At 37.3% G+C, this 52,840-nt stretch overlaps 3 protein-coding genes and 1 long non-coding RNA gene across 7 annotated transcripts; 2 read left to right on the forward strand and 2 right to left on the reverse strand.

Annotated features, from left to right (window-relative positions):
* Positions 1-7,974: 7,974 nt before the first annotated feature.
* Positions 7,975-16,998, forward strand: LOC113061621 (zinc finger protein 710-like). 2 transcript variants are annotated; one of them, XM_026230903.1, is made up of 5 exons: positions 7,975-8,385; positions 10,302-11,867; positions 13,409-13,600; positions 13,726-13,900; positions 14,850-16,998. In XM_026230903.1, exons 1-5 carry the CDS (start codon positions 8,341-8,343, stop codon positions 15,011-15,013), a joined length of 2,142 nt encoding a protein of 713 aa, XP_026086688.1. In that variant the 5' UTR covers positions 7,975-8,340; the 3' UTR covers positions 15,014-16,998. The 2 variants fall into 2 exon arrangements, with proteins under 2 accessions (XP_026086688.1, XP_026086689.1); XM_026230904.1 differs by having other exon boundaries at positions 7,977-8,385; positions 10,302-11,837.
* A 56-nt stretch (positions 16,999-17,054) lies between these two features.
* LOC113061623 (isocitrate dehydrogenase [NADP], mitochondrial-like) lies at positions 17,055-33,362 on the reverse strand. The gene is made up of 11 exons (XM_026230907.1): positions 33,118-33,362; positions 25,003-25,094; positions 24,027-24,192; positions 23,616-23,776; positions 23,375-23,518; positions 21,966-22,102; positions 21,618-21,769; positions 21,206-21,318; positions 17,847-17,944; positions 17,601-17,693; positions 17,055-17,434 (listed from the first exon to the last, which is right to left on the reverse strand). The coding sequence occupies exons 1-11, from the start codon at positions 33,227-33,229 to the stop codon at positions 17,350-17,352; spliced, it is 1,353 nt and encodes a 450-aa protein (XP_026086692.1). The 5' UTR covers positions 33,230-33,362; the 3' UTR covers positions 17,055-17,349.
* On the forward strand, positions 31,500-35,789 carry LOC113061624 (uncharacterized). Of its 2 annotated transcripts, none has more exons than XR_003278400.1 (3): positions 31,500-32,208; positions 35,314-35,454; positions 35,538-35,789. It is a non-coding gene; the product is annotated as an uncharacterized LOC113061624 (long non-coding RNA). The 2 variants fall into 2 exon arrangements; XR_003278399.1 differs by lacking the exon at positions 31,500-32,208 and adding an exon at positions 33,245-33,402.
* Positions 35,790-37,499: 1,710 nt separating this feature from the next.
* Positions 37,500-40,385, reverse strand: LOC113061622 (ankyrin repeat domain-containing protein 34C-like). Of its 2 annotated transcripts, none has more exons than XM_026230905.1 (2): positions 40,164-40,385; positions 37,500-39,183 (listed from the first exon to the last, which is right to left on the reverse strand). In XM_026230905.1, the coding sequence occupies exon 2, from the start codon at positions 39,150-39,152 to the stop codon at positions 37,557-37,559; it is 1,596 nt and encodes a 531-aa protein (XP_026086690.1). In that variant the 5' UTR covers positions 39,153-39,183; positions 40,164-40,385; the 3' UTR covers positions 37,500-37,556. The 2 variants fall into 2 exon arrangements, with proteins under 2 accessions (XP_026086690.1, XP_026086691.1); XM_026230906.1 differs by having other exon boundaries at positions 37,500-39,201.
* Positions 40,386-52,840: the final 12,455 nt, after the last annotated feature.

A 52,840-nucleotide genomic window follows, 5' to 3' on the forward strand; every position in this document is an offset into this window, starting at 1 on the left:
TACACTGTACAATGCTCCTATACACTCTCTATCTTCCAACATCTATTATTATTGGTAGTCGCATGCGGTATAGCGGGCGTGCGGATGGAAGGTCATTGTTTTCAATTACAGATTGCATCTTCGAAATCCAGAATCAAATTGTTTATCTTGACATCATGTCTGCCAGCAGGAGAAAATAAACTATATGGTTGACAAGCTTTACTAGCAAGCTGGGACAAATATGTTACCTTACAACACAAAGGCTTGGAACTGTATATATTGGAATAGAACTAATGTTTTATTGTAGTTTCATTAGTTTTTTTTTTAGAAGTATTGGCACACTTAAAGACATAGTTCACGCAGAAATAAAAATTCTGTCATCATTTTACTGACCCTCATGTTGCCCCAAACATGTATGACTTTCTTTGTTTTGTGGAACATAAAATAAAAAAAAATGTGTTAGATTTTTGTTCATACAATGGGGTAAGATGCCCATCCCCCCCCCCCCCCATTTGATGAATGGCTAATAATCGTATTAATTTTGTAAATTCATCTGAATATAAACATTTCTAAGATTTAGCCATTTCAAACAGCTTTGGGATTATTTTCATTTACTTTTGTAAAATTGTAATTTGTGACATTACAAAATTAAAGACTTTTGTGTTTATATGTAAAAATGGGATTTATGGGCACATTTGTTTTTTGATTTGTGGAGTAAAAAAATAATATTTTTTTAATTTATTTTGAAGTGAGAAAATCAAATTGGCACAAAAGGTCCCAAGTAACTTGTTGTTAGTGTACATTTTATTTTTAAGTTATTTTAATTAGAATTATATGTACATTTTTCTCCATTCTCCATTCAGTAAAACCTATGGGCTAATGGTTTAGTACTCTACGAATATTAAAATACTTAGCTCCACTTTTATCTATCTATCTATCTACATGCATCATCATCCTGTACATACTATCTATATGTAAATATGTTAACATTTAAAAAAAATGCATAATGCTCTTAATGAGGCCATCTTCCCCTTATCCTACCCCAAATGAATCATTTAGACTGACTTAATGTGGAAGACTTAAATGGTATAAAGTTTTGATTTTGTTGTTAAAATTAAACCCTCCTCTTTGCCATTATCACAGATTTATCTGTCAGAAGTATGATGTAATCCTGGGACCGCTGTGTTGTGGAGAAGGACTTTATAGCTATGTGCAGTTACACTGGATAAATAGGTTAATTTCTGCCCTCATCGTTTAGGCTGGTTAAGGTTTTCTTGTGCTATTAATTTGATATTTTATGCCATTAAATCCATCTCTTAAAAAAAAAAGAAAGAAAAGAAAAGAAATTGAAAAAAATACATTTTTTCCTCACTCTCACTTCTCTCTCTCTCTCTCTCTCTCTCTCTCTCTCTCTCTCTCTCTCGCACAGCGCTAGCCTTTGCTCTCCTTCTTTTTCTCTGTCTCCCCCTCCCTCTCGCTGTCCCTCTTTCTTCTCTTTCTTTCTCTCTGGCTGCTTTTCATTCCTGTTTCTCTTTTCATTGTTTTTTTTTTCCTCGCTTTTCTTTAGCTCGTTGGGACCTCTATTTCTTCTCTTCCTCTATTCAGGTTTTCTTTCTTCTCTTTTCTGAATAGTTGTGGTACTTAAAGGGAAAGGGGAAAGGGAAGGAGCAGGGGAGGGAGGTTAGTTTCAGTCAGATCTGAAGCACAACACTTCCTCCACTGCAGTCAGTCTCAGCCAGACTGTGCTGGGGACTTTTTCTTAGTGCGTTTCGTGCACTGACTTACATAAAGCACCCTGTTTAGCCCTAATGAAACACTGTATATTTTGTCTTATTGGTTTTCTGTGATGTCAGAGTTGATATACATCTCTGCTGTAGTTGTGTAGAGTACAGTTATGTCCTAATTGGAGGTGTCTATGGATATCTTCATCACAGGCCACAGGATGTCCTGCCGCATAACATGTTATTCACTAGTAGCCATAAGAAAGGGATAGAAGAGAACCTTAGATGGGGTAAAGCATAAAAAATCTCACTCTTTGTTATTTAAGTAAATATTAAATTAAATAATAAAGCCTGGGTAAATTCTATTCTAATTCATTTGGCCATATTTCAACCATAATGTCTATAGAAATTCACTGTTAGTCAATGCTGTAAATTTGACGGGTTACCTTCTAACTTCGTCCAATGCACACACACACACACACACACACACACACACACACACATATATATGTATATATATATATATATATATATAAAGCAACACCAAAAGGTCTGTGTGTACCAATGTAAACTTAAAAAAAAAAAAGATAAATTTCATATCATGTTAATATTGCATTGTGTAAAATTATTATAAAATTACAAACTCAGGAAGACTTCGGTTGTAAACTCCCCTGTAAAGTGCAAAGTCTTTGTCTCAATGATTCATTAAAAGGATCAGATCATGAGAGTCATTTGCTCGTAAATCACTGACTACACTGCATGTTTTTGTAATTGAGTAACAAGAGCCGGTTTATAGAAATCTTTTGTTCATGAATTGGACTAGACTGGTTGCACTTCACGTTTATGTCTCACCAAAAAGAACCAGTTTAAAAAGAGTCTTTTGTTTGAATTGTATTGCACTGTTTGCTCGGCTTTTGATTCACTAAAAAGAACTGGCTCATAATTTGTTTGTGAATCAGACACAGGACTGTATGCACAGGAGACACTGGCACAGAGAAGATCTTTCTTAGGATTGTAAGAAACGAGGTTGATAAAAAAAAAAAATTTACTTTTTTGATATATATATATAAAGGGGCTTTTTTAATCTTTAAATAAATTACTCTTCTACTGTAACAACTTCTGTTTCCACTCATATCACTCAGGCAATGTGTTATTGGATAATGTTAACCAATATCCACATAGCAACTTAGGTATGTAATGTTCACTTTTCACACTCCAATCGATGGAAGACATTATAGAAGTGAAATGGTTTGCAAACAACAGTTCACTTTGACTTTAATCATAAACACGTCACATAGACATCTACACCATGCTGAAGTAACCGCAGCAAGACGAGGACACGCACAATCAGGTTCGATTCATCCTGTTATTGTTTGCACACTAGACCTTCTTCCGAAAGCTTGAAGAACAAAGATGCAGCTGAGGGATGAGCGCTGAAGAACTGACCACTCTGTCTAGCACGCATGTAAATGAGAGATTGTGCCAGTGGACACGAAACAGGCAAAGTGATTAAAAATGTAGAATAGATAGGGCAACAGATGAAACTTTTCTCTCGCTCTCCGTGAGTAAGAAACGGAAAGAGAAAAAAAAACAGCATGATGGAATGGCAGGCTTGAAGGGGAGAGAAAGGTGAAAGACAGATGAAAGTGAAAAGAGATAAAAGCCAGAGTGAGGAGGGTGTGGGATAAAGCAGGAGGAAGGGAAGCAGAGATGAAAGCAAAATGAGAAAGATAAGAACAGAGTGAGAGAGACAGAGAGGGAAACGAAGGGAGAGATAGATAGTGTACAGCGCAGAGAGAGGGGTAACCATGGAAACAAGAAGAAGGTACAAAAGAAGAGAGAGACAAAAGGGTTTTGATTTAAAAGAATGAAACTTGGGAGAAAGAAAAAGTAATTCAGGTTGAAATTTGTTACCGTGAGGTGAGGGAGAAATACAAAAGAGCACGAGCCTGCAGAAGGACGGCCGTTTCTTCTATGCAATTCATGAGGCCCTGCAAATGAGACTTTGCCTGCTGTCAGGCGTCAGACCCACTAGTGTTTACAGGCCTCTTCATTTGAGCGCAGGCCGCTACGTAGATAGACGCTGAAATTAGATGTGAAGCTAGGCAGCCAGACTCGTGCCGTCGGCCCATTTAACTGCCATTAGCAGGATTATATGATGAAACGGCATGGGAGGCAGGAGGCAACTGTTCTCTTGAAGGCAGCGGCGGGAGTCAGCCGAGGCTTTGACCTCCCAACCTCATACCACAGGGAGACGCACACATGCGGAGGAGTGGCACTCCTGAATGCTTCTAGGCCCCACACAATGAACTTGTTCCTTTTTTCAGCTGAGTTTTGCAGGGTGTGGACTCCCGCCTCATTCAGATGCATACAATATAGCCTCCTATTTACATTCATATTTGTATATCTTCATGAAGCCGAAGCCAGACATTGCTTTTTTTGTTATGTGGATTTTGAGTCTCTTGTGTGTCTCTTTTTCTTTCTGTCTCCCTCCCTTCCCCCTTCTCTCCTGTCTTTCTCTCACTGTCTCTCTCCCTTTCCTCTTTCTGTTTCTTTCTCTCTCGCTCATCCTCCCTCCCCCTTCTCCTCTTTCTCCTTTTTCTCGCTCTTCTTCTCTCCCTCGCTCTCTCTCTCCCCCACTCTCCTGTTTCTTTTCTCTCTCTCTCTCTCTCTCTCTCTGTTCCTTTTATATCCTGTGCTGAATGCTCTCCTCCCTCAACTGTCTTTCTCTTTTCTATTCACTCTGTTTCCTCTCCGTAGAAACATTTCTTGCCCAATATTCTGTCCAACATTTTATCTGTAACCCCCATGCTGAATGAGGGGGGTAATCTTTTATTCAGGATTTGGAGAGGCTCTCTTCTTTGCATCTTCTGTGTTTGTGTGTGCGCTCACGTATCTGAGCGTGATTTTCTCAGAAAGGCTGCAACCAAAATACACAAACATTGAAATAAAGAGCGCAGGATCATCAGGGCCAAGGTTCAATTTTGCTTGGCTGAGATTAAGACAAGTGCTGTAACTCAGTGTTTTGGGTAAACTAGCTCCCGCAGTCTATCTTCATAAAGTATTCACACAAGTGGACAAATGATTTGGAAGTTAATTTAGAAAGGAACTAACTGCTGGCAGTTATGTCTGGCTTGGGGTCAAAGGTTATGTCCATTGAGTTTCGGTGGTTAATGAGTGGCAGTGCTGGAGGGAGCTCGAGCTGAAGCCTGGCTGTACTCGCTTTGACGCCTCTCAAGAGCTCCGCTAAACCCAATCTCACTCACAGTAGCACAGAGTCATGATCTTGCAGCCTGAAAAACAGGCTTTGTGCTAATTCATGTTTGTTTTGTTCTATTAAAGGCTTTTGAAAAAAAAATCATTTATCATGGAGATATGTTTAGAATATAATGACAGCATGAAATCTAGCAAACTGCAGTTTTTTGTCATGTCATTATATATATATAGAGAGAGAGAGAGAGAGAAAGAGAGAGAGAGAGAGAGCAAACATTTAGAAAGTAATATTTTTCTAGGGGGTTTTATGGCACAGTGAATTATTTCTGTGGTGTGTAGAATGAGGTTTTTCAAAACAAACTTATCCATGTCTAAAAATTTAAACTCGGCCAAAAAAAAAAAAAAAAAAAAAAAAAAAAAAAAAAAAAAATATATATATATATATATATATATATATATATATAATAAGCTCTTTCAAATACTGTCATACATTCAAATATTCTGTTAAACCTTTTCTTAAAAAGACAATTAATAATATGCAGCAAAATAAGACTTCATAATTGTATTGTGCATTTGTATATTTTATTATACACACATACAATATAAATTATATATATATACATATTAATACATATATCATTAATATATATCACATATATATATATATATATATATATATATATATATATATACACATATATAAATTCCTAGTATATATACTGAATTAATAATTAGTTTTCCTTGTCTAGAGGACAACTTCAGCAAAAAAATTAAATAATAATAATTAAATAAATGGCACAGTTTACACCACTCTCTATTTTTTATTTCTTGCATTTTCAGTTGAAAACCTTTACCACTGTGTTTTTTGTTACACCCCTTTACCTTCATTGCATTACATTGGAGTTAGGAGGTGTCCGTATGTTCTGGTGGAGGGTTTCATATTTCCCATTGCATCACCTGTGGTGGGCTAGTGTAAAAGTCCCTGTTCAGGTCACATTAGGCTTTTGGAATTTGAAAAAGACCACATGCACACACATCCCAGTCAGATCTCAGCCACTAAACCAACCGGATCAAGCCCACTTCCTTCAGGATCTTGTGTTCACATTGCTGCAGAAAACAATGCAGACACAATTTCCCTATTGCTCCTTTTCAGATGGAGAAGAAATAACACAAACCGTAAGTAAAAGTGTCACGTGATGTGCACACATGCACACTTGCCGGTTAAACTTGTAGATGGATTCCCAAATCACACACCCCTCTAAAGAAACCTGTGGAGAAGCACACGCAGACACACACATGCAGAAGAAACAAGTAGGCGTTTATTATTCATCAAGTATTCTTCCCCTCATGTGTGTGTGAGTGAGTGAGTGAGCGAGTGAGTGAGTGAGTGAGTTAGTGAGAGTGTGTGTTAAGACTGGTTCACACAAGTCTGACACTTCTGGGCAAATAAGGTTAGGTTAGCCATTTAAAAAAAAAGAGAGAGAGAGAAAACAAGGAGGGAGAAAAACCCATGGGCCTGGATGGGTATTCCGGCCAGCATATTCTTTCTTTCCCAACTTTTTTGTCTCCCCCTCTTCGTTTTCCCCACAGGCGGGCAGCTCTATGTTGTTTTATGTACACGTCCCTGGCCGTTTCTTCTTCCACGTGGATTCTTTGTCTTTTGCATCTTATCTCTTTGTTTCTTCCCTTGCACTCTTTCTATTTTCTCTCAACTTCCTGCTATCTCTCCCCCTCACTCACAACCTCCCTCAATCTCTCTTTATCTCTGTCTGTTTCCCTTCGCTCCCTATCTCTCTCTCTCTCTGTGTCTCTCTCTCCATGTCCTTTCTCTTTCCCCTCCCTCCTTTCCTCTCACGATCTCTCACACGCACACACACATCTTTCTCTCACTCAGACGCACATATACTGACTCTCCTACAATGCTTGATTTTCTCTCTCTTTCATGGATTGCTCTTTCCCGCTCACTGATGAAAAATGTCCTCCACTCTCTTCTCACACACTGATGGTATACAGCACAGTCCTTCAGTCCTTCACTCAGGTGTGTTCCATTCCATAATAGAGGCTCTTTTGTGGGACGGCCAGCCTATATCCCGGCGTTAATAAGCTCATGGGAAGTGTTAGACTAATCCCATACCTTTTCCGTAACGAGGATGAGCGGGAACACCTCAGCACACACCCGACAGTGGAGTGGACAGGTATAGACTACCATGCGCTCCTGACAGAAGCAACCGGAACTTTAGTAGTTAATATCTTTTATTGCTGTTTTTCCCTTCTCCTCTCTTTTCCCTTGCCCCCCCACACCCCCCACCACCACTCTTCCACTCCCCCTCTTTTTCTCTTGCTGATGGACTCCTCTTTTTTATTTTCACACTCCACCATCCCCTTCTTTTTTTCCTTACTATCTCTCTCTCAGGCTGTTAAAACTCTCTCTTTCACTGCGTTCTCTCTTTCCATCTCTCCTTCAGTCCCCATCCCCCCTCCCTCTTCTCTCTTTCTGTCTTTCTCTCTTTTCTTTGACCTCATCTTTTCTTATGCTTTGCTCTCCCTCCCCCAGTTCCTCTCTTCCTCCTTTTTTGCTGCATTCTCTTCTTCTCTTGCCCTCCCCCACCTCTTTTCTCTCTGTCGCTCTCTCTTTTTCTATTTCTCTTCCATTCACCCCCCTTCCCTTCCCTTTACTCTTTATACCTCTCTGTCTCAGTCCCCCTCCCTCTTCCTCTTATTCTCTCTCTCCCCCCATGTCTGTCTCCCTCCCTCCCTCTCTTTCCAAACTGCTTTTCTTTCTCATTTTCTTTCTTTTGTCACTCTTTTTTTTTGTGTGTGTGTGTGTGCACACTGGTTCTCAGACATCGCATGGGCGTCTTGCGGCTTAATTTATTTGAGATGCGCAAATAAATAGACCTGTAGAACTCCTCTCGGGAAACATTTCAGCATATCTCACTCACTGTCTGTCTGACACCGACAGACACACCTCCAGTGAGCCGGTGATTAGAGATCACTCTGTGTGTGTGTGTGTGTGTGTGTGTGTGTGGCTTGAAACATGTTTGCCATCATCTCTTAAGCGAAGAGAGGATGTATGTGTGTTGAGAAGTGAGCTGTTGTTAGTACGAAATATGTTTGTTGTGGGGCCAAGCCTTATGTGCGTGAGAACGAGAGATAGTGAATGCGCGAGAGAGAGCGAAAGAAAGAAAGAAACAAAAGAGAAAGAGTTGGGGGAGTGTGAGGAAGGGAGGGCAGAGAGACGGAAAGAAAGAAAGAAAGAAAGAATGGAAGAAACAGGTTTGTGTGTGTATGTGTGTGAGAGAGGCAGGCACAGTCAGTTCTGATAACAGCAACAGTAGGAGGAGGATGAGCTTGGCTCCGCCCCCTTTGCTTCTTCCATCTATAAATAGGAGCATGTGTTTTTTGCTCCTCTCACTTCACTTGAAGGATGAGGTCCCTGAAACACCTCAAACATCACACCAGGAGTAATGTGGTGAGTGCTCAACCCAAACATACATGCTGCATGAAGCGGCTTGTGTTGATATATTGAATGGAACTGTTGGTTAATTGCGGTGTTAAAGTTTGCAACTTTAAACTGGGGAAATGAAATAACTTTTTTCTCTCACACAGAAAACTGCAAGAGTGCAATTTATACTTTAACCTTTCTCTCTTTTTCAGTCGAGCTTCATGTTCTCTGCCTCCAATGCAGTATGTTTCTCCTGTTTTCTTTATCTCACATTCACTCACTCTCTCTCTCTCTCTCTCTCTCTCTCACACACACACACACAAACAGGTTCATTCTATGCTGTTCTTTACACCAGCTAGTGTTTGTTTTGTTTTTTTGTTTTTTTAATCTATTTTTACATTCACTTCAGCTCTTCTCATACAGTCACGGCTGCTATCTTACCAGACTCTCCCTTTCATTTGTCTTTCTGTCTTAACACTCTTTCTCATTTCTCACCCTCATCTTTTCTCTCTCTTTCTATCTCCTTCTTAGTTTCAGTCTTTCACTCCCCACAACCCCTCCCTCTTTCTTTATCTCTGTGTTGTACTCTCTCTCACTCACTCAGTTTCTTTCCTTCTCTCATCCCCTGCCGCCCCTCCCTCCCCCTCCTCTTTTCCTCTCACTCTTTCTTTATCTCTCTTTATCTTTCTTTTTTCTCACTCCTCTCCCTCACCCAGTCTCCCAGTCTATCTCTCATCCCCCAGTCCCCCCCTTCTCTCTCTCTTCCTTCTTTCACTTGCTTCCTCAATCCCCCTGTTTCTGCACTCACTCGCTCTTTTTTTCTGTCTGTTTCTCCCTCACTCTGTCTGACTGCTTTAAAAGCAGTAATTATAAATGACATGGTTATCAGGGCATCCAGGTTCCCCTTCTCATTTCTTGTTCCCTCTCTCTCTCTCTGCCCCCCACCCACTTCTCTTTTTCTTACCCTGTCTCTTCTTGTCTGTCTCTCTTCCTCTGTTTAACAGCTGTCAGTCTCTCCCTCCCTCTTTCCCTTGTGTATGCTTGTTTTTGCTTAAGCTTAAATCTGTATTGTGTAGCTTTCTTTTTTCAAGAACAAATCAAGGTACCAGCTCGTTAGAGGTGATAATGTGTGTTAACGACTTTCTGAGAACACATACATTTACTTGTGTGCACATGACAGTGATTTTTTTAGCCTCAAAGAACAATTTTTCTTATACGTGCTGCATGTAACTGGATCACATTGGCTTTAGGCAATCTGTGAAGTCTGCATATTGACTAGACTTTCTGGTACATCTAAATCTTCACTGTCCATCCTTTTCATAGTCAGCAGTGGCAGGGCTTGACCTCACAGGAAATGCCGTGGATAGTCCACGGATGTAGGCTTCCCGCTCGGACCCAGACACGCTTTGTGCTCTGTGTTCATTTAAAAACTGTAAAGGAAGGAAGCATGGCGCTTGAACAGATCTGTCTTATCTCTTCTATCTAAAGCTATCTCTGGTGGACACAAAAGCAATGCATTGTCAGGCTGTGTCTCTTGCTTACTGCTGTGAAAATATGAAAAATTATATATTTATGTTTTTAAAGAGAATTTTCACTATTTGACAGAAAAAGGTCTGGTAAAGGAACGATTTAAAACAAAATATCGCTGCCATGTTGCCAGAAATTGCCTGTAATTTATTTTATTTCTAAAGCAAATCCACAAACACTATTTAAAGACCTCTTATTTGTTGCCCCGCATCAGTCAGCTTTGTGGTTCTGACACATGTATGTGATGCTCCTGCACTGACTTCATTGCTATTGTAGCGACACTGTTGCCATGACAGCCTCAGCCAGACTTTGTTTCTACGACTGTACTGTATTGACACTCGCAATGGCAGATTTACTCTACATTGATTCGGATTTTATGAAGTATTGCTAAGACCTGTTGTTTTCTCCATTGACAGGAAGAGCAGGAAGTTTCTCTGGTTCGCTGCTATTCTAAAGTGATGGAGCATGCAGTGGATGTCGGTACTCAGACTGACCCAGTGGTGGTCCTGTCCCTGGCCCAGGCTGCTGTGCTGGGACTCATATCACAGAATGAAATCTTCGGAGCCACAATTGCCCCAAATGGTTTCTACACAGGAGAGGGACGTGAAGGCCCTGCTCCTCCCGCAGACTCAATGGAGTATGATTATGCAGATCAGCTTATTGGAGCCAATGGAGACTATCTGTCTGAGCCTCAGGGGGAGAACAGGAGGCCAGTAGGGCTCTACGGGGCAGAACGCAGGCGTCCAGGGCCCTGTGGGAGGATCAAGAGGTCCTTGATTGAAGGAGAACCAGAGGAATCCACAGATAGGTCTCTGGGTACACAGAGTCAGGTTAAAGGAGAGAGGCCTGAGTTCTCTAGCCCATGTTATCTCTCGAATCCCCAGCAAACTGACAATGATCCAGAAGTGTTGGACCTAACGCCTCAAAGAGTGCCAATGAAAGAAGAGCAGTGTAACAAAGGCTACCCTGAGCCCTCGAGGGAGTCAGCCAGCCAACAGGTTGACTCTGACACTCAGACGCAAGCCCACCAAAGCCCTGTGGGGCATGGAAAAGGTTTGGTGGAGTCTTCTGGGGAAGGACAGGGAAAGGAGGAGGAACAGGAAGAAGAGGAGGGGGAAGTGGAGGAGAGAGCACTGAACCTGAAAACCACAGAGGAGGATGTGAGCCCAGCAATGAGGCACTACTATGAGTCCAGTGTGACGGCGTATGAGGCTGCTGAGATGGGCCTACCGGGAGACTATGAGGAGGCTGGCCAAACCATGATGTGGACGGAGAGTGAGAACTCCTTGGGTAGACGAATGCAGATCGACCGCCTAGATATTAATGTGCAAATCGACGAATCATACTGTGTGGATGTGGGTGAAGGCCTGAAACGCTGGAAGTGCCGCATGTGCGAGAAGTCTTACACTTCAAAGTATAACTTGGTAACGCACATCCTTGGTCACAATGGCATCAAACCACATGAGTGTCTGCATTGTGGAAAGCTCTTCAAGCAGCCCAGCCACCTTCAGACGCATCTGCTAACGCACCAGGGCACCCGGCCACACAAGTGCACTGTTTGCAAGAAGGCCTTTACCCAGACAAGTCACCTTAAACGGCACATGTTGCAGCATAGCGACGTCAAGCCTTACAGCTGTCGCTTCTGCGGCCGAGGATTTGCATACCCCAGTGAGCTACGTACTCATGAGACCAAGCATGAGAGCGGCCACTGTCATGTCTGCACGCAGTGTGGCATGGAGTTCCCCACTCACGCCCACCTCAAGCGCCACCAGGTCAGCCACCAGGGCCCGACGACTTTTCAGTGCACCGAATGTCACAAGTCCTTTGCCTACCGTAGCCAGCTCCAGAACCATCTGATGAAGCACCAGAATGTGCGTCCCTATGTCTGCTCGGAGTGCGGCATGGAGTTCGTTCAGATCCATCACCTGAAGCAGCACATGCTTACACACAAGGTACTGACACAGCAGGCCCTCGAACACAAGGTACTTAAACCTCATTAGTTTTCGTAATCTTCCTGCAACCATCCTGTTAGACTTGACTCCCCAGTGGCTTTCAGATCCAGACCCCACCGACATTTCCCACCACTATATGTTCCATAAAACTGTAGGTTAGTGTATCATCTTCATTTGTGTCTCGGGTATTGCCACAACAAGTTTCTGTGTAAATGGAGCCGTCTCTGTCAGTCCCTTCCAGCCATCCAATCCGCCTCCTACCCTGCCATTAACTCATCCCATCCCATTTCCATGTCCCTTGCACTAGTATGAGCTATTTGTTTTGTGTGTGCTTTGTGTAGTGAAGTGTCTCACAAGCTGATACTTCCTTGTTTCATTTCTCACTCTCCATGAGTATGATTCATCTCGTCATGACTGCGGTGTCAGTAAACAGAATGCGTCACAGGTCAGCAGGGTTATAAACAAAAAACACATCGGCAGTTAGTCATTTCTTCAGCGTTTACATCAACAGTTGTGTAGTTTGAACATTGTTGTTAGATTTATTGCTATTAGAGTTAAAGACTGTCAGTATCTGAACACTAGATGTTTCCTGTACACTACATGGCCAAAAGTTAGTGGACACCTGAACATTGCTTCAGTATGTGGTTTATAAATCCCAGTAATAGGAAGTTGGTCATTCCTAAATCTGCTGGAAAGGCTTTCTACAAGATGTGGGAATGCAAACAGGAAATTGATCCCATTCAGACACAAACAGATCAGGCACTGATCTTGAGGTGATGTGGCCTGGTCAAATTTGCCATTCTAATTTGCCTCAACAGAGATTATTAGGGTTCATGTCTGTGTTTTGTGTGTGTGTGTGTGTGTGTGTGTGTGTGTGTAGGATAGTCAAGTTTTTCCACATCGGACTCAGTACTGTGTATTTATTGACCTGTGCAAATAATATGGCCCTCCCCAAACTATTACCTCAAAGTTGGAAGCACATAATTCTCTAGAACTGTACTCACTGAAATTAAGGGGCCAAACTAAAGGGGTAACGGACACACTTATGGCCATTTAGTGATTTAGATTCATTGTTGTTTATCTTATCACATTCTTAAATGGAAAGAGTGTTTCTGTGTGTGTTAGGACAGCAGTATTCCCTTGATACACTGGAAGTGTTCATTGAATAATCAAATTGTTAAGGCGAGAGAATGTTTAACCCTCTTCATTTGTTAATGTTTTAGCTTGGTGGAGCATCGGAGCTCGCACTGCACTGCATACACAAATCTATTTACCCTGCAGCATTGCGATAACAACAGTGAATAAAGTATGTGTGTGTGAATTTGTTGCTCTGTATTATAGATTCAAGTGAGCAAGCAAGACAGGCACCCTACTGATGGATTCAGCTGCGCTTATGACAACTAACCACTTTTCCTCATTCGGTTGATGCCAGTGATAAATCATTTTCCCACCCACTCTCAAAAACGAAAAAGAAAAAAAAAAGTCTACTACTAATTACAAAAGTTACTTTTAAAGTGATGGTCGCAATGGAATCATCTGTAAAATATATTGCTGTTGTCTTTGTCTCTCAGGGTATGAAGGAATACAAATGTGATGTTTGTTCTCGCGAATTCACTCTGTCTGCCAACCTGAAGCGACATATGCTGATTCACACCAGTGTGCGCCCTTTCCAGTGCCACGTCTGCTTCAAGACCTTTGTTCAGAAGCAGACTCTTAAAACACACATGATTGTCCACTTGCCTGTGAAACCTTTTAAGTGGAAGGTGGGTACAAAGAAATCTTTCATGCTAGTATAACCCTGCTGGAGTCCTCCAGACAGTCTGTATTTTTCTGCCTGATATAGCTGCGCATTATAGACCTCTAATAGTTCCCGAATTGGTTTCTGAAGGTGTGCGGGAAATCCTTCAACAGAATGTATAACCTGCTGGGTCACATGCACCTTCATGCCGGTAGCAAACCCTTCAAGTGTCCTTACTGCTCCAGCAAGTTTAATTTGAAGGGCAACTTGAGTCGTCACATGAAGGTGAAACATGGAATCCTGGACACCTCAACTGAAGGACAAGGTAACAATATGCAAATTTGACCTCAGATTATACTTACCTGTGACTCGCGCTGTTCTCAGTGTTAAAGAAAATGAGAAATGACAAGACTGGTATAGCCTAGAGGTTTATAGAACTGGTTGACTCCGCCTCTCTGTGGCCTTATAGGGCGGAAGTAAGTTCTGATGCTTGTAGGAGTTTGCTTTTCTATAGCCCCTTTCACACTGCACGTCGGACCCGTCATATTGCCGGAACATTGCCGGGTCGCCTTCTGTGTGAAAGCAACCACGTCCCGGGATTGATTCCCACATTGAACCCGGGTCGGGGACCTAGTAACATTGCCAGATTCAACCTGGGATGAGCGCTGTGTGAACAAAAGCCAGATGTAATTCCGTGTCGAAGTGATGACGCGCGTTATTGTGCGACTCTTTTACCGGCTGTTTTGAAAGAAGATCAACGTTCGCAACGAAAAAATATGTGCAAACTGTAATGAAGCAGAGATCAGTTAGTTCCTCACTTTCCGTTTTGACGCAGAGATCGTTCGCTTGCTTCGGTGATAGTATAACATGCCTAGTGTTTTCGACTCGTACATTACACGTTACGCGCTGATGTCATGTGTCCTTACGGGATCTTTACGGGCTGTATGTGAAAGCACGCACATATCCCGGGTCATCACTAGCAGTGTGAAAGTGCAAAATCTAGCGACCCGGTAACATTTGCCGGAATGGCAGTGTGAAAGGGGCTTATGTATGTCCTCCAAGTGTAAAGAAGAATACCAAGACTTTTGAAATACATTTGACTGATTCAAAGGTTTTTTTTTTCAATGATTTAATTTCACTGAATGATAAAGTATCATTATGAAGTATAACCCTCTGATTTCACGTTGTGTGTATATTGAAAAATCTAAAAGTGTTAAAGCTAATTGTGCTATTAGCCAGGCTTATATTATGTGTGTCTCCATTTCCTTCCTCAGATGCTCTGCCTGATGTGGAGGGTCAGGAAGATTATGAAGAAGAAAGCTTTGATTACAGTGAGAGGGAGAATCTAGCCAGCAACAATGCACAAGATTTGGCGAAACTCGCCAAAATGAGCTACTACAACTACACTAAGGTTGCTGCGCGCTACAACACAACTTAAGCAGCTGACTGAGACACTAAAATATGGTTTAAGAGGAAAAATGACTGTAGAGGTCATTTCTGTAGTACTCTTGGCTCTGACATGAGTCACTGAGGAAATAGCCATCATGAAGTGGATGTGCACTGGAAGCCATTTTGGCTCTGTGAAACAAGTGATAGCAGACTGAAACTTCATTTTAACAATGTCATTACACATTAGAAACCATCCTGAAGAATAAAGGACTGTGTATGTAGATGCTAATCTTTTTTTTTTTATAAGTTTCACTTTTGCCCCTCAACAAGCAATTCTTGAGAAGGATGTCATTTAAAAGTCACTTTCAATGGTGCATTGAAAAAAAATATGCACAGATATAAGAAGGCACTTAATCTATACAGACAACACACAGATCTTTAAAACATAGACAAACAAGCTCGAAGGCATGGGTTGGTTCACCCCCAAAAATAATAGTTTGTACTCATTTACTCACCTTCATGATGATAACCAAAAATGTGCTGGTAACCACTAACATCCTTAGTATTTATTTGTATTCTTTCCATACTATGGAAGTCAGTGGCTATCAGCAACTGTTTGGTTACCAACATTCTTTAAAATATAGTTTGTTCAACAGAAGAAAGAAATTCGTACAGGAACAATGAGTGAGTAAATGTTGACAAAATGTCAATTTTTCGGGGTGAACTCTCCCTCCAATTTTGTTGGTAGTTTTACTGTCCAGCAAGTTAGATACCACTTTATAGGACTTAACCAAAGCTGACCAAGTGCAAATAGTTCTTATTACATGCCAACTTTCCCAGCATTTAGTTGATAAGCATACTGTGACTTTTTGTAAAGATTATTTTTCAGCAGTTTGTGGTTTTCGATGGGCATTTGTAGTTTGTTGCTCACAGTGGATTGATTGAGCTCGTGTTATGGATTTTCATTGCATATATAAATAATAATAGGCCAGACCATGGCATTTGATCACTGTATGGCCTTCTGGATACTTTTGTTTTTACATTATTGCAAATAGTATTTATTGCTCAATGTTCTTGGCATTCATTAGTGTAAATACATTGCCAGCGCTCCAGATGGACAGACTTTATTTCAAGTTAAAAATTATAGAACCTAAGCCATGGGTTTAGTTCAATTTGAGTGTAATTGCATTATTTACCCAAGAGCATTGTTTGGTCCATTTTCTCTAAAATACAATAATCCGCTGTCTAAATTACATATTTTTTCCATCTTTTGTTTGATGAATGTAATAATACAAACTAAGATTTGTCCCTTTAAAGCGTTCCATATTTTACAGAGCCATGCATCAGCCAAAAAATAAAAACAGTTAAATATTTCACATTCATAAATATTAGAAATGTCTTATTAGCTTGCAGTTTATTCTTTGGTGTACTATGTACTAGCTAACCATGTGGGCTAAATTAATTTCATTTTTAAAATGTGGTAATTTTCTAGCATCAGTTTTTTGGTGTGGCTTAAATGACCTTCCAAACCTCATCCAATTTAACATCCATTTTAATCTCTTTGGACATTAAAACCTTGTAACGTGCACTGCATCTTCCACAAAGTCACCAATACTGGTTGAATTTTGACGAGGATGCCCTAAAAACACTGGATAAAAATATTAACTGCCCTTGTGTGTGCAAGAGAGTGTCTCATCCATCATTCCTGCGCAGAGCTCAGGAGTGATGAATGACAGTCGTCCGACGTGACAGGGCTCGAGACCCAGCAGAGAATGATTGGGGAAATTCACCATGTATTCTCGATCTAGCTAGGCAACTCATGTTAATGTGTAACATAAGATTTGGTGCATTTTTATTGTTTTAACTGGTTGTGTCCTTGCATTTTGGGCAGTTAGCTTTAAGCTAGGCAGGATTTTTAGTTTTGTATAAGCTTTCAATTCTTTTGTTGCACACTGATGTGAATATGATGTTGATAAATGTTAAACGTTGTGCTATGGACATGATTATAAATTAATACATTTATTTACCTTTAAACGTGTGGAGTGTGTGTGTGTGTGTGTGTACTGTGATGAATCACACAAGAGCAGGGATCCAGGTGGCAGAGATTTATTAGAGGGTTTCTCACGTGACGCTTGAACTTCCTTTTTCTCCTGTGTTTTTATACAGTATCTGCCAGACAGTACTTCAGTTTACAAAAATAGACCCCTGGAGGTACGGGAAGAGATGGGATCACTCATCAGTAGGATTGTCTAACAAAAAAGCTAGGAACATCACTATGTTATTAATACTCCTCCCTTCACATGTTACGTTGAATTCATGACCTTTACGTTAAAAATGAGGTACAAAAAGACAGACACTCTCCACAGTGTCCCGGGCCGATGTCCTTCATTTGCCCAGAGCCTTGTCCAGGTTCGTCTTGATGGCATCCAGGAAGTCTGTGGTGTTGACGTAATGCTCGTTCAGCTTACAGCTGTGGTCACACAAAGACAAATGTTAATGACATAAGAGACATTAGCTGGAGAAAAACGCAACAACTGATGTCAGCACTTTTATCATTAGGGCTAGTCCTTTAATGGAGGTCAAAGACATTACACTTGGTTCATTTTTTATATGCTCTGAGTAATATGCTGACTTACTTGGCGAGACCGTGAATGCATCCAGCCAGATCCTTGGTCATCACTCCGCTCTCCACAGTCTCAACGCACACCCGCTCTAGAGTCTGAGAGAACCTGCACAACAATGGACAACCATTAACAGTTACACTTCGGTTTAAACATTACCAATATGAGAGGAATGCTGCTACATTGAAAATAAAACTTCCCTTACACCCACACTATGCCAATTAAACAGTACAGAAGACTGGCAGTAATAAATGAGCTTACTTGATCAGGTCTGGGTTTCCATCAAGTTTGCCACGGTGTTCCAGTCCCCTGGTCCAAGCAAAGATACTGGCAATGGGGTTAGTGCTAGTTGGCCTTCCCTGTGTAAAAAAGTCAAAAATCAACTATGATAATTCTGATAAACAAATAATGATTCATTATTATAATTTTGGCAGCACGTTCAGGCCCCACACTGCAGACGTCTCATATGCATAATTAAAACTGGAATTTGCACCAAATTACTGAATAAAAACATCTAATACCCTGCTTTTTGTATATTTACACTTAATACATTTTATCAATTACAAAATATTAGAATTATAGTACATTATAAAACGATAATAATTACATTTACATTTCGTCATTTAGCAGACGGTTTTATCCAAAGTGACTTACAAATGAGGACGATGGAAGCAATCTTAAAAATAGTGCCTTTTACCTTCACCCTATGCAATTTGGTTTTAATTCAATTCAATTTTATTTCTAAAAACACATTTAAATTCAACCTTTGTTGGCCAAAGTTCTGTACAGAGTAGAAAAATAAAATACAATAAAAGCAATGTAAAAGCAAGTAAACACATACACATTATGGAGAATTAAAAGCATTTGAAATAAATATTCTGCAGAAACGACAAATTGTTTTATGTTGAAAAATATTAAAACTTTGATGGATAAAGGAGATATAGCTGGTGCTGTATCCCTGGATTTAAGGAAAGCTTTTGAAACTGTAAATCATGAGATTTTACTTCCTCAGTTATTCAGTTTAATTTTTCAACTGAGGCCATTATGTGGTTATCTTATTTAGAAAAAAAAAAATGTGTACAGGTTTAAAATGCGACATTAGATTACATGGATTATAACATTGGAGTTCCACAAGGTTCTATTTTAGGCCCATTATTGTTTAGTATGTGTGTAAATAATTTAACAACTGCATGTCCTCCAGATGTCTTTTGTCAGATGTATGCGGATGATGTTGTTTTGCATGTACATGAACAGGCTCCACAATCATATTAACTAAGTTTTCTATTTTAAGTTGTGAAAGTTTGCTGATTTGGAACTTATTTTTAAGATCTTAAATGGTTTTGCTCCACCTGTTTTTAAGGATTACATAGATCAGAGATTAGAGGTGATTGTAACGTGCCATTAAGGAAAAACTACCTTTGGTCAATTATCTTTTGCTTTTAGAGAAACACGAGTGGAATAGACTCTCAGTAGAGTTGAAAGAATTAAAACAGGTGACAGGAGGACACTGTGGTTTCTCGAAAAAGCTGAAAATATGGTTATTGACCCATCAAATTTGTGATCATTTATTGTTATTTATGGATATGGTATTGTAGTCCGTAATTTTGTGTTTCCATAGTTCATAGTTTATTTTTTTCTCCTGCTTGACTATTTTCTTCTTTTTATTTGGTGTATAAATATTCTTTGTTTATATTTTTGCCCTGTCCTTAACAACCTGCTTAAAGGGACTACGAATGAAAATTAGCCAGTGTTGGCTAAATCTGGCACATTTTACATATTTATGTATTATTAATGTGTTTTGTCCCTTATTAAAATAAAATACAAAAATCTAAATCAACAAAGGGCAATTATATTCAAGTGCTATAACAAGTCTCAGCTTAATGCAGTACACGTAGCAAGTTTTTTTTTTTTTTTTTTAAATCATAATAAAGCAAAATAAAATAATTAAAAAAAAAAGATAGAATAGGAAAAAAAGCTAGCTAGCAAGCTAGTGTTAGATGCCTTTTATTGCTTTTGTTATATGTATAATAAAAAAGACAGAATACAAAAATAGAGGAGCCAGAGTTAATTTAATAAATTACAAAATCCTTTCAGTCCCCAAGGATATTAAGCAGCACAACTGTTTTCAACACTGATAATATTAAGTAATGTTTGAGCATTAAACAAGCATATTATAATGATTTCTGAAGGAAAGTTAAAAAATATATTTTGAAATTTAATATTTATTTCTAAATTCTGTTTATAATGGTTTTTGTTATCAAGTTAATGCAGCAATTGTATAATGTTTATTGTAATATATATATATATATATATATATATATATATATATATATACACACATATATATATATATATATATATATATACACACATATATATATATATATATATATACACATATACATATATATATATATATATACACATATATATATATATATATATATATATATATATATATATATATATACACATATATATATATATATATATATATATATATATATATATATATACACATATATATATATATATATATATATATATATATATATATATATATATATATATATATATATATATACACATATATATATATATACACATATATATATATACACATATATATATATATATATATATATATATATATATATATATATATATATATATACACACACATATATATATACACATATATATATATATATATATATATATACACACATATATATACACATATATATATATATATATATATATATATATATACACACATATATATATATATATATATATATATATATATACACACATATATATACACATATATATATATATATATATATATATACACACATATATATATATATATATATATATATATATATATATATATATACACATATATATATATATATATATATACACACATATATATATATATATATATATATATATATACACACATATATATATATATATATATATATATACATACATATACACACATATATATACATATATACATATACACATATATATATACACATATATATACATATATATATATATATATATATATATATATACATATATATATATATATATATATATATATATATATATATATATATATATATATATTAGTTTGATGCTCAAGAAACATTTCTTAATATTATCAACATTGAAAACAGTTGTGCTGCTTAATATCCTTGGGGCCTGAAAGGATTTGAAGGATTTTGTAATTAATCAAAACATCCAGAATTTATAATTAATAAATTAAAATTCTGAAATACAGCAACAATAACTTGGCTTTTAATAACAATAGCTTTTTAGACATATATTAACTCAGGGGCACCTGCTCTTAAAAAAAAAAAAACTGTGTTTAAAGGCTGTAATTTTTTCCTATCACCACAAGATGGCATAAGGCATCTAAAAAATCAATTTGAGGAACCTCCCGGTTGCTTTACTTCATTTATTTTTCAATTTAATGTTTATCTTTCTTTTTTTTTCTTTTTTTTTTTTTACGATTTAAAATTTTCTGTATCAAATCTAAGTTTGTAGGTGGTTTATGATACATAGCAAAATAATAAAATACAAAGAAACAAAACAAAAACCTTCTGGTGCTCACGATAATGCCTGGTTACTGTGCCGTGAGCGGCCTCGGCCTCAATGGTCTTTCCATCAGGACACACCAGCACGGAGGTCATCAGCCCCAGAGAACCGAAACCTGCAGACAATATTCAACATCCTTTAACCAGGTATTCAATTATTTCAAATATCCTCCTTTATACTTTACGAGCACTATTTACATTTAAAAATCAGTAACATGATTTTTCACTTTGCCGTTTACATAATCGCATTTGTTTAGAATGCGATAGTCTAGAGTATGATAATGACTTTATCTATTTTAGTAGTTTTTGGTTTTAGCACTTCAAGTCATAGATAATGTTGTAATTGGGTGCAATATGATAAAACAATATAATAAGGCTGACTTTTTTTTTTAATAGACATTTTTCTGTTATTTACCCTGAGCAAGGATGTCAGACTGTACATCTCCATCGTAGTTCTTGCAGGCCCACACAAAGGCGCCTGATGACTTCAGCACCTGAGCCACCATGTCATCGATAAGCCTGTGCTCATACCAGATCTTCAGCTTGTCAAACTCTGACTTGTAGTTTCTATCATGGAATACAAAAAAGACGGTTCAGTATTTTGCATTGAAACTGCTTTAGAAGAAAAGCATAGTTTCACATATCACCGCTTTGACAGCATCACAAAGCAATAATCTCATAATTACACATCAACACAAGCTCATAGAAAACACACGGTGGAAGTGCGTAAATAAAAGACACCCATAAATCGGATTCTTCTCACTTCTCAAAGATATCCTGGAAAACGTCCTTGAATCTGCCGTCGTAAGCCTTCAGGATGGTGTTCTTAGTGCTCATGTAGAGAGGCCATTTCTTCTGAATGGCATACTGGAAGCAGCTGTGAGCGAAGCCAGTGATGGACTGTTAGAAAGAAACGAAAGACAGAATGTCACACAGGCGGGAAAAATAGATGTTCCACTTTCACAATGGGGAATTCAACTAGGTTTCAGAAACGCTGGCTGTATAGTTCCGAAGGGTGAGCAAAAATCACTCACTTCAAATGTGAAGGGGAAATGGTGTAAAAAATGAATTTCAGCACTATCAATTTGCAGCCTACAATGAACAGACACTTCATTCAGTCAATCTCTTTTGAGGGGGAAAAAAAGTCCACTAGCAGCGCCACCTGTGGAGCAGCCTGAAGGCAGACACATCATCTGTTGTAAGGCAAAACAGAGCATTCCTCTGACTACAAACAAAGACTTCAGGACATCAGGCTTCACCGCAGGTACATGAGCTGAGCGAGGTCATCTTTTATCTAGACTTCATCCATCCAGAGGTGTAAGTGTAGAACATAACAAAATTTGAATCAAAAGGCCCTAATTATACAAACTTGGAATACACGAGACCGTCTAAAAAATTCTCTAATTTAAGGTTTCATTTTTACACCTTTAAGATAGATCACCAGAGTATAACCTCGTTAACAGAAACAAAAAGACATTTTTCAAATTCATATTTACCATTTGCCTATTTATTTATTTCAGTTAAAATTAAGAATAGGTTTTTTTTAATGCTGTGAACACTTTAACACTGCTGGATACTGTAATTCAGGAAGGGCAAAAGTCAAGAGGTCCCACGTATATATGTATATATATATATATATGTGTGTGTGTGTGTGTGTGTGTGTATATATATATATATATATATATATATATATATATATATATATATATATATATATATATATATATATATATATATATATATATATATATATATATATATATATATATATATATATATATATATATATATATATATATATATATATATATATATATATATATATATATATATATATATATATATAGATAGATAGATAGATAGATAGATAGATATAATTTGATGAACAAAGTTCAAAAGAAGAGCATTTATTTGAAATGGAACAATGTCGTCACTGTTACTTCTGATCATTTAAATTATTCCATGCTAAAACAAAATAATACTATGAAAAAAAAAAGAGACTGACCCCAAAATTTTGAACACTGTTGTGGATGCGTGTTATTTAAATTTAGATATATGCTTTTAATACTTAAATACCAATTATGAGAAAATAGTTATTTTATATGATTGCTTATGATGTCTTGATACTCAATCAGTGTTAAAAAAATGAATTCTATGCATATGTGCACCGACCTCGTCAGTGTTGTACATTCCCATTCCACAGCCACCACCAGGGAAATCGAACACATCCCACTCCTTGGCTTTGCTTCCATCGGCTGGAGAGAAAACTAATTTGAATTTGCCTGGTTGGCTCACAACAAAGTCTGTTGCTTTGTACTGTAAAGAAACAAGAGGATTGCAATTCAGCAGAAATAAGAACACATTGGGGGAAAAAAATAAAAAAAAAACACCCAGATTATCCAAGAGAGCAAACCTGGTCACCGTGGGCATGTCTGCCAATGGTGATGGGCTGCGTCCAGCCAGGAACAAGTCTGGGAATGTTCTTGCAAATGATTGGCTCACGGAAGACAGTGCCACCCAGAATGTTCCTTATTGTTCCATTAGGGCTCTTCCACATGTTTTTCAGCTTGAACTCTATCAAGTGTAAATGATGACAAAGATTTACATAATGCATTTAAGGTTGTCAAAATATAAATTATCAGCTAATGTTAATTACTTCGAAATGGGTAAACTGTACAGCATGGACGAGATATATATATATATATATATATATATATATATATATATATATATATATATATATATATATATATATATTATATATATATATATATCTCATTATCGAGCAAATATCAAGACAAAGTGTTTCTGAGGTGTGCCGTACCTTCGACCCTAGCTTCATCAGGAGTAATGGTGGCACATTTCACAGCAACATTGTATTTTTGGGTAGCTAATGCAGAGTCGATTGTGACTTGGTCATCAGTCTGGTCACGGTAAGGAAGACCCAGGTCAAAGTACTTCAGCTCCACATCCACATTGGTCAGAATGAGCTGCACACAACAATTTTGTATAAACAGAGTCAAACAACACAGATTAAATACAGTAAAGAAAGTCATTTGGTAATTTTATCCTAAAAGGGTGATGTAATTTTTCTAAACTACTTGCTCCTATCCCATCTTAATATTAAGTTTAATGATGCAGAAATGTTACAATTCCCCAATAAATGACTCTACGTGTGTTCATTTAAACTCTGATTGAGCCTGAACACCAGTTATAATAATCTTGGGATTTAGATCATTGTTTTCCTGGCTATAAATAATAAGCCCATTCTGATTCTCCACAGAATTGGCAGAATAATTTCCATCTGCCATTTCTCTCAGGGAGGCAGACGTCCAGTCAGTGATAATGACCTCAACACTGGCCCTGCCCCTGCGTGACGCAGCCGTAATCTCCCAGTCTTCATGTGTAAACACTCTCCCAGTAAGCCTACCACACTGTCTTTTTAAAAAGGAGATCTGCGTAACATGCCAATCACTCCTCCAACTCCATCCTCATCGGTTTAATTCTCCCAAGAGACGCTGTCACATTCCCTTTCCAATTTCCATCTCCTTTTGTCTTTCTACTCTTGTCTAACCCAATTTTCGTTCTGTCTGTGCCCGTCTAGGCTTCTCACTCTCCCGTTTCTCTCTTTCCTTTGGCCTCTACAGCTTTCCCTCCTGCATTCTGTTTCTGTCTGTCTGTCTGTATGTGTGTGTTTGTGTGTGTCACCATTTTAAAAATAAACCAGACAGACACTGCCCCCCCCCTCACCCCCATTTCTCTCACTCACTCACTCACTCACACACTTGGCGTTTAAGCACCTTTTCTTTGATGAACTCCCAGATGATCCTGGTCATCTCATCTCCATCCATCTCCACCACCGGCTTTGACACCTTGATTCGTTTATCAGCATCTGTCAAATAAAACAAAAACATCTTTCCATGAGCCGGTTTTTCTTTTCTTTAAGGGACTCTTTCTTCCCACTCATGAGACAACTGGAAATAAGTGGTTCCTCAAGGAGGAGGATAATAAAGACATATAAAGCCCCATTCACACCACCAGTGACTACGGAGTGTTTGCTTGTAGGCATGCCATGTTCTGGTTGCCCAAGAAAAAGTCATGAGGTCACCACCACTAAAATGTAATTTTATTCAGACAATGACAACTTTTATGCTGATAATCTCTGTATTATGGAGGGAAGAGCTTGTGTATAAACTACACCCATGTATAATTCATCACATCACAGACATATAAAAATCAACACCTGCTCTATACCACTGCAGCCATCTATCTGTGTTGAATGTACAAATGCTATATGGGTCTACACTTTAAATATATAATATATATATATAATAAAAAATAATAATAATACGTTGCATGCATCTGCATCATCTTGTTAACATTGTGGATGGTCATAGGTATACATAAAACAGAGAAATTACAGTGTATGTTACACTGCTCACTATAATCTAAACCAATTTTGTAATACAAGGCTATTCTTAAGATTATCATCTCTTACCACATCATACACTACCGTTCAAAGGTTTGATTGATGTCAGTAAGATTTTGAACTCTTACTCACCAAGGCTGCATTAGATCAAAAGTGACACTGTCACAAACATTTTCAATTTTAAATAAATGCTGTTCTTTTGAACTTTTATTCATCATAGAATTCTAAAAAATGAATCACTATTTCCAAAAAAATATTATGCAATGTTTTTAACAGTAACAATAAAATTAAATAAATTATTGAGCACCAAATCAGCATTTTAGAATGATATATGAACGATCATGAGACACTGAAGTAATGGCTGCTAAATGTCTTTTTTTTCTTTTGCCATCACAGTTGGCATTGATTTATATAATATATTTAAATAGCAAAGCTATTTTAAATGTAAATGCTTTTTTCTATCAAATAAATACAGACTCTGTGAGCATGAGACTTCTCTAAAAAAAAAAAAAAAAAAAAATCATTAAAAAAATATATATAAAACACCAAGCTTTTGACTCTGCTGTTGACCTACTTATGAACTATACAATTTCTTGATATGTATATTCACAGTTTGCACTGTGGTTTTGTTACTTCCTGTTAGAACTTGACAGTATAACTCATCTCAACTCAAGTGTTACAAAAAATAAAGTCATTAGACCATGGTTATTTCACATATGTAGGACCCTTTAAACTTCAAAATCACCCTAGACAAAGTTTTGGACAATATGAGCATAAACCCTTTCTTAAATCCATTAAAGTAATGGCAATAATCATTGAAGAACTGCAATTCCTGATAATGGCTAATAATCTAAACATCTGATAGAAAGACGTGCCACCTTTGGCATGCTGTAATGCCCGATTACTGGATTAAACTGGCCCAGGTCTAATTTTTAAAGATTATTGGGTTGGTACACTTTTATTGCTTTACTGGCTGATTGCAAATTAAGGTTAATAGATAAAAGACCAATTAGAGCACAGTTCAGAGATGCTTTATAAATAGTTCTAGTATTTTTCTGTCTTAATTCATTAGTTTCATTAATTCATTTTAGGTTGTGCTGTCCATTATCAATGTAAAGTTATCACAAAATGATAAGGATTTATGCAGTTATTGCTTTACCTAGGGCATTTCCAAACCATGAAGGAATGATAAATATATAAAAATTACTCATACCACACACTCAGGCTTGCTGCTAAAAGAACCAATATGTAGCAATATCATGTACTGAATGTCACCTTTAGGGTTTCAAACTATTTTGTTATGCCACTGATTTCCACTAAAACAAGCCCCTTTTCTCAAGTGGGGACAAAGAAGAGGAAGGACGGGGAGGGGCATGGATGGAATCAAATGACTGTTACACTTGCCAAAATCCTGCTCCTAGAGAGCCACTGCATCTAAAGACTCCGCAAAGTGGTCAAAAACAGGTCAAAGAGTTCATAAAAAACAATATGCTGTCAATAAAACTTGCCATAAACACATTTATAAGCACTGTGGGAAACAAATTTGCCATACACCACTGATGTAACACTTCATAAACTACATCTTCAATCTATTTCAGCATTCACAGGTCATGTCCATCAAGTCAAAGTTCAGACCCTGTGAACATTTTAATCAAGTTGAATTGCAGCATGACGTATGAAGACATGTTTTATGCAACACATACTAATGCAAGAGCCTTATATAAAAGATACATGAGAGTATTTTCAGCAAAGCTATCACCACCACTGCAGATAGCTTATGTTTCCTCTAAAATTTCTCTGAAATCTCATCCCATGGGTAATGGATGATACTCTGGCAGTGCACAAGAACCCACCTTGTGCCATATGACCTATTTTCAGAACTTTTTCTAAACCCATTTAAACACAAATAGTAGCTTTTAAACTACCATTTAAGCAATAATGCTTAACCTAATTGAAATGTGTTAGTCTGCTGGAAATGACACCTGTGTGATAGTCTCTTAACACATTTTTGGAGCCTAGGTCTGCCAACTTTTTTCTGTTTCCAACATCAATGTATTGCTGTGGTCGCAAAGCTAAATTTTCAGCATCATTACTCCAGTTTTCAGTGTCACATGATCCTTCACAAATCATTCTAATATGCTGATTTGGTGCCCAAGAAATATTTCTTACTATTATCAGTGTTGAAGCAGCATTTATTTGAAACAGAAGTATTTCACAATATCATAAATGTCTTTACTCTCACTTTTGATCATTTTGACTTAATATTTTTTTTTCAAATAAATAAATAAAAATAAACGCATACATACATACTGACCTTAAAACGTTTTGGCAGGAGTTTAAGTATTTAGTTAAAAATATTTAATGTCTTGTTGCATGCTCTGCACCATGGCTCCTTGAGCAACAATATTTAATTGCTGTAACTCCAAGTTAACTGGTGGTGCAGCAAAGACATTGTTTATTTAAAAATGTGTCATTTACAAACTTAAATCATTCCAAATCCACAATGAGTAGAGGAGTAGAAGGCTAACAAGGATTAAAGGAAAAGGCAAGTCAACCCACGTGTATCTAAGCCTCTACACAAAGCATGTGGTCAGATATCACATAGCAAGCAATCACTCCCACATGACCCTCTGATTTTCAGACATATTTGCAAACATAACCACCATACACTTGTGCTCCACAATTGAAAGTCAGTAGTGAAAAAAAAAATCCATGAGGTAAGTATGTTCACATGGAGTCCTCACAAATCATTTGGGTAAATTATCTTATAAAAAAAATATTTTCAACTGACGATCTACACAAGTTGCTCAAGAGTGACCCAGAGAGAAAGTGGCTTAAATTAGACTAGATTTTATGAAGATGCTGAGCTATGGAGCTACTAAAAATAAATCTGCAGACAAAGAAACAGCTACTTTTCAGTTGTTAATAGAGGTGCGCTCGTTCAAAACAGTTGCATTCAGTCATTCGCTGTCCGTTTTGGTAACGGTACGGATGACCTGGAACCTCAGACGAGGTACTAGAAGTACCAAGTACTGTACCCTGTGGTACAAACAAACAGTGGTACTACGCGCTGCAGAGTTTAGCTCCAACCCTGATCAAACTCACCTACCTGTGATTTTTTTTAATGATCTGAAGACATTTATTACCATGCTCTGTTGTGTTTGATTAGGGTTAGAGCTAAACTCTGAAGAGAAGTGGATCTCGTGGTACAGATTTGAGGATCCCTAGAATATATGATTCTAACAAATCAGCTTATCTTTGTAAAAAGGGCACAGCTTTTTAAATCTTAGCTTCTTAATCAGTCAATCAAGCATTATATTATGATGCACCATTTAATGATAGAACTACAGTAACTAGAACAAAAACCTGGTAACCATTTATGAACTTAGGACTAGTGTGATACTTAAGATATTGTTGGTCATTCAGGGTTTCTGTAAACAGATAATTATTAATAAAATATTTTACTACTAATAATTACTACTATACTAACAATAAACAACTCACTAAGGATTAATGAGCTGCTAGTTTCATGAATATTAAAATCACGTTGTCAGCATTCACTCACACTGTTTTGCTGAAATCAAAACAGGCACGGTAATAGATGAGCACCAGCCAATGAGATTGTGTTTGCGCATTAGCTTCGCCTACTACAGGAGAAACTGGCATCAATGTTTCAAAGTCCGTGAATTTCCCACAGAATTGGGCTACTTTAACACTGTTGCTGCATATTGTTTTTCATGTCCGTGAGTTAATGCGACCCAAATAACATGATATTTAGCGCCTAAAAAGGCTAATTTTACCAGGGGAACCACTTCGAAACGGGACTGGGCTTGTTTTGTGTAACAATTGAGTGGGTTTTGTTGTGAAAACCTGGCAACCCTGACCGGCTTTTCTTGTGATTGCCCTTAAAAACTGAATAATTCTAAATGAACTCTCAATTTGACATAAAATACAACAAAGCGACGACAAGTCACGCATATTCATACTGGCAGCTTTAACAGACTGCATTCACGGCACGCACAGATCTATTTCCACATATCAGATGTTTTGTCCTGTTCTGAAAACATAACTGACTGTTTTACATCAATTTTGTATTATAAAAGTCTACTACGTGTCACAAATAACAAAAAGGTGTCATTTTTAACAATATTTTAATTTATTTTTAATTTATTTTAATTACATAGGCTACTATACAGAAAAGTAGGGCTGCACGATAAATCGCATGCGATATTTAATTTGCATCTAGTCAGTAAAGCCATTTCCATAATCAGCATTCATTGTCACTTGTCAGTGAACAATCGGCTCGGTGTAGGAAATGCTGCTCCATGTGAAAGCACGCAGGTGATGGACATTTACAAGTCTTCGGGTTTGAGTCTATCCTTCATAACGTGACAGACCCATAAGCTTTGACCATGGACTGTACAAAAGGAGTTATCCTGGCAACAAATCTGTGTGTATATTCTTTTTTATTTTTTTGTCTTTATGATTTTAAGTGTACTGCCTTAATGTTTGTATTGTTTAATAAAAAAAATATGTATAAAATGACTGTATAAAAGTCTTTAACCTATCGTTCGTTCTTTTGTCACATGACAGCATTGGATAAAGAAATTAATTTACAAGCTTCCTTACAAACGGATGCATAGTTATCACCGTCATCAATATAAATTATTTACTCTTACAGTTTCTCCGTTTCTGGTCTCAAATTGTAGCTTTTTACTTCTTACAGTTTATAAATGTGTGAATTTCTGTCATGATGGTTATTTACCATACACTGAATGTTGTAACAAAGGTAATAAAAAGTTGGTTATTATTATTATAATTATTGTTATTATTAAGTCTCTTTCCAGCTCAAGGCTCCATTGGATATGATTATGGGTATGTCACATGATGAATGAACAACTCGAAAAACCTGAGAATCGTAAGATGAACTAATCAATTCTCTTTCCAGCTCAAGACTGCATTGACTGAAACAGGTGAACTACTAGACTAATTCCAGGATAGAACCTATAGAATATTGTGCATGCACGACTGAACGAATCACTCCATGAGGCGACTCGTTCTTCCCATGTCATTAATTTGTTCAAAATGAACTAATCGTTCAAACATGACCCAGCACTAGAACAGATACAAAACGAGGGAGAGGGGAGATTTACCTCTAGTTAATCGATCGCGGATGCTTGCATTATTTTGGCCCTATAAAAAAAGTATGAGGATAAAAATAACAAAAGCTAAATGATTCTCCATGCCCAAGTAATGTCTATGTATGGGAAGCATTGAATAGTACTGTATTCCAAAGGACAGAAATGAAAGCATTTCTAAAGTAAAAGATTAAAATAGCAGCGAGTGTATACACAATCAAGCAATAGGCCTACGCACATGTGTCACAGTGCATATTCAGTGCAATGAAGCCCGCCGCGTTAGTCTCAAGTGCACACATGTAAGAAGGAAAAAGCCAAGCTCCAATTTAAAAATAGAGTGTGCATTTTTAATACCTGCGTGACAAGCGCGTATTCGAATGATGTCATAGAATGCAGGATCTACATCCACATCACAATGCATCAATGCAACAATTAATTTCATTTGCAAAAATGGGGTTACACTGTCCCAGTGCTGGTAGGTATATGAGGGGGCTCATCGATTATACTGACATTTGTACCGAGTTACAAAAAAATAAAAACTATCCAGCACCTGGATTAAAAAATATATATATATATATATATATATATATATATATATATATATATATATATATATATAATAGCTCAAAATGACCCAATAAGCTGAACCCAGCATTTGGGTAAAAAAATAATAAAAACAATTTAATGATTAACCCAGCATTTTTTAAGAGTGTAAATAAAATAGGCTAGATCAAAGTAAGTTATTTTTAAGAAAATGTCACAAATGTTAATAAATGAGAAGTGTGGGCTTCTCGACTCTCTTTACAACCCATAAAACCTCTTGGCAAAAGTCGAATCCAACCTTGTGACTTTAATGAGAAAGAACATGCAAGTAGCTCATGCTTGGCATGTGCCTGAACTGAGGTCAGTAAAGCCATCCTGAAATGCATGCATGATACAAGACTGCTATGCATCGCATAAAATGCGGCTGTCACTTCACCTAGGCCTATATTATAAACTCAATGAAGGGCCCATAATCACCCAAAATGCCTAAGGGAACTAGGCATAATAACACCATTCATTGCCAAAGTCTCACGCCTTCTTATAAACTTGGTAATATGAATGTTTTAATTTGATATGCCTCAAGCACAAAAGGTTGGTTCTATCATCACATGTAGTCATTCGGATGTGATGCATGAGTCCTGGTGTTAATTAGAACCAGCCCATTCAGAGAAAAGGTGACCTGGAGGACACGAGGGCTGGTGTATGCCAAGTAAACCACCTACATTTGGACAATCCTCCATGACAACTGATTACTTGTCACAGGGGAGCAGCTAGTGTCAGGCAGGACATGAGCCACTTCATTCACAGCTGTGCGTGAGGCACTGCCTTTCAGAAACCCTGCGTTTGGAAGTAACACCCTAAGATACATGTTTCAGAAGACAACCCACAATCTATCAGTAAGTACTAACGTTAGTACAGTTGCTCAAACATTTATATGGCCTCAAACAGGCCATATAAAGCAATACAGCCTCCATAACAAGTAGGGCATATAAAAATAGGGCGAAAAAAGTGCTATAGTTTCGTAGTCAAATATCATGTTTAATAAATCAGATAATGTGGATGTTGGTCATGTACATCTTAACTGTCATGATCTGCACTCATCAATGGTAAAATAAGAGACAGACCAGGCCGGCTGACCTTGAAATGAATCCATAACGCAGTACAAGCAAAACACAGACAAACCCCCACATGAACACTCATATAACTGCTTGCCGAATCACTTCACATCACAAAGCTGTTCAGTTACATGTTTATAATTGCATTTGCAGCAGTATTTTCAACGCGAATGGTTTCAGAAGTCCGCAGTCCTTGTGTGCAACCCATTCAGAGGATTCACACGCCAAAAATACACTCAAATGACTCTTACAAAGCCGTCGAATTTTTCAAACGTGTTATGATGTTAATAAGACAGGATTTGCCTTTAAGAAACGTAACATAAGAACAAGTGGTTTAAATGCAGCTATCACGCCGTTTTATGTTGCTCCTTTTTTACAATACATTGTATACGCGAACAAAGGATCACGACTTCTGCCTGCGGCCGAGCGATTCCCGCTCTGCGCTTACAACGTCACCGAGAAAATAACGCTGTGCTGTGGCGCTACTGAAACCTAGAAGAGATGGAAATATGCAAGTTGGCGAACTGAAAGAAACACGACAATCTGCAGCCGGCGTTTTCCGATACAAGCAAGTGGCAGTGAGATTTCAATGTAAAAGCCCATCGTATCAGGTATTAACCGGTGTTAAAGTCACGCTTAATGCCGCTTCATTGGCACAAATATAGACAATCGTGGAAGCGGAAAACTCACAGTTCCTCTGTTGCAAACTCTGGCAAGAAGCTGGAGCAAGAACGGCGGGGGTTTTAGAAAGAGTGGCGGCAGCCCTAGTGAGAGAGCTGAGGACCTTCAGGTAACCTGCCATGTTTTTTTTTTTTTGTTTTGTTTGTTTGTTTTGTTTTTTTCTTGCCGAGAACACTGGAGCTTGCTGCCCGACTTCACTCCGGTTGAAAGAAGGGTCGAATGAATCGGAGCACACGGCAATAAACGTTGCTCTTCTCCGCCTCCGCTTTAGGGCCGACGTCACCATTACATGGGGTAAGGACTAAAAATCATCGATGCGGTGAATGGCCAATCACATTCCAATAAGCAACACATCGATGTTCCAACCGGTGACTTTTGATAACGCACATTTAGCACGTTTCCTTTCATTTTCAGTTAACCCTTCACTGGCGTCAGGGGATATTTCTAGTTTTTTTTTTTTACTTTTTTTTTTTTTTACTTTTGGTAAATGTCTCCATATTCTAAATTCTCAAAATAAAAATAAAAAATACTTACAATTTCTGAATTACTTTCATTGATTGTCAGCATGTAAAAAGTGATAGTGTTTTATTAGTGATTTTGGCATAAGTAAGACTATCTAAACTACACAGAACAGGCAGATAATCTCTTCACATTCCGTTGTCTGTTTGCTGAGCAGCCCCGCTAATTTTAGGCGGGTTGGGTTACCATACTGGGTGAAAGGATGGAATTCTGCGCATGCGTCATAGAGCTACTGCAGGTCACTTCAAGGTGCTAAAAGTTTGTCTTGAGTCGTTAAAGGTTGAGTTGTTGGTATCCTTTTAAATTAAATTAAATAATAGTGTTGTTGACAAATATTTTATACGTTTTATGTTCTGTTTCAGATCAAATACTGTGTTATGCAATTGATATATGTAGCCTATATAATTAAAAAAGTAAGATATTTAAGATTACACACACACACACACACACACAAACATTAATTAACACTCTCAATACTTGCTGAAATTAGACAGTGTTGACAGTATCAATGTTCTCTGGCTCTGTGACAAATAAATCACAATTTCACAGTCTATTATGTCCAAAATCTTAGAGAGAGAGAAGAAGGAAGTTCAAATTTAAATTCCTCAAATACTTCACATGATTCTGACAAGGGAACAGACGGAGTAGGAAATTCCATAGCCTTTCCGGTTTGCATCTGCATCGTTGTAATTTAAGTCTTATCTATTTCATTTTCTAAAATTCAGCATGCAAACATTGCTCCACTGATCTACATGTCAATATTACCTCTGTTATCATTCAGAGGTCTGAAATGTGTGTAGTTCACAGTGAATTGTTTACAGTGTTGGTCTGCTCACTCTGCATAGACCTAATTATTTCCACAGCTGGAACAGGTCCCCTATTGAATTACTCCTCTGTACTTATAATATTGAACTGCGGAACAACGAGGTACTGATGAGAACATGTGGTTACAGTTTAGGGCAGAAATAGCAATGTGCCAATAGACAATAGTATTTATAAGACAATATGTTATAGTAAAAATAACAACAAAATATTTTTGTATTGAATGTTTTAGGCTTAAATACTGTCTTAAACTAAAAATGTGTTTAAATAATGCATTTTTATCATTTTTATAATTTATAATCCATTTAGAGGAGAGATGCTACTGAATGTCCACCAGGGGACACTAAAAACTCATTTTTAATTTTTTTGTGACGCTGATAGAAAGATTTCCATTTCAGTTTGTAATGAGTATGTAATATACAAAGATTTCACATCCACTATTGTGAATTGTCTATAACAGATTATTTGTTTTGAGTGAAGTCATTTGTCATCCATAACAAACATCTCTTTATCGTGGTTTATAACATCACGGTTTAGTTATATAAACAACACTTAGTAAGTTATTTCACAACAACCTATTTATGGAATTACTGCTTTAGTAGCACTAAAAACAACCAAGGAATCAGCTTAGTTAACAATTACTCATATGATAAATGCTAAATCTAACACCATAGGTTATCCAGGGATTTTAACACACAGCAGTCAGAGTAAACAGAGTTAGAAGAGAATGATGTGGATAAACAAGAAAAAACAAAAATGAGCTAGTGAGTGACAGTTCTTTCAGTGAACATGTCTTGGTTCAAGATGACAAGACAACAGATCTGAATTGTTTTTGTAACATCTATTTTGGCTTTCCATGTGCAGTTTACATCCTGATATCATTCATTCACAACTGAACAAATACTTGTCCTTTGGAAGAAGACCCTCTACAATCCCTCATTGCACTTTAAGATTTCTACTCTATAGAGTGAATTAGATCCGGAAGAAGAAACTAGTTGACTACAGGTAAGGGTCCTGTCTCTCTCGTTGTTACACCTTTGACATTTACAATCAATTTAACCCACATATTTCTTCTTTTTTATGACCAGTGAGGGGTAGGAGAAGGACACATACCGGAGACTAGGGATCTGAATGCTGCAACAATGGCTCTGTCCTGCTCAAAATAACAGCTGCTTTCACACTCATGCGAAATGTCAGACTTTGTGATTCGAAAGACCAGATTATACAGACTGTTACAGACATTTATTCAAAATATACAAGATACTACATACAAAAATACTATGCATCAAACAATGTAAACATGAGCGCAACCAATAGTATGCCTCACAGTATTAATATAAGACAGTTGTGATCAAATCTTTTCACATGGTCTTATTTGGGGTTCATTAATCATTTAAATGTAACAATATAATAATCAGTTTTTTTACTATTGAACTGCATGAGTGCCAGCAGTTATAAATTATTATTGTTATAGACCCATATAATTATGTCATATGTGTATTTAATAATCACAGACCCAAAGTCTAAATGCATCTGTTGATTGCTTATTTTTAATGTCTTAATTCAGAGAAAATGAGTGAGGAGTTAGCCAGCTAACTCTAGTACTACAGAACATTTATTATTTGAAAGCCTTGTGCAGTCAATGTGGCTATTAAACATTATAGCAGCAATGAATCTGAAGCACTTCGCATTTGCACGAAAAAAGGTAAAATGGGCACATTAGTTCTACCACATAACATTGGCTGACAAATGGATAAACTTATGTTCACATTTGTCTGTACAATAGTCATTGGTTTATCACAAGGCATGTTCCGCTACAGACTTTCCCTAAATATATTATGATATGCTGTAGTCAAAGTATTACCTAGCCATTTTTGCCAATTATTGTCATCATTATACTTCATGTTAAGTGATTTCTTACTTATTTCATACTGATTCTAATATTGTGATTCAAATGCTGCTTAATAATATTGTATTAAAAGGAATATGTGATGCAGACCACCCTTTACTCTCCCTTAAAGGCACTATGCACTAATTAGCTACAAACATTCAATCTCTTGAACTCGTCATGGAACGAACTGACACTTTATATATGTAAAGACTGTCGACCTAGCAAGGTTAACTAAGGGCTCTACGACTATATGAGTCATCTTTGCTTTAAGGAGTAAGTCATAATTACACTTGTAATTTTGCATGTATTATTGCAACTGATGTTGGATGTAATCAATTACAAGAGACAGATTCCCCTATAATTAGCTTACATGGTCAGTATTTCATAGAATTTAGATAAGATATGATTGTAATGATACATCTGCATTATTAACATCAACATTAAAAAGTTAACATATTGTATGTATAGTGATGAGAGAAAAATTCTCTTGCATCTCCTCTTTCTTGCTACCATTCTCAACCCGATTTGCTTTTCTTGCAGGACTTCCCTTTATAATCATGAGCCAATGGAATGCTTTCTTTTAATGGGTATGATCTGGTGACCTCTCTGCTCCATTTTGACAGTACGGTTTTGCATTCACTCTCCTGTCTGCCTTAATGAATCTCATGGAGAGATGTCTAGACTTTGAAGACACAGATATTTCTGTCTCTGTTTGTGTTTGCAGCAGAAGAGCCACGCTTAGAACTAGCTGTAGTCAAGCTGTCAAATTCAATCTTCATTCGCCAGAGAATAATAGCACACTCTCTCACCTACTCTTTAAGAGGACAAACACTACCTTTGTTGCAGAATGGAAAATTGCACACTTCTTTGTTGTATTTTTGCGACTGTTGTAAATCCCATTTCCACTAACATTTATTTTGAAAATGAGTGCTGTGGTTGGTAGGAAATGACAGTCTAAGCTTACACTATAAGGTTACATCATATATTAAATCTAAACAAACCCTTTCATTCGTTTAGTTTTCAGTTGCTTTTTCAAAAAAAAAACTAATTGAATTGAATTGAGCTAATTGAAACTACAGTAGCAAGTAGATTAACCTGTTGATACAATATCCCTTTGCCCTAAATGGCTACATTCATTGCAAATTACCTAAAATTCAGCATTATCCAAGACATATATTTATGATCTTAAAGTTGCTACATCTACAGAGACTGAGTTTCATGATTGATGGTTGAGCTCTTCAAAGTTTGAAAGCTGCTTCATCTGTTCCACTTGCATAGAGTGCCTTCTCACAAGCTTCTTCTTCGTCCTGAGGTTGCCTCTCTTTGGTGAGTTGGGTGCTACGGGAGCTATTGGTCTGATACCTGCTGCAAGTGGGGATGAGGGTTTGCTGCTTGCCCCTATATCTGGAATAGGAGGGTTTGGGTTGATGTTTAATGGGGGAAGGTGACCTGGGCGGGTGTGGGATATGTAATCCAGCAATAGCGTTCCAGAGCCGCGCCGCTCTAGTAGGCCAGGAGCTCTGCATCTGGCTGTGCTTGGGGAGGAAGTACTGGGATTGCTGTCCAAGGACTCTCGTGAACCTGTAAGCATAGCAAGAGGGGATGTATTGAGCTTCCTTCTCTCCAGAGGTGTCTTAGGAGAGTCTAGCATGCTGGAATCTGAGTACAACTGGGAGTCTGAGTCGTAGTGTTCATTCCCCAGTCTCCTCCGGTGCACTGTGTCTCTGAGGCTAACTGGCCCCAAGTTTCCTCCAGAGCCCTCCTGCTCCGTGGGGACAGTGCTACGTCGTGCGAGGGGCTGGTGCTGTGCTAGAGATCTCTCATAGGAGGCTTTGGAAGATGTCGGAAGGGATGAAGTTGGCGAGATTTTTGTGCTCTGATCTCCCACCATTGGAAACAAGATATATTTTCCATCCACACTGTTATGCCGAGACAAAATGCCTCTTCTGGACAGGCTCAGTCCATTGACACCTGCGACAACATCCTCATCTGAGTTGGCTCTCTTGCTCTCTTCATTGGCCGCCACCAAGACGGAGGGGGCAATCAGACCCCAAGGCTCTGATTGTAGACGCTTCAACTGGGGTAGACGAGCCCTCTTGGGGTTCACAGGCCTCTTACTGGGGGAAGTAAGTCCATTGGAAAGTTTGGCTGCTGTGTTTGAAGCTGATTTAAATTTTGTTTGAAAATTGAATACAGTGTCTTGCTCCTCCGCTTTGCTGGGAGATGGCGATGCATGAAGATCTATCTCTGATGGTGAGGCACAAGGTGCAGGAGAGGTCCTCTCATCCAACTCTGGAGAAGGAGGAACATTCAGGTACTGCTTGGTGGTTTTGGTTCCAGATGGTGATTTGTCAGTGGTAATTATGATGACCTCCTTGCCTTTGGCTTTGCAGGCATCAAGGAGAACTTTTAGGGTTTCTTTATCATCTGCATTGACAGCATAGACTAAAGCAGAAGATCCATGACGGTCCTCCAGGCTTGGATCAGCCCCATTAGTCAGTAGAAGTGAGACCACCTCATGTCCTGCCCTGTGGCTGCATGCGTGCATAAGGGCTGTCCTTCCAGCTTTGTCTTGGATATTAGGGTCAGCTTTGTTGTCCAGAAGGTACTTGACAAGCTTAGCCTTGCTGACACTCTGCTGGTCAGAGTGTTTGGACATGCAGGCCACCATGAGTGGTGTCTCTCCTTGATCGTTACTTTCATTAATGTAGGCTCCACCTTCCAGGAGAAGCCTTGTAAGGCGCAAACGCCGAAGCCACACTGCTTTCAGCAGAGAGTTCCCATCCGTCCTGAGCTCCAGCACGTCAGCCATCCCCCAGACTGGACCCAAATCAGCCTCAGTCCTGCAAGGCAAGAGCAGACTGCTGCTACAGTCATCAAACAGATCCCAGAGACATTTCCATGTCACAAACACTTAAAATTTTAGTGATAAATACTGCATGAAATCAAATTTTAGAGATAAACACTGCATGAAATCACTAGATTGTTTGTTTTGAAGAGCCACCAGGGGGCAGCCTAAATGCGCAGGGATGAGTTTTTGGAAGAGGGGCTGAACTGACAGGTGGATCAGGTGCGAATGGAACTTTGAATTCGCGTGTTGTTTATCTAAATTGAATATATAGACGACATTATTAAATAAATTATAATCTCAGTTTTATCTTTTATTATTATTATTATTATTATTATTAGTTTCTGTAGATTTATTTCATAGACTGCTTTTAAAGCTGTTGCTTTGGAATGAATAGTCATCCTCAATTGTCTCGATGCACACAGTATATTCATATAAATCCAATGGTAACTGCACGTGATTTTAAAAACGGAAATAGTATAACGGAATTAATGTATTAATAATGCATTTTAGTTTAGTGTTAATAATGACTGAAATATGCTTCGTGATACATATAGACTACAGATATTTGCGTTTTCATGTAACCACAGCGTTAGCGATTTGGCTCTGTCCATGGTCCTGAGCGCATGAGAAAGAGCAGTAAACATCCGCGATGCGTGCTTTTGAGAATAAAACTCTCTCTCTCATAATTTTATAAATTATAATTCCATATGCAGTTGTATCCACCTCTGTGTAAAGCAGAACTTTGCTCTTTACGTACTCCGCTGCATTTTCTATTATTTAAAAAAGTATTTCTGTGCGTGTGATTACGAGTTCCCTAAAGAAAATCCTTTAACACTGTGATATGATCAAACATAATGCATCATAATCATTAAATATGAAAGACATTTAGTCCAAATGTTTAATGCTTTTCTAAGTTAATTAGACACCTAAATAGGATACGTTAAAATAAAAATTCACATAAAATGTCCTTACCTGGTTGACGCACAGGTTTATCATTGCAGAATACTGTAATGCTCTCCAATATTCTCTACAAGCTTTGGAGAGGTATAGTTCCTCACCACAGCTCGTGTAGTTATTTAGTTCAGACCCAACAGAACTGTCCTATTTTACGTTTAGTCCAACCGTGCAGCCACAAGGACGCTCCAGACCTACTGCTTTTGTTACTGAAACGCAAGAGACCAGTCCAACGCTACATTCCTATTTGCGCACCCAAGAATCACACTATAAGACGATGAGGTTATAAATAACTTCCTCCCTTTTCACTTCGTGAATGAAACGTGAATCTGATTGACGTCAGAATATACAAAAATAAATTGGTTCTGGTGTGAACCTGTCATATGTTGTCATAATCAGCACAAACAAACAAACAAACATTCCCTTCCCCCCAACAATGTACATATATACATGTACATACACGCATACATATATACTCAATTTAAAGAACACACATACGAGTTACCGATAATTGTAAAGATAACGTTTCCACCCAGTTAGACTGTGTCAACATTTAATGAGTAGCCAGCTTAGATGTTTCTGTAATAGGCTATTATAACTACAATACAATAAACAAATGTTGATTTCAGTGTAGTATCATTTATAATTTTGCTATAGCACAAATTCAGATTAATAAAGCCTTAATCTTGTTCATGACACAGATTGCCAAGTGTTATGAACAAGAGAAAATAACTCTATGTACCATACTCCGATTATCTATCTATCTATCTATCTATCTATCTATCTATCTATCTATCTATCTATCTATCTATCTATCTATCTATCTATCTATCTATCTATCTATCTATCTATTTACAGACAATGACAGCATTCCCACGGTTTACTGTCAGATTTTGCATTGCAATTAAACACCCATAACTTGTTCCACCATTTCAGTCATATATAGCATAATAGGGACAGTTCTATTTTTAGGTTGCTATGAGACAGCACAGAATCATATTCGGACTGAGACCGACAAAATTTGTGGTGCTGGTGAGAGAATGGTCTCAGATTATAAATAAATATGAAAAAATATATTATAATAATAATAATAACAAAGATATGAAACTATTACTCCAAGTAATATTGTGACACTAAATCTCTTTCATGATAAAACCCCATAAAAATGGAAGAATTTTGTCTTGGATTGACCCGTGTCTTTCCTTTCCTCATGTTTTTAATAACACTCATGGCCTGTGGCTATTTACTTTCTGATAAACTGCTCCACTGGAGTAAAACAATGGTTCTTAAACGATGGTTCTTTTGGTTCTAATGGTTCTTTTCCCACACACTATCCCACTTTTATCTGCTGATAATGGCACTGATCACTTAGGGGAATATTATTATTTACCCAACCATCATGTCTGAGACAGAGGCTAGTTATGAAACTGCAGGGCGCTGCCAGTCTCCATGTTTGTGTTCATCCTGCTGGCTAATGGTGTAGTTCGGAGCATCTCCCGCCAAATGATCATGCTCCGTTTATCTTTACATAAGCTTCCAGAGAGAAGAACCGTGGACAGTAACCTGAGGTTCAGTGTCTGATGTGAGGGGTCACCTTTTTTTGAGTTTTTCATGATATAATAGGGAAATAAGAAAAATCTATGCATTTCATATAAAGCAGCTCTCATGTGAGGAGTGTTGTTAAGCAACAGAACCAAGGGTGGGTGGTGGTGTGGAAAACAGATGCAACGAAATGCCCACTGTTGTCTGTTATCAGATTTTAGCATGCTTAATAGAATGCACATAAGAAAATCTCTTTTGGCATGTCATTGCTGGTAATGACAATAAATCTGCATTTTGTTAGTAAGGTGTATTTTTGTAAATGAACTGCTTTTCTGGCTTACAAAGTGGCATGCCATGCTGTGAATTGGCATTGTTTTATGTGAGCATAGAGCGCTAGTTTGCCTATCACAGCATGCTTTCGAGGCATGGATTCCTCAGGCATGCGCTTTATAGCTGTGGAGTAGAAAAGTTCCTGGGCTCTGTTGATTAGACACGTTCATTAACATGGGAACTACCGGGACATCAGCAATCTTCCTGCATCTTTTCCCAATGCAACGCCTTAGATACAAAATAAATAATAAAAGTGCCCAAGATTCAGTTCTCTCACCCCTTGGGAGCTGTTTCCATTTTCAGAAATCTAACATTGCACCTGATGCGCCGCCTCTGTGTAAATATAACCCCCATCACTCTCTCTCTCTCTCTCTCTCTCTCTCTCCCTCTCCCTCTATCTCTCTCGATCTCTTTCTCCCCCCAGCTTTCTCACTTTCTCTCACTCTTTTTTTCACAAGAAACAAAATCACACGGTGTTAAAGCATTGCAATTTCTAAATCTGGATTTGGCCCATAAAACCTGAAGTTTAAAGTTTTTTATTAACCATCAAATATTTTTTAATGTTTGTCCTTGTTTAAAAGTATATATATATATCAGGCCCTCAGGCCATCCAAGATGTAGATTTCTTCATTGAAACTGAGAAATTGAACATCACTTTCTAACCAATGGATCATCTGCAGTGAAGGGGTGCCGTCAGAATGAGAGTCCAAACAGCTTATAACAACATCACAATAATCATGGAAAAAGGATTGGCCTCTCCAGTAAAAAAATTATCTTGTCTAAACAGGGAATGGATTTTTTTTTTTTCATTATTATTGATTGTAGTGGACTCCTATATTGGCTAGAAGCACTGGTTTAAAGTTAAAAATGCCTTTTCATTTTTGGGTGAACTGTTATTTTAAATCTCTTGAAATGATATGTTTACCATATTTAAAAGAAAGATGAATGACAAAATTTATGACCACTGGTGGTATTTTTTCTTGAGTATTAATGTTGTTAAGTTTTTCTTCATGTACTACTCAAATGCAAGTGATTTTCACACGATTCAAATGTACATATCACTTCTATTAGCTGTGGTGTGTTCCTTTGAATCTTCATTTCCAACAGTTCTCTTCTTCTGCCATTACTCAAATGTTTTGCCATTGCAAGTAATGAATCATTTCAGGATTTGGGTTCCAGCTAGAGTGTCTGCTCACAGAATGACCTTTCTGAGGCTAAGTCCAATTAAGAGTATGCCTATTTCAAAGCCATTGGTGCATTTACATAAACCTGAGTGGCAAAATCCACTTAGAAAACAAATTGAGAAAACAAATCTCAGTCAAAAAATAGAATTGTAGCTAATAGCAAGCTTAGACTTCTCTATGGAGTCTAGAACAAAAATGAAATAGACAAGCATTGATTGGGGACCACTCGATTGCAGAGAGCAACTAGCAGAGTGAAGAAAAGGCTGTCTAGTGCCTGAAATAGATCTTGTGATATATTTTTTTTAAAGCAACCCCTTGGCAGTTATACTTTATAATAATGCCTTTGGTTTGTTTCCAAATCTGATTTTACATTTGTACATTATTATATTGAGCTCCATTTGCTTTTGTAAATCATAAAAACACCTTTGGTAGTAATATTTTTTTCCGTAGATCATTATAAACCTGAAAGCATTTTGCTTAAGAATTGATTACCGAACAAAAAGCTATTAAAATATCGTTTTTCTGGTAGAATAGTGTAAGTAGCAGATGTTGGCCTGTTCTGTTGCATTTGATTTCACCACAGTGATGGGAACAATAGCAATGGGTGGAACATGATCAAAGGGACCCACAGATATAATTATGGAAATCAAAGATCATTTTTATCTCCAGTGGCAACATGTAATGCTAGTGTGAACAGAGAAAAAAAGACAAATATCACAAAGATTAAATGAGGTATTCAGTGATACATTATCCAGAGAATGTTTGATCTATGAATCAGCCACTACGTGCAATTAATTGCAGACTACTCAATGCAGAGAAAGAGTTAATGCAATGTTTGGTCTCTCATGATGCTTTGCACCTCCTTTGTAAAAAAGCAAAAAATAAATAGTTTTTTATATTAATTTTTTATATAATAATTACTTTCGCAAAATATGTTTTTGCTTTACATCACTTTTGCATCAAATTAATGTTTTTTTTTTTTCTGAATTAAAATTATATTGTAAATCTTCTGTGATATACCTATGCTATTATATTTCACCAGTTATGTAATTGTACTCAAGCTTGGTTTAAGCACCCTTAGTCTATCCTGGCTAGTGAAGACCGTGCATATGTTCTATCACAATTTTTAATCAACTTTACCCCTAATTCACTGTGACTAATCTCGACTCATCTCCAGACCAAAACAATGAAATGAATATGCTTGTGCTCTAAGCATGCGTTCTTTCCCTGACTTGTTGTGGTGTCGAATATTGGATGTTGCTTTTGATTGCGTGCTCCTGAGCTTAGCGTCTCTTTAAAAAGCGAGCCTGACATTCTCATGGCATTTGGTGTCTCAACGATTGTATCAGCCGAATGTGTGGGCTGTGACAGCAATGAACTGGCACAAACCTCACTGCAGCACTATGTCGCCTGCTCTTGCCCTCTTCCTGTGTCTCGTCTCCTACATGTAGACCATTCCCTGAGATTATACTAATGTATCAATGCTCTCATATAATACAGAGATGTGCATAAAATATCTTCATGTGCACTCAAAGTACAGTGCATGCCCTCAAATCAAGCCCTCAAGCCATTTTATTTCGAGGAATACTGATTCTTTGTTGGAGCTTGGAGATGGTTTCCGATCCTCTTATGCAGACTGATGCTCTTGTCACTGTTGCATGCATTTACAATACATGCAATAGTCTTGCTTGGTGGTTATTGTGTGGGGGGCCGTATCCTAGGAGATTTGTGAATATCTAATGAGGAGTTTGCTGCTCATTTTGCAGAGTGGGTGCTTTGATGTCTTTCTGTTGCATTTCCAGATTCATGTCAATTTCCTTTTTAATGAAGCTGGGAGCCCAAAGGGTGTAGATCGAGAGACATTTTCGACCATTGGAAAACATAGTGTGTCCTTTGATTGGAAAATTGCAGTGGGTCATCGCATTCTGAGAAGGAGGTCCATCTACTTTGCCAATACCGTCCACTTATAATGCTTGTAATTATGAATCCACTCTGTGATCTAATAGCTGTTTACTTTTTGAGTGCTTCTTAAAGACCTAACCTGTAGCTCCAACAGTAGAGCAATAGAGATGATGGGGTTTGATTTTCACGTTACGTGTGTACTTAAAAAATACAATAAAAAAAAGGGAAAAAATACCTTGAATGTGATGTAAGCAGCTCTGGATTAATTTATTTCTCAGTCACAATTAATTAACTTCAAAAGTATACTAATGTAGTGTCTTCATCATTAAAAAGAAAGAAAGAAAGAAAGAAAGAAGTAGTAATAAAAAAACACAAGTAATAAACTACACTACCCATAATACAGATAGAAAGATCCACCAGTCAAAACAGGTGTTTCTCAAACAGAAGGCTACAAACTAGAAAGCCACATGTCTTGTCATCTTCATCATCAATCATCAACGAAGCCCAACTCAGTTTGAAGAATTCTTGGGAGACAGCCTTTCACTGTTTCACGTCCTTCATATACTGTATTTTGAAGGATGCATTAAGTGTAACCTTCACTTCCTCCAAGTACCCACAATCTTTTGTACACATTCCAATTCATGAGAAAGATTTGGTGGAAAATGAATTATTTAATGCAAGACACAAAATTTATTTTTTAAGGCATTGTTTTCTTTTGTTGGAACTTACTAGACTGTCTATTGTAGCATTCATTTCTGAAAACGACTCTAGCCTATAGAGAACTCAGAAGAACTGGTTTGGTACAGACACGGATGCACCCATCAAGACAAAGACCACCTGCTTACATAAGGAGAATGACGCAGTCTGTGTGTATATGTAACGGAGGCCAGCGGTGGGTGCTGTGCAGGTTAACCTCACTCCCCTGATCTCAAGTGGCCCATTAGCTACTGACGCTAGTTGCTGAAGTCTTTAGCATGCTTGTTAGTGCACCCGCCTCCCATGCCAAAGACCTAGGTTCGAGTACCGCTCGCTGTGGGTGCAAGTAGGACCCGGGAGAGGGAGTTACATTGGTGCCGTGACCCGGATGGGATTGAGGTTTAAGGGGGTGAGTGTAACGGAGGCCAGCGGTGGGTGCTGTGCAGGTTAACGTCACCCCCCTGATCTCAAGAGGTGCATTAGCGACTGACGCTGGTGGTTGTAGTCTTTAGCCTCCTTCTTAGTGTGCACGTCTCCCATGTCGAAGACCTGTGTTTAAGTACCGCTCGGTGTGGGTGCGAGTAGGACCCAGGAGAGGGAGTCACATATACAGTGATAAATTTTAGAGTTGGCTGGTATTATTCAACGCTTAAAACTCTTAATTGATTAAAAATATATATATTTATTGTAAACGAAAAAAAAATATTTATGACAGAAATATAATGTAAGATATTTCATGTAAGTAGGTCTAACTAAACATTGCTATCATTTACATTTCATTATATACAGTATATCACAAACTCACTGTTTGTTAAATGGTGTAAGACTATAATTGTAGTATCATTCAGCTATTTTCGCAAAAGGGAAGAAGAGGCTGTTTAATCTGCGTGTGCATGCGTATGTGTGCATTGCACATGTGTGTGTGACATCTTGTTAGAGAGCATCACACTGCCTTTGGTTTACACCCTTAGCTGTTGCTATGACGTCTTAGGCAGCGCAAGTGCTTTCTGACTAAAACACACTTCCTCTGCTGATAAGAGTGGGAATGTGAATAGTATTCATTTTTTTTTTTTCTGTTTTTCACGTTTTAGGCTGAAACAGACATCATGTACGTGGTTTTGATGATGCATCTTCCGTACAGTTTGAGCCCTCATAATCCAATAACACTTGACGAACAACATCTCGAGAAGAAGTTTTTTTTTTTTTTTTTTTTTACAAGTGTTTCCTCATATGGCATTTGTCTTTGTAAAATTCCAAATGAGTCGTGTTTCTGAACTGAATAGAGTGCTGTGATGACGTACCGGGTTCCCTCAACAAAAACCCAATAGGATTATTTTTATTAGCTTTTAGATTATGAAAGAAAATATTGTTCATCATTATAATATAAACACCTGAGCATGTCTAAATATGTTTATTTATTTATAATTGTTCATGAATATTAAAGCCTGTATATAATTGCTAACGTAAAAAAGCTTAACGTAGGCTATAAATGAACTATGCACCACATGACTTCAATGTCAACATCACTATACATCTTACATTCAGTCTTTATTTTAAAAACAATCACCTTGGAAATCTGAGTTAGAATGGTTTGTAAGATGGCGATTATTAACAAAATAATTGTAATAACATATCTCATGCTTGTGTTAACAACAGACCTTGTTTCAGGAATGTAACCAAAAACCCATTGACTTTGGGAGGATGGAAACAGAAGTGTTAAAATGCTAGTTCCTTTCCGAGTTTTGGCCTACAAAAATGATCACCCCTGCAGCACTCTATGAAGCTTTTGTACAAGAGCACTAATATAGAACACTATATGCCACACATTAAACAGATAAGTGTGTGTTGTAGAACCATTTGCTCCAACTGTGCTTGAACAACTCCTTTTCGGAGTAGTGGATAAAGATGGCGGGTACAGCCTTGTTCATTTCAGAGTCAAATGAAAAGTCAGTAATTGTTGCCCTGAGCTGTAAGGTGCTGCGGAGGCCACACAATAAGAGCCATTAGACTGCACCCAAACTTCATAAAGAAGCCCCTTTTCTTTCTCTCAGTGCCCACGCTCCTTTTAGACTATGGTTCTTCCCGTGTCACAGGGTGCATTTGCGTGGTGCGTGTAACAGTGAATGCATGTGTGCTTTACTGATTCTGAAAGACCCCCTGAAACACTCTGTGCTGACGCACATGTTTGTCATCAAAGGTTTTTTATCTGCTTATAAATGTATCCAACCCAGATACCTAAAGGACTGTTTTCTAGAAGCACCGTTTGGTCTTTGATAATCCACACGGGCTCAGGACAACCATTCGGTTTGGCTGGATTCTCACCTGCCGACATGCCCAGCAGGAATAAGCAGGTCTGCTATCAAAGATAGCTGCATGAGAGCCGAAAGGGGATTGAAGCGTTCAGCTCTCACTCTTGTCCAATTCTCCTCCAGTCAGATCAAATAATTCAACACTATCTTAATTGGCTGTTCCCTCTTTTGTCATGCAATTGATTGCTTTCTGTTTTAGATTTAATGCTGTTGTGTATTTTTTATTTAATCACCCTGGTTATGTATTTTAAAGATCTAATGAAATAAAATTTCACGTTTTTTGGCACTTTTAGTCTGGGTGCAATAGGTTTTAGGCTGCCTAGTGTACTCTACGCACGTCCTGATATTGCTGAGTTGGATGTGTACCTAGGTCAACATATTTTGTTGACACTGGAACAACGTTTTACTCAAAAATATGTAGTCTTGACCATATCCCTACACCTAAACCTATACTTAACCATGAGTGATCCTTAAAATCAGAGGAAATTATAGATGAATGACACTGATGTACAAGCACCTAACAGTGATTGTACGCGTAAACTTCACAAAATCTATTAACGGGTTCTTCAAATCTGATTGGTTAATCAAATGTTGTTCCAGGGTCAACAAAGATGTTGTCCCAGGAACATATCTCACTTGGTAAGATCAGGATCTGCTGTACTCTACCATTCAAAAGGCTGTACATATTTCTGAAATAAATTAATAATTTTATTTAGCAATGATGCATTCAATTGATCTATAGTGACTGTGAAAACTTGTATAATATTACAAAAGATTTCAGTTTCAAAAAAGTATTTAAATTTTGTATGTGGGTCAAAGATGAAAAAGTGTTTAAGCATAAAAAAGTGTAATACTAATTTAAACTGTTGAAAAAAAATAAATAAATAAAGCAAAAAGTTTTGTTTTATTTAATTGCAATTTTGTTCTTGTTTTTCTGAGCAAAAAATAAATATCATACATTTTCGTCTGATTTACAGAAGACACCCAATAAAATGTCATTGAGTGTAACAATCTTGTCAGGCATATTTACAACAAAAATCAATTTATGACATATTAAAAGACTAATTACTTTTACCTCAAATACTAATGAGTTGTAATTTTACATTTTTTACATTTGCCACTATCCTAGGTTTTGCCCATTTGTCAGTAAGAATTTTTTACTAATTTAAAACACAATAAAATGTATTATGCTCCATTACTCTTTTAGATATTTTAGTATGTACATGTCAGAATAAGCATGTTGTTTGAATTTTTGCACTGTTACACTGAATGAACATTATTTAAACCAAATGTTTACATTTTATTCTCAAAAAACTTATTTGAAACCTTAAAAGTAGACATTTTACTTACATTTAATGTGCTTTCTATGGACACAAAATCACTTTTTTTGACATCTTAACGTCTTTGACCCATGTACATCATAGATTCTGAAAACAAATTATCACTTCTGTGATAGATAGATGATAATAAGAAATGTTTCTTGAGCAGAAAATCAGCATATTAAAATCACTTGTAAATAATATTTTAAGATGTATTAAAATAGAAAACAGTTATTTTAAATTTCACAACATTACTGTTTTTACTGTATTTTTATCAAATAAATGCAGTCTTGATAAGCATACAATGTTTCCAATAACAGTAAAAAACCTTACTGACCCCAAAACTTTTGGAACTCTCTTTCAAAGCATTGATAAAAGGAACTTTTTTCAGATGTACACATTAAATATGCAAACTTTCTCAAAATATATACAGTATAGACCAAAAGTTTGGACACACCTTCTCATTCAAAGAGTTTTCTTTATTTTCATGACTATGAAAATTGTAGATTCACACTGAAGGCATCAAAACTATGAATTAACACATGTGGAATTATATATGGAATTATATACTTAACAAAAAAGTGTGAAACAACAGAAGATATGTCATATTTTAGGTTCTTCAAAGTAGCCACCTTTTGCTTTGATTACTGCTTTGCACACTCTTGGCTTTCTCTTGATGAGCTTCAAGAGGTAGTCCCCTGAAATGGTCTTCCAACAGTCTTGAAGGAGTTCCCAGAGAGATGCTTAGCACTTGTTGCCTAAACCATCTGGATTGGGTTCAGGTCCGGTGACTGTGGAGGCCAGGTCATCTGGCGCAGCACCCCATCACTCTCCTTCTTGGTCAAATAGCCCTTGATGCCTTCATTGTGACTCTACAATTTTCATAATCATGAAAATAAAGAAAACTCTTTGAATGAGAAGGTGTGTCCAAACTTTTGGTCTGTACTGTGTATATACATTCTGTACTAAAAAAAAATGTGCCCATCAAATGCTCTCTAGGAAAATAAATAAAAAAGGCCATTGCAACTTTTTATCTCACATTTCTGACTTTTTTCCTAAATTTGCATGTCTATATCTTGCAATTCAGAGTTTATACTGTGCATTGCAGTTCTGAAAAAAAATATATATATCTGAATTTTGAGATGTAAACTCATAATAGTAAGACAAAAATCCTGTTTTAATAGAAGATATGTTAACACAGGAAAGGAAAACTGAAGTTAGTTTAATGGAACTTGAAGAACACTGCTTCCTTAAAAGGGAAACCGGGTATCATTTTATTTTCGCATTATTAACAATTTTTTTTTTTACATAGGTGCAAGAGTGAGCCGGTGGTCTCTTTAAATCAAATCATGTTTTAATTACCCTAAAGCAGCAAAACCACAGATGAAAGGGAGGCCGGATATCCATTAACAGGTCAAGCTTGAAATCTTCTCTAAACATGCTGGCTGTCGACGTAGAACTAAAGTAAATTGCAAAGGGAAACTAGAGGCAGCACCATCATAGTATCACACATTCTGCTTCCAGTATCGCCATAAAGAAAGAAGCATATCGTTAGGAGGAGAAGCATGAGTGCATGTCACAAACAGCTATGGAACACTCTGAATACTGCAATCTCAATATCACAAAAAGATGAGTCATCTGTATTACAATATTCCCTGTGATGTCTCCTCAAAACAAGCTTGATCCGCACACAAACACAACGAATAAGTATAATGACATGCCTTGGTCTCTTTAATCTGTGTTCTTAGAAAACTTTATGATCCGTTTTAGTAACAGTCCTGCATGATTTTACCATATTGCGCAAGACAGCAATGTTGTGAACGTCCACACATGTACCATCAACATGTCAACTGTAGAAGCGGACACACAAGAAACATATTTCCCTGCGATGCCTTGTGCTATTTTATGCCTGGCATCTGACACAGAAACATTTTTACATCGCAGTGATTTGTGTTTCAGGGTGTACACAACAGATGGATGGGGATGCGGACCAAGAGCATGATTTTAGTGCTAATGATACAGATGGTACATTGTTAATTTGAAAGTAAACACATAAGACACAATAAGATACAATGAGAGCGCTGTTATTAGATTTCCAGATTTAGATTTGCTCCCTTTTCAACTTGCATATAGAGACACTAGAGAGGTTGTAGGAAAAATAGAGAGTCTCATTGGGATCAGTTACTGCATGTTTCTGAAGGAGACCTAATGGTTACGAGTGCATGCATAATGACTCATTATGAAGTTTGATGTAAAGGCCCTTGATTTGCAGCTTTATTAGCATTGAGGTCTTTTGAACTACATAGGATACAAGACAGAAGGAACAGAAAACGATCAGAGAACACAGGTTGGTGCCAGTTTGCTGGTATGCAAGTATCTTCCAATGCAAAAGGTAAATTGCTTTTATGCCACAATTTTCATTTCAGAGAGACAGACAGTTTCAAATGCCTGAAAGGGCCTGCAAAGTGGATTCAGCCAACTTAAGTGAAAAGTTCAAATCATCAACATAGATTGGCATTGAGAACAAGTGCATTATAAATATTTAAGAATTTTATCATAAATATAAACAAAGTAACATACTGGTAACAGTTTATATAGCATATAATTTACATTATTAATGACAATTTATATAATTTAGCATAAATAATTATGGAATATTTATACTTTTTAGATCATTTATATATTAATAAAGTATAATTTATGCATTTATTATTTATAAATAGCCAATATCACTCAAGCAGAAATGTAAGCTTTATATCAGCATGGCTACATTTTAATTGTGCAAAGATGCATTAAATTGATCAAAAAGGACAGTAAAGAGTTTTATCTTGTTAGATAGATAGATAGATAGATAGATAGATAGATAGATAGATAGATAGATAGATAGATAGATAGATAGATAGATAGATAGATAGATAGATAGATAGATAGATAGATAGATTCCAAATAAACAGATGGTGTTGTTTTAAACGTTCTATTAATCAAAGGATCGGAAAAAAAAGGGTATTGCTGTTTCCACGAAATTCAAATTATGTAATATATATTTTATAGAAATACACATGGGTGTATTGTATACATTATGTATTAAAAATGTAATTTATATTATAGCTGTATTTATTTACACAAGAACATGGTCTCATACACAAAACTTGAAAATTAAGTGAACTTTTACAGATATTGCTCAGTGTGTAAGCAGCAGTGAACACTACGTGGGAACCCTATGAATTAGAACACAGCTTGAGTCTTATATTTGAAGTTATGAGTGTTGCTTGTGAAGGGGAAGCAGAAGGAAGAAAAGAGATTCAGGAAACAAATGAAGAGGATGGTAGGTGTGGACAATGGATGTCTTTTCCCCCCTCTTTTGTCACAAGTGAAGAGTGCTTTTTCTGGCGTTTCCTTGGAGTTATGAGTCT

Source organism: Carassius auratus, chromosome 43 (genome assembly GCF_003368295.1).
Source record: "Carassius auratus strain Wakin chromosome 43, ASM336829v1, whole genome shotgun sequence".
Taxonomy (NCBI): domain Eukaryota; kingdom Metazoa; phylum Chordata; class Actinopteri; order Cypriniformes; family Cyprinidae; genus Carassius; species Carassius auratus.

Bases quoted from the DNA above. Each gene is read 5' to 3' on its own strand.
- LOC113061623 (XM_026230907.1), bottom strand. From the start codon at position 33,229: ATGGCAGGTTACCTGAAGGTCCTCAGCTCTCTCACTAGGGCTGCCGCC. The intron at 23,777-24,026 runs GTACGGCACACC...TACACTTGATAG, and splicing joins TGATGAAGCTAGGGTCGAAG to AGTTCAAGCTGAAAAACATG. The intron at 21,770-21,965 runs GTGAGAAGAATC...ATTCCATGATAG, and splicing joins TTCCAGGATATCTTTGAGAA to AAACTACAAGTCAGAGTTTG.
- LOC113061621 (XM_026230903.1), top strand. From the start codon at position 8,341: ATGAGGTCCCTGAAACACCTCAAACATCACACCAGGAGTAATGTG. The intron at 8,386-10,301 runs GTGAGTGCTCAA...CTCCATTGACAG, and splicing joins ATCACACCAGGAGTAATGTG to GAAGAGCAGGAAGTTTCTCT. The intron at 13,601-13,725 runs GTGGGTACAAAG...TGGTTTCTGAAG, and splicing joins TGAAACCTTTTAAGTGGAAG to GTGTGCGGGAAATCCTTCAA.
- LOC113061622 (XM_026230905.1), bottom strand. From the start codon at position 39,152: ATGGCTGACGTGCTGGAGCTCAGGACGGATGGGAACTCTCTGCTGAAA.